This window comes from Dicentrarchus labrax, unplaced genomic scaffold (genome assembly GCF_905237075.1).
Source record: "Dicentrarchus labrax unplaced genomic scaffold, dlabrax2021, whole genome shotgun sequence".
NCBI lineage: Eukaryota > Metazoa > Chordata > Actinopteri > Moronidae > Dicentrarchus > Dicentrarchus labrax.
This window is the reverse complement of record NW_026136710.1, coordinates 17,279,076-17,351,164: the sequence shown is the minus strand read 5'-3', so window position 1 is coordinate 17,351,164 and position 72,089 is coordinate 17,279,076. Positions and strand designations below refer to the sequence as shown.

General features: G+C 39.2%; 4 protein-coding genes across 4 annotated transcripts in view; 3 read left to right on the top strand and 1 right to left on the bottom strand.

The window, feature by feature from the left end:
- The window catches only part of stbd1 (starch binding domain 1), a 7,562-nt gene extending 6,213 nt beyond the window's left edge, over positions 1–1,349 (bottom strand). The window contains exon 1 of the mRNA XM_051413375.1: positions 757–1,349. Coding sequence (XP_051269335.1) covers positions 757–1,243 — 487 coding nt within the window. The 5' untranslated portion in view covers positions 1,244–1,349. The remainder of the gene's footprint in view (positions 1–756) is intronic.
- Positions 1,350–1,419: 70 nt separating this feature from the next.
- LOC127370901 (heat shock protein 30-like) lies at positions 1,420–5,626 on the top strand. The gene is made up of 2 exons (XM_051413383.1): positions 1,420–3,107; positions 5,493–5,626. Exons 1-2 carry the CDS (start codon positions 2,491–2,493, stop codon positions 5,494–5,496), a joined length of 621 nt encoding a protein of 206 aa, XP_051269343.1. The 5' UTR covers positions 1,420–2,490; the 3' UTR covers positions 5,497–5,626.
- A 1,429-nt stretch (positions 5,627–7,055) lies between these two features.
- Positions 7,056–8,012, top strand: LOC127370902 (heat shock protein 30-like). The gene has a single exon (XM_051413384.1). The coding sequence runs from the start codon at positions 7,262–7,264 to the stop codon at positions 7,880–7,882; it is 621 nt and encodes a 206-aa protein (XP_051269344.1). The 5' UTR covers positions 7,056–7,261; the 3' UTR covers positions 7,883–8,012.
- Positions 8,013–36,580: 28,568 nt separating this feature from the next.
- Positions 36,581–71,633, top strand: lpar1 (lysophosphatidic acid receptor 1). The gene is made up of 3 exons (XM_051413381.1): positions 36,581–36,974; positions 55,896–56,651; positions 68,918–71,633. Exons 2-3 carry the CDS (start codon positions 55,913–55,915, stop codon positions 69,241–69,243), a joined length of 1,065 nt encoding a protein of 354 aa, XP_051269341.1. The 5' UTR covers positions 36,581–36,974; positions 55,896–55,912; the 3' UTR covers positions 69,244–71,633.
- Positions 71,634–72,089: the final 456 nt, after the last annotated feature.

Below are 72,089 nucleotides of genomic sequence, written 5' to 3'. Positions count from 1 at the left end.
TTTTATTACATATGTTACTAGATTATTTTTGTGGATGGACTCGTGTGCAGGCAGCATTTTACTTTTATTGTTGGTCGAGGTTGAGTCAGTTTTACCATTTTATAGTTGTACTATAGTGTAGTTTTGTAGTTTAATCTAACAATACATCATATTCTATGAGCTCATGAAATGTTTTGTTTGCAAAATCTTAATCTGGAAAGTAATCAGTAGTTCCAGCTGTCAGATTAATGTACTAAAAGTATATTATTTCCCTCTTGCATTGTGGTGCAGCAGAAGTAGAAAGTAGCATGGAAGTACAAGTAGCTCAAATTTGTATAGGCCTACCTATGTAGAGGACTGAAGTTAATGTACTTGTAGAATACTTGTACTACTATGGTCATTTAATCTGTCCTTTTAAATGTCTATCTGGATCAGTATGGCCTATGAGGTCAGCTTTGACTAATGTCCCAAAGATAATAATGGCTAAATATTATGTTATGATATCCTATTTATAAAGTACCACTGTAACATAACTCAGGCTAGATATTAATACTAACATTATCTGCAGCAGGCAGCTCTTATAGGCTCCTTATGGCATTGCATTTCTCAAAGGACTGTCATATTTCTGTGATATTCCTCTGTATTTCTACTGGGGTCCTAAACCGAATCACCATCACCTATAGGCTAATATTCCTAAAGTGACCTGTGAATTCCCACACCTGTAGACCGCAGTAACCTTAAACCTGACAGGTTGTTTTTTTTGCGGATCTTTTTTACCTGTTGACTCCACGGAGCTGCGGGATTCCTCCGGGCTCGGCTGGACCATCGCTGCGTCTATCTCCGCTCCGGCGCTCCTCCCGTCTCCGTCTCCGGCTGCGGCTGTGGCCTTCCTCCGCTTCCCCCTCACGGTCCGGTAGATGATGAAACCCGCCAGCACGGACACCATCGCTATGACAGCCAGAGCCACGGCGGGACCGTGCCGCCCGATCATGCAGAAGAGCGAGGCCAGATCCATGCGTCTCTCCACGGCCACGGTGTTGCCGTTATTCAGCGGCATCGCGGTCTGTTGATGGAACAAGGAGCCCCTCTCTGGTGTCTCTGTATGTGCGTATGAAGGCCTGCTGGATCCGTGTGAAGCTGCTGCGGGCTGTCGCTGCTGTGCGCTCCGCTCTTCCCTCCACGTTTTCAAGTGTAGTGACCTCTTGTTGCTGCAGAGCTGCAAAGGGGGTGCAGGTGCGAGCTGCTCATTGGCTGGCCGGATCATGGGACCCAGCGTTCATTCATAAAAAGGGAAAGGAGCTTGTTTTTGCAGCCTGTTTCACACAGACGACCACGCCGCTATTCATCATCCATCCCGCTGATGGGATTAAGCTCCAGTGTACCGGCCCAGAATAAAGCCCTGGTTGATAGGATTTGTCCCATCAAAGGGAGGGATGTCCGACCTCCACTCAGGATTTTGTGACCACAGTTTGTTTGTGTCCCTACATGAGGATGCAGGTTATTACAATAAAAAACCTCCCTCCCTAGGTTTGGTTGAAAAATAAAACACATTTTGTATAAGAGATGTGTGCTTTCCCCCCTATAATAAGTGCATTTGAGTGAGTACAATAAGTGTGTGAAACTAATCTTTCTCATGTTTATGGCCCTCGTCTTCAAAATATGACCACAAAATCTATTTGGCACAGTGGAAGTTTTTTAATTTAAAGTTTACATTTTTAAATGTTCTGATTCTCTATACAGTTATAAAATGAATTAGACTGAATCATATCAGTTCAGTGCTGGAAACCAACATAATTCCATGCTTCACACATCATACAAATAGCCTAAATGCTTTGAGAGCTCTTTTTCAAAAGTAAAGTCTATACATGTTATGATGGTCCTTAAAATAAACTGGGAATGTTTTTTCTGAATGGGGGATGGTTGTTTGTTTGTCTGAATGTATTTCAAAGAAAGGCAAAAAGGCTGTTAAGTTTGAGATGGTAAAGAAATGTAACAAAATGTATATCATATGACTTCTTTTAGTCTCAATTTCCTCTCATTTTTGTTGCTGAATGACTGCCTAAGTACCTTTTGATCAATGTATTTCAGTACACATGGAAAAAGTGCAGCCTAGAGATTGATTTGAGTAACAACTGATACATGTTATCCATAGTATCAGTAAATGTAAATAGATCAAAACATTCTTAATGATAACAAGCAGATTCGAAATAGAACGAAAAAAAACTCCCTCCCCCCTGTTAACCCCACTCCCACAGTGAAATGTCTCAGAGAAAACTTCCTGATCAAACAGGAATGATCCAGTGACGTCAGCACTCCTGAATAACAGCCCCACCCAGTGGAGAGCTGTGGTAATGACAGGAAACTTCCTGAAGCCTCTGGAGCTCCTCCAGTCAGAATATAAAAGCTGGGACAGTCCCACTGCTGAGACAGAAAGCAACACAGAAGAGAACAGACACTTTAACAGCGGTTCATCTCACAACAAGAGGACTCAACACTAAACACACAGTGAAGATGCTGTGCTCTCATGGATTCCAGTCTGCCCTCAGTCCATTCATGGACTTGTACTGGCCTGTACGCAGTCTGTGGCCAGAGGTCAGACCTCTGCTCCACCAGCAGGATCTACTGCAGAGAAACCTACAGGAACTCCGCAGCAGTCTGGAGCTGATGGACAAACTTCAACACAAGATCCTGGAGGAGACGGAGCCTTTCCAAACCAGCATGGCCGTGCAACCGCTTTCCTACCAGCTGGAGAAAGAGGGAGAGGACTTTGGCCTGACCCTGGACACTCAAGGCTTTTCCCCAGAGGAGCTGTCCGTCAGGCAGGTGGGCAGGAAGCTGAGAGTCAGCGGGAAGACAGAGAAGAAGCAGGAGGACGAGAAAGGCTCCTACTCTTACAGCCGGCAGGAGTTCAGACGAGAGTTTGATCTGCCTGAAGGACTGAACCCCGAAGCCGTCACCTGCTACCTGGCTCCAGACGGGAAGCTCCACATCCAGGCGGCCAAAGCTCCACGTGTTGAGGAGGCTGAGAGAGAGCTGACTATCAAGAAGAGCTTGGAGGAGAAAACACAGCAGAGTGTGTGTTCACAGGCAGAAGGCAGCAGCACAGAGACACACAACAGCACACAAACCTGAAGACATGGACTCATCTCCAACTTGTTCTAACAATGTATAGTCAATGTGTTTTATACAAATGTTTCATAATGATCATATGTGTTTTTATATGTTAAAAGTTGACTATAATCAATAAAGGTTTTAAAAGTTAGACCCCCCTTTTCTTTGGCATTTTCATTATCATTTTAAAGCTGTGGACAAAAACTACAGAAGAGCATTTAATTCAGAATTGAGTTTCTAATGAAACAATTTCTGAATTAGTTAATATCAAATGTGGAATATGTGCTTAAAAAAACAACAAAACATTCCCAATAAATATAAAATAGTAAAATGTGCCAGTATTCATGAAGTTAAGGGTAGCATATTGCTAAAAACTATGATTTAAAGGTTTCAGTGGTGCAGTCAACATTCATCAGGTTTTCTTTGCTTTCATGTTTCCATCACCTTGGACTTTGTCTTGTTTAAGTTACAATGGTTGAATACGAATTTTAATGTGATCACAGAAGTCGTCTCCCATTTAAATGAATCCTCTATTGCATGAATTATTATTTTAACATGATTATAATGTTATAATGTGTCTTTATTACTCCGAAAAGCCTAAATAATGAAAATATTTCAACTTTTTTTAAAACAATTTTTAAAATGCAGTAGTTGCACACATGGCAACAATATGTAGTTATTAAAGGTTAATTACAATATTATTATTAACATACATTCCAAAAAACAATGGAACTAATATAAATGTCACTGTTTAAATACTGGTCTATGCATTTCACCAATTATGAGTTGGGTTTGTTTAGTTTTGTTTTCATTGACATTATGTTTTAGTAAAACTTGGATTTTATGGTACCTTTCACAAGACACAAAGAACGGGGGATGTTATTACCTTGATCCAAAAGAATCATATTCCCTATCTAATTTCATTAAATCATTCTCTTTCAGTGTCTTACGTTTAATTTAGCATCAACTTAGATGAACTAAGACCTCTACCTGTTTCCTGTGGTTCTGTATCTGTGCCTGGCTCTGACTCTGAGCTGTCACTGCTCTCATCCAGGTTCACATCAACGTCTTTCTCCTCATCCTCACTGTCCTCTGGTGGAAGAGCTAACTCTGCCCTGTTCTCTTTCCCATAGAAGAATTTTGGTTTAAATGTTCTATGGATGAAAGCAGCATATGTATACTGGAAAAAGTTCTGACAATAATTCATGCAAATGTGAAATCCATCAACTGTGGGTCTTTGTCTGCTCTTTTAGTTCAATTCAGCATAAAATGTATTTAGAAAACTTCCTGTTAAGTTACAATAGTTGATCACAAATGTTATTTTGATGACATATTTTTTCTCCTCCCAGTCAAATTAAGGCTATATAATTCATTTATCTTGTCCATCTGCTACCATCCAGAAAACATAAGAAATGGGAAATTTAAGATTTCAGATAATTGAAAGAGTGACACGAGATTTGTTTGTCTTTTTTGGAACTCATCAATGTCCGCTGCATATTGAAATTCATAAAATGATTTTTGCCTGGTTGCTAAAATGTATTTAGAAAACGTCCTGATCAAACAGGAATGATCCAGTGACGTCAGCACTCCTGAATAACAGCCCCACCCAGTGGAGAGCTGTGGTAATGACAGGAAACTTCCTGAAGCCTCTGGAGCTCCTCCAGTCAGAATATAAAAGCTGGGACAGTCCCACTGCTGAGACAGAAAGCAACACAGAACAGAACAGACACTTTAACAGCGGTTCATCTCACAACAAGAGGACTCAACACTAAACACACAGTGAAGATGCTGTGCTCTCATGGATTCCAGTCAGCCCTCAGTCCATTCATGGACTTATACTGGCCTGTACGCAGTCTGTGGCCAGAGGTCAGACCTCTGCTCCACCAGCAGGATCTACTGCAGAGAAACCTGCAGGAGCTCCGCAGCAGTCTGGAGCTGATGGACAAACTTCAACACAAGATCCTGGAGGAGACGGAGCCTTTCCAAACCAGCGTGGCCGTGCAACCGCTTTCCTACCAGCTGGAGAAAGAGGGAGAGGACTTTGGCCTGACCCTGGACACTCAAGGCTTTTCCCCAGAGGAGCTGTCCGTCAGGCAGGTGGGCAGGAAGCTGAGAGTCAGCGGGAAGACAGAGAAGAAGCAGGAGGACGAGAAAGGCTCCTACTCTTACAGCCGGCAGGAGTTCAGACGAGAGTTTGATCTGCCTGAAGGACTGAACCCAGAAGCCGTCACCTGCTACCTGGCTCCAGACGGGAAGCTCCACATCCAGACGGCTAAAGCTCCACGTGTTGAGGAGGCTGAGAGAGAGCTGACTATCAAGAGGAGCTTGGAGGAGAAAACACAGCAGAGTGTGTGTTCACAGGCAGAAGACAGCAGCACAGAGACACACAACAGCACACAAACCTGAAGACATGGACTCATCTCCATCTTGTTCTAACAATGTATAGTCAATGTGTTTTATACAAATGTTTCATAATGATCATATGTGTTTTTACATGTTAAAAGTTGACTATAATCAATAAAGGTTTTAAAAGTTAGACCCCCCTTTTCTGTGGCATTTTCATTATCATTTTAAAGCTGTGGACAAAAACTACAGAAGAGCATTTAATTCAGAATTGAGTTTCTAATGAAACAATTTCTGAATTAGTTAATATCAAATGTGGAATATGTGCTTAAAAAAACAACAAAACATTCCCAATAAATATAAAATAGTAAAATGTGCCAGTATTCATGAAGTTAAGGGTAGCATATTGCTAAAAACTATGACTTAAAGGTTTCAGTGGTGCAGTCAACATTCATCAGGTTTTCTTTGCTTTCATGTTTCCATCACCTTGGACTTTGTCTTGTTTAAGTTACAATGGTTGAATATGAATTTTAATGTGATCACAGAAGTCGTCTCCCATTTAAATGAATCCTTTATTGCATGAATTATTATTTTAACATGATTATAATGTTATAATGTGTCTTTATTACTCCGAAAAGCCTAAATAATGAAAATATTTCAACTTTTTTTAAAACAATTTTTAAAATGCAGTAGTTGCACACATGGCAACAATATGCAGTTGTGAAAGGTACCATAAAATCCAAGTTTTACTAAAACATAATGTCAATGAAAACAAAACTAAACAAACCCAACTAATAATTGGTGAAATGCATAGACCAGTATTTAAACAGTGACATTTATATTAGTTCCATTGTTTTTTGGAATGCATGCTAATAATAATATTGTAATAAACCTTTAATCAGACACAAAGAACAGGGGATGTTATTACCTTGATCCAAAAGAATCATGTTTCCTATCTAATTTCATTTAATCATTCTCTTTCAGTGTCTTACATTTAATTTAGCATCAACTTAGATGAACTAAAGACCTCTACCTGTTTCCTGTGGTTCTGTATCTGTGCCTGACTCTGACTCTGAGCTGTCACTGCTCTCATCCAGGTTCACATCAACGTCTTTCTCCTCATCCTCACTGTCCTCTGGTGGAAGAGCTAACTCTGCCCTGTTCTCTTTCCCATAGAAGAATTTTGGTTTAAATGTTCTACAGATGAAAGCAGCATATGTATACTGGAAAAAGTTCTGACAATAATTCATGCAAATTTGAAATCCATCTACTGTGGGTCTTTGTCTGCTCTTTTAGTTCAATTCAGCATAAAATGTATTTAGAAAACGTCCTGTTAAGTTACAATAGTTGATCACAAATTTTATCGTGATGACATATTTTTTCTCCTCCCAGTCAAATTAAGGCTATATAATTCATTTATCTTGTCCATCTGCTACCATCCAGAAAACATAAGAAATGGGAAATTTAAGATTTCAGATAATTGAAAGAGTGACACAAGATTTGTTAGTCTTTTTTGGAACTCATCAATGTCCGCTGCATATTGAAATTCATTAAATGATTTTTGCCTGGAAGCTAAAATGTATTTAGAAAACTTCCTGACCAAACAGGAATGATCCAGTGACGTCAGCACTCCTGAATAACAGCCCCACCCAGTGGAGAGCTGTGGTAATGACAGGAAACTTCCTGAAGCCTCTGGAGCTCCTCCAGTCAGAATATAAAAGCTGGGACAGTCCCACTGCTGAGACAGAAAGCAACACAGAAGAGAACAGACACTTTAACAGCGGTTCATCTCACAACAAGAGGACTCAACACTAAACACACAGTGAAGATGCTGTGCTCTCATGGATTCCAGTCTGCCCTCAGTCCATTCATGGACTTGTACTGGCCTGTACGCAGTCTGTGGCCAGAGGTCAGACCTCTGCTCCACCAGCAGGATCTACTGCAGAGAAACCTACAGGAGCTCCGCAGCAGTCTGGAGCTGATGGACAAACTTCAACACAAGATCCTGGAGGAGACGGAGCCTTTCCAAACCAGCGTGGCCGTGCAACCGCTTTCCTACCAGCTGGAGAAAGAGGGAGAGGACTTTGGCCTGACCCTGGACACTCAAGGCTTTTCCCCAGAGGAGCTGTCTGTCAGACAGGTGGGCAGGAAGCTGAGAGTCAGCGGGAAGACAGAGAAGAAGCATGAGGACGAGAAAGGCTCCTACTCTTACAGCCGGCAGGAGTTCAGACGAGAGTTTGATCTGCCTGAAGGACTGAACCCCGAAGCCGTCACCTGCTACCTGGCTCCCGATGGGAAGCTCCACATCCAGGCGGCCAAAGCTCCACGTGTTGAGGAGGCTGAGAGAGAGCTGACTATCAAGAAGAGCTTGGAGGAGAAAACACAGCAGAGTGTGTGTTCACAGGCAGAAGGCAGCAGCACAGAGACACACAACAGCACACAAACCTGAAGACATGGACTCATCTCCAACTTGTTCTAACAATGTATAGTCAATGTGTTTTATACAAATGTTTCATAATGATCATATGTGTTTTTATATGTTAAAAGTTGACTATAATCAATAAACGTTTTAAAAGTTAGACCCCCCTTTTCTTTGGCATTTTTATTGTCATTTAAAATTTGGAGAAAAATCACAAATGGACATTTTTTTTCTTGGCTTTTTACCCACAGGGAATATTACCCTTTTATATTGCTGAGTTTATTGTATCACTACAGTACATTGCAGATTGTCTCTTCACATGGTCTATGTCTGGGAAAGAATAAATGAAGGAGTGAACAGAGTGAAAGGTGTAGTAGCTAATTAACATCCACTAGATGTCATATTTAGGCCAGTAAACAGTTCTGACCATTCATGGAACTATAAACTGTCTCTTTGCCCATACAATATGCAATATGGAACATATGAATATATCTGCTTAAGATGCCTAACTTGACTGGCCATAACCCGGTTGGTTATATCACTTCTTTGAGGCCCAACATGTCCTAGGTGGATAGCAACTGAGTGTAAGTGCTGCAGTCTTAAGGGGAATCTGCTTGAGACTGGATTTCAAAACCTTGCAGCAACATGGAGCCACTTCTAGCCCTATATATGCAACAACAAATACAGTTCCATTCAAGAAAAAAAATACTCAATTTATCTTCAGCATTCAGCTAATGGAAGTCAACATTTTCAGCATCAGGTAAAATTGAGAATATTTATTTCAGTAATTAGCAGTTGGAAAGTGTTAAAAAAAATACTGATCAAGCCTGGCAGCCTCGCTTGAGTCCAGCTGTGTCATCATGTTAAAATGTCTTCTATGTAAAAAGGGAAGAGCTTCTAATAGTTCTATGCTTGTAGATAAGGCTTGTTTTCCCAAGAAGGAAAGTCAAAAAAAGATAGCAAAAAGTTACGCCCTTCAGTACCACTGTTTTATGGAACACAGGAAACCAGACATCGGTTAAAACTTAACTCATCTACGTCAGATATGAAACACGTGATAACACATTAATTACAATACCTAAAAAAACAGCTTTTACTTAGCAAGCCATTACTATTTCTAAACATGTGTACTTTAAAAAAGGCATCCATGTCTTTCAGCTGAGTTCTGAGTTTACACAGGATGTTTTGTACAGCGAGAGCTGCAAAAATCAGGCATTCACTTATAAACATTACCTAAGTGTTGCTATATGCTGCATAGGAGGTTGTCACCAGTAAATCATGATGATGATGATGATGATGATGATGATGATGATGCTTTTTGAGACATCGCAGAAGACTCATCACTTGACTTATCACAGCAGGTGTATTATAGTTGTTACAGATGTTTGAATTTTTCAAAGTTTTATGTCTTCGGGTCTCTAAAAATGACTCAAACAATCTGAGAGTCAACAATGGCTCTTTGGTTGAATAGAATATTGAAATATAATTCTTCTCTCCCGGGACCCCAATCATTCGTCATCACCAAGTAAAAACAAACATTAAAAACAATATCAGCCACAGTACTGACATTGTACACTGAAGCAGTATTAATGCCCTCTCCCACCCATTTTTTTTTTTCTTTTTCTTTCCCGGCGTTGTTTACATGTTAATGTCAGCTATTACCACGGGTGCTTGGTCTCTCCCTGGCTCCCGTCTGGCTGTCAGGGCTTTTCTTTCTTAAGAATAGACAGATTGTCCCGTAAACGTGGCAGCACAGGGGCGGAGGAGGAGAGAAAGTACTTTAGGGACTCACTCTGCTTTTGTTTTATTTTCTATTTGTGGAGCTGCTCTTTGTTTTTCAGGAAAATGCTGAGAGAACACTTCTTCCCTGGTTGTTTAAAAATCAGAGGGTGCCCTTCTTTACTCCTCCTCATTCCTCCATGTCTCCCAGTTTGCCTTTAAACCTTCATCTCCTATCCTGTTCTTCTCTTCAGTCTTCACCTCCCTCATGCCACATCCATCTCCTCCTTTCTTCTCCTCTCCATCCTCTCCACTCCCTGTGAAAGTTCGGTTGGGCGTCGTCATGACATCCCTTTTACTCACTATCCTTTGCTTTCATCTGCTCTCTGCGAGAATGCCAGCAACACATGGGAACATTTACTTTTATTTCTTCTTTCCTCCAGGTCGATTTCTCCCCATCCTCCTATCATCCTTCTTTACTAAAACCTTACTCTCTCTCTCTCTCTCTTCATCACATTCGTCCTTCCCACATTTTTCCCCTCCTAACCCTTCCACTCATTTCCTCATCGTCTCAGACACTTTAACTGACTCTTAATCAACAGGGTGTGTTTGAAACAGACGGCTTTTATTGCCATTACAAAAGCCCATGAGTCAGTCTTGTGTGTGTGTGTGTGGCTGTCTGCATCTGTTTGTATTAAAAGGGATGTAGTTTAAATGCATGAAAAAGAGTGTATTGAGTCACATGAAAATCAGCGTTGCACACGTTTGTCAAACATTCAGTGTTTTGCTGAGGAATTATATCATTTTACCTAAATCTTTGTAAAGTTGTGTTTTCCTGATGCACGTACAAAGGTCGGATTGTACCTAAACCTCCTGGAAGCATGCAGCAAAACACAAACACACAACCTCTGACGCCAGTCCTTTCCCATTTGACCACCAGCATGAATAAAACAGTCAATGTGGATGTATTACAGACAGTGCTATGTGAACAATAAAAATGTTGTTGAAAGTTTTCTGAGAGTACCAGTGTTTATTGAATTGTTTTATTTCCTTTTGTGATAATTTTACACACAATTTAAAAGGGAACTCCACAGATTCCTAGAAACCATTGTATACTGTCTTCTGTGGTCTGTGAGGCAGCTTTCTAGAGTCAGAGAAAATAACCCGGATGTCATCAGGGTTAGCTTGGCTTGAAGACCACACATTTATAACAGATAGCCTGGGTTGCAGACTGGAGGTGTGGATGTTAACCACGAAGAAAGAGTCTAATGAAAGACAAGACAAGTTGCATTATAGGAAATGTAGGATCCAGTGTTTATGGTCCCATTTTGTTTTGTCTTTATATGCTTACATTTGGAGACATTATCAATAATTTTCATGGGAACTCCTTTCACTGTTACACTGACAATACGCAACTCCACTTGTCCTTTAAGCAGGTGAACTCAGACAATACAGATTTCATTTAGTATTTGGCCCAGATGACCTAGCAAGCAACCTACAACCTTTTATTGGTCCACTGGCAACTAATCTAAAATCTTCAGCCAGAAATCTAGAAATCTATCACTTACAATTCTCAACTGAACTTTGTACCACACGTCAACAATCTCTTTAAATCCTGCTACTTCTACCTAAGAAATATTAGCAAAATTAAATCAGCTTTGTCTTTCCCTGACTTAGAAAGGCTTATTCATGCCTTTGTCTTTTTGTGCCTGGACAATTGCAATGCACTGTTTACATGGCTTAGTCAGTCATCAGTGGCTTGGCTTCAGTGGCTTGAATTTTAACTAACACTAATTGTGGATCACATATCCCCCCCAATTATTGCCTCCCTGCACTGGAAAGAAAAGAGTTTTATACGAAGCCACTCCTAAAGGCTGATACCATGGTGGTTAAAGCTGTTTTCCCTCTCTAACTATAAATATCTGGCTGATCAAGTGCTGTCTACATTTTACTGGCATCCCAGGGAGCTAGTCCTTAGCCTAATTTCATTGTATTTCTCAAATGATGGGTATCTCATTTCAGCCCAGTATCCTTAGTAATTACATCCCTATTGGATGATTCTGCACATCAAGATTTATGTCCGATGCCAAAGTTAAGTGCCAATGCAGGAAGTAGTGTTCCCTATATGTAATGAAGCGGAAGGTACATTTGATCTTTTACGAACATTAACCAAATGTTTTTGTTGTTTAACTTTAACCAAATACAGTGTACTTAACCAATTAAATGTGACAAGGTTTTACATAAACTTTCAATATTTATGTTCTTGTGTGGAGATGCGTTTTCTTTTCATTTTGGTCCAAAGCTCACATCACTGATCAAGACTGTCCTCACCAAAATTGATGACAAGAAACATTTTGTGGCCGTGTAAATTATGACGGTTGTCTCTCAGAAACTGAAAGCAACGTAATAATATTTTAGCATACATGGCAGAACACTGTTCACATCATTTTTCTGACCAATAGTTAGTATTTTCTCTAAACCATCACCAAAATCTTTACATTACGATCCAAATTGTAATTGTGCCTAACCCTAACAAAACCTTGACCAGTACCAGAAAACATAAAAGAATTTTTAGAATGATCCTATGCGTTTTGAAAAGCACTTAGAGATTCCAGATATTAAAACTCTCTCTCTCTTTTAAAATAAAACAGACATGGAAAAGTAAAAATCGCGATACCAGTGCGTGGCTTGCACTATTAGTAACACTATCAAGCATCAGCAGTATAAAGCTTCATTGTATTTTGACTTTGGAGCTGTATGACTGATGTGTTTATTCAGTGTCTGTGCCCTTTTGGAGTAACATTACAGCAGGTACATGACAAATTTTCCTCTGTTACTTATTGTGGGAATGTGTTATATGCAGCGAAAAGGTCAAATATTTTTATAAATTGTGCTCACAGAGAGCGGCTTCTGTAGCACGCGCACACACGCACATACTCACACATATTTCCTGTGTGACTTATTGAGGGTCTCTGGTATTTGAACAGATGTGGGCAGACTGAGCGTGCCTAGATCCCCCCCTGACCTGAACGTGCACTTCCTGCTCCGAAAGCTAACACCCAGAGAGAACAATCGTAGTCTGTACCCTCTGAACACATGCACACACACAAGGGTCAGCATGCAAGCCATAAACACACATAAAAACACATGCTCATGGGTACTTTTAGGAATCGACTTTGTAGATGTGCAACACACACACACACACACACACACACACACACACACACACACACACACACACACACACACTCACTCACAAAGCAGTTAGTGTGTGTTGTTTTCGATGAAGCTTAAAGTGAGTCAACCAGTGTTACACTGTTTTCAAGACACCTCATATGTTTCAGTGTACACATAAATTTAATTAACTTCTTTCATTTCTTGGATTTATAGAGCCTCTGTGTTGTGTAAGGTGTCACACTGAAATACTCAAACACAGTTTTGCACATGTTTTGAAATGAAACTGTCTGTCTGTGTGTGTTACATCAAATGAAATTTGGCAATATGGTTCTCAGCTGGAAGATTCTGAGTACTTTCTCTGTACAAATGTGGGATGTCAACAAAATAAAAAGCTGAGATGGTTAGCTGAGGTCAAAGCGTGAGAAAAGAGCCAGACCAGAGAGAAAATATGAAAACGGTAGAGAAGAAATATGATGACTGCATAGAAACACAGAGGAAGAGAGTCTAAAGAGAAATCATCTAAGCATCTAAAATTATTTTTTAATTGACTGAGAAAGAGACACAACAAGGCAAATCAATTCAAAGGAAATAAATTAGCTGGATATACAGGATAGAGAGTAAAACTCAGAGATGAAAAAGGAAAAAGACAAAAACAGACAAAGACAGAGAAAGAGGTCATGGACCGTAAGCTGAATTTGTGCCAGTAAAACAGAATGGAAAACTAAAGCCAGTTTGGGTACGTACTACAGGGGGAGGGGCAGATTAACAACACACACACAGACACTATCATCAAAATGAAACTACTCTTTTTTCATCAGTCTGTTTTTAAAATTTGATCTGAATAACTACCCATCGGGCATAAATAAAGGCCTGGGGATTTAAAAATAGAAGTGATTCCAAATGTGGTTTCACTGGTAAAATGTTGGCAAGTTAGCAAAGGACAGCTACACAACACAAGCAATAAAATGTGGAGTTATTACACTGAAGTTCAAGTGAAATTCAAGCACGTAAATCAGTTTAAATTTGAAATCGATCAGATCAGGCTTTCAAACAGGATATCAATAAATCGTGGCCACAAACAGCTATCCAGGGGCCATTTCTAGCCAACATTTTCTTTAACCTTGTAGCAGAGGATTCAACTTTGTGTCTGAAAGCTATAACAAGGTTATAAAAAGATTTACATTAGCCGTTCTCAGGAGCAAATGTCTTTTCCAAGAAAAATCTTTTCACACACAGAGAGTGAAAAGATTGCCAGCAGACGCAACTGTGGTTTCTTTGGAGTAAAAGAAAAAATCCTGGGCAGCGAAAGCCTGCACAACTAAATGCACAAGAGTGAGACTAGTACATTGTTTTTAGCCATGCTATAGCGCCATGGCAATATCAGTTAGTTGGTTCAGTGTGATGGTTAGTGAACTATGTTGGTTCACACTGAAATATCTCAAATGTTGGATGAACTGCCATTAAATTTGGTACAGATATTCACAGTCCTGATGAAATATAATAACATCATCAGGTCAAATTCTTAATATGGCCAGTAGTTTAGTTTAAATACCTGCAAAACAAATGACATTCCAATCAGCCTCTGCTAACACACTACACTAAGAGGGTGAAAGGGGTAATTACATTATATTGATCACACACGGTCATTGTAAGCATGTTAGCATGTTGATGTTAGCATTTAGCTCAGGACACTGCAGGATCACCACCACCTCCTTACTGGTCCCACTAGTAACCACACAGTCACAGAAAACACTGGCACTAGTTTATTTTCAGTCCATCCGACATAGACCATCCTCCTGTAAATACTCACTATTGTACAACATGTGTATTACTCCACTGCTGAAAATAGTCACCAGAAAATGCATTATAAACTCTTGTTTGCCACAGAGAGTTGTTGTCAAGAAAAATATGGTACACCAGCCTCATCCTTTAACATGCACACCTTCAGTACCCTTCCAAATCTGACACCATGGACTAACATGGGAATATGTGTATCTGCACTCCTTGGTCTTCACTAAATTAGCAGCTGTGGGGCTTTAATGGAAAAATGCTCCCAACCCTCCCCAGGAGGCAGGATACCTGGTTGAGTGAGACTGCCTTCCTGGCTGAGAACATGCTCAAAGCATCCGGACTGTGGCCCCAATCCAGTTACTACTTTAAAGAAACTTACAATATTTTGTTCATACATGGTCTTTGGATTCTGTGAAATCTCAGGAATTACTGATGTCAGAATGAGAGGGAAAGCTCAATGTTTTCAACTAGCACTGAAAGATTGCTTAAAGGTCCAGTGTGTAACATTTAAGAGGGTCTATTGGCAGAAATGTAATATTATATTCTTAGGTATGTTTTCATTAGTGTATAATCACCTGAAAGTAAGAACTGCTGTGTTTTCATAACCTTAAAATGAGCTGTTTTTATGTACAGAAGGACCAGGTCCCCTTCCATGGAGGCCGCCATGTTGGATCACTATGTTTAACCTCTATGGTCACAGTCACTTGAGCCCATGCAGCGCATGCTCAGGGTTATCTGTCAGACACAGAAGCTTGCAAGTAGTCACTACATTATGTCACAAGAACAATGAACTTGTACTTTAGTTTATCAGATCAGATTAAAGTGAAATTTTTCTGCTGCGATGTAACAGTCTCAGATAAATTGTGCTGACAAACTCTGTTCCACAACCACTGTAGTAAACTAAAAAAAAAAAAACACTATAAAACGACGCAGTGTGCAGCACTGTTGACACAGACAGCTATGTTAATGACATTAACAGAGTGCAAGAGAAAATTTGATTTGCGCAGACAATGCCTGTGTGTGTATGTGCGTGCACATGAGACTGTGAAAGACAAACCATCATGACATCACTCTTTCCACAGGAAATCATGTTTCCAAAACCCTGGTTTTCCACTCTGTAGCCTACCTCATACACAACTCACTTCACTCTCTGTTTCTGCATAGTGGCAGCAGTGAACTAAATCAGCTTAATTATGTTGTCCAGTGCTGTTGTTCCTACCAGCAGGTACAGTGAAGTCATATTGTTTTTAAATGTATGGCTGATAATTTAAAGGAAAGTTGTGGTTTATTGCAAGCTGGATCTTATTTTTATTGTTTTGGCTACCATTACATACGATTACGGTAACATTGTAGTCACCGCTGAGATCTGGGAAAACTGAGACAACGGTGAGTATAACTATGAGTACAATGACATCATCACTGATAGGAACAATGGCCAAAGTTACTATGCTGTCTGCAATTTCCCTTGAAATTCATCATACCACTCAATCTGAAATGTAATCTCTGTCAGGATTTAGTTGTTAGTTCAGAATGAATATAATGAATGAAAATAAGGTAAAAAAGAGGAGGGGAATTCAGGAGAGACATAGAGGAAAGTGGTTTTAGAGTAACTGATATGATGATGATAATGATAAATACAGATTACAAATTTGGGACACATAAGGCACACCAATCAACCAACACAAAAACACACACATGCACACACCCTTCCATGATGACTTTATGGCGCACACATGCACATGGAAATGCAAAAACCTCTGTCTACCACAGTGCAGTTAGTTCATGATACGCATGCACACACTGCTGGCACAAGCAGACGTGCAAGATGTTGCGCCCATAGGAGATACTGTGCAAACATTCTGATCCAATCTTTTGCAGATGAAAAATCCCAGATCTCTGTGATGTGTGGGTAAAGTTGATATGTGAAATCAAAGCAGAGCTTAGCCAGTCCTGCAATCACTGCAGCGTATAATGGGTGGTTTGTATATCACAGTGGTAATATCTGATTACTGTGCTGAACTGGTGTATGCAAAAAGAAGGAGGGCTTTCTCTGTGAGTGGTGGCAGGTGGCAGCAGAAAATTACAAAGGAGGGAAGACAGTGGTTGCTATACAGTCAGCTGACTGTGCTTCCTCTCATCCTTGCTCCTCCATCCTCAAGCTCCTGACCCGGAAATTGATTGAAGTTTGCTATCGTGGAAGAGTCTGGACGAGGAATCTTATGCGTAAGTTTGTTTAAGCAACACCCAATGCGTTCAGCAATCACTTTACATTATTTATATATATTTATATATATAAATATATATTATTTATATATTTGTGTTTTTGTTAGCCAGATCACAAATTAGCAGTCCATCTCAGTTTTCCTTACTTTACATGCAAATGTGGATTGTCCCTCCACCGGTCCAGAGGGGGGTGATATACACCTGAAGCTCTTAGGTAACTCTCAAGAGTGCCAGAAGAAGCTTAACTTCTGCTCTTTAGGAGTCTAGTTATAACAATAACTGTTTAGCTAGGGAGCTAACCATTAACTAAGACACGGATGACCAGTATGGATGGACTTCAAGCGGGAATTTCAGCTTCAGCTGCCATTACAACTCACATTACTTTACTATTAGTATTAGTCTGTCAACAGAAAATTGTGACCATGGTGTGTTTCTTTATTGTATGTCTCAGATGAATAGAAAAGAGGAATTATTTTCATAGGGCAGTAACCATTAGCCTGAATATTCGACCTGTTATAATGGCTGCTGAATGATTGTGAACAAAGAAAAGCTTAGAGACAGGGAGAGAAGTGAGATATGACTTTGACAGAAGGGAGCACAGTGTGTTTTCCCCCTGACCTCAGAATGAACCAGTGATGAATAGTGACAAAGGCATGCCAAAACATTGCACATGACTATGACTTTACTTCTGTATCAAAACTATGATTTAAAAAAATATTGTCTTTGTAAAATGAACAGATGTTGTTGCTGTTTTGAAGTCAACATAAAAAAAAAGTCATCATCTCAAAATTGACAGCCTTAAGGGCACGAGGTGTTTTGATGTTTTGTTAAGAGTCTGAGATGGATACAGACCAAGTAAATATTTTTTTTCTGAAAGTTTCCGTTCTTTGAAACTTCATCTGGAATGGTAACTTTAGAGCCTGATAAGTTCAATAAATGTTTTGTGCACTTCCTCTGTAAACTGTGATGTAGATCTAGTGATTACATGCATCTTTTCCATTGACCTAACTGTCAGGGTCAGTCTTAACACAGCTCTGGTGCAGCACAAACAGTGACAGTGCATCTGTGTAAATAAACTGAGTATTCCTTGTAAGATTTAATGGCAATGATTTCTAAGCATAAAGAGTAATATGCTGCATATTGACACAACACGCAGCAACAAAATAGGCTATTTATATCTATATCTATTATCTGTGTATACATAGGGTTCTAATTTATCCAGCATGTGTTCGCAGCAGTGGGGTAGAGAACATGTTGCCACAATGTCATGGAAGCTTAATTACAGATTTTGTCAGTTCTTAGAAATGAAGCAACTTGCTTAAAATCAGTCAAACTCAAGTGTGAACCTATCGTCATGTCACCCATTGGTTTTGAAGCCTCAAGTTTGGCATTATGGTTGTTGCCATGATGGTTTATCAGAGCCAGTGAAGGTGACATACTGTGAGTTGAACTGTACTCATTGGCTGCGCAGTTTTGACTTATCCGTAACAGGAAACTAGGTCACAGTTTCTAGGAAACAGGTCAGGCACAATCTCATTTTATAGCTAAAAGAGTACACTAAAATATGTTTGTGAAACGATTTTAGGTGAGAAATAGGCAACGCAGTAAGAGAATCTTGCTTCATATTTGATCAGCACTGCCTAGTCTGACAGTTTGATCTGAGTTTGATCTGCGCTGCGTTGGACAGACACTCTGAGAATGACCTGTCAATCATAAGGTAGCAACGCCCAAAAGCATACTCTGCGATATCATCTATTTTACTCTAAATTGGATCATAATTTAATAAATCAACATCACAATGTATGGAAGCAGACGTGAAACTAGCGATTGAGACCATAAACTCATTAAGAAACTGTTTACTGAGCTAATAAATCAAGTGAGAAGTCGATTCATTTCTCCATAAGACTAGATGGTATCGGTTTTTATTGTAGCCATGGAGCTCCCCCTGCTGGGCATTACATAGAATGCGGTTTTAAGACACCTGGAAGCTCTATAATATATATATTATATTTACGTTCAATGGTCAAACTATTAACATTTTCAAAATGATCTTACCACAAGCCTGTTTTAGCCACTCAGCTCTAGTTAGCTATTATGACACGTGGAATTCCAGTAAGAAACTCCAGCTCGTAGAAATGATAATGCTAACCGTGACAATATACAAAGTTAGCGCTTAAAGTAGTTCTTTCTTCCTCTGCAGGTTCTGTGCAAAACTACACCACCTTAGTAAACAGAATAAACACATGGCTATGACCAGATCGCTAGAGCTAATGTCAATAGCTATTTTTGCACCCCGAGCTAACTGGGAGGCTTTCCGTCTTGAAATATGGAAGATTTTCTTTTCATGTTCTACCCATAAGCTCTCAGCCATTTTGGTTCATTTTCTACTCCCCTCTTGTGGAGACCAATCTATGGAAACTGTAACAACCATTGCTATATTAACTGTGGTAACAGCTGATATAGTAATGACTGGGAGCAGCTATGGTAGCAGCTGCAAGTAGTTACTGGAAATTATTGTTAACATACATAGCTAATTGTTACCTTTTGGCCAGTGGTGGCTCCTAACTGTCTTTATCGTTCCTGGTAGTGGTCTTTTTGTTTGCAAGGTTTAATATCATTCTTGGTGTTGACAGCTAGCTGGTGCTACTACCTCAAATATAAAGTAGTGGAATGGGATAAAAAAGGATTTATGTTCAGGCCGGGATGTGCAGTGGGGATCACTGCCAGTGCAATGGCGAGGTTGTAGTGAATTAATGTTTTTAAAGGGGGAAAATTGCCACATCTTACTCTTGCTTCCTCCCTCATCGGTTCTGTTTATGTTGGCCAAAATACATGTTTTTGTAGGATCTCTTAGCTTGACTCAGCTTTCTTCCTGTGTGTAAGTCTGTGGATACACATGCATCATGTGCATCTCTATCCCATTTTTCTCTGTTAATCTTTGTCATATTGCTTTCATTTTATTCACTTTCTCTTCTTATTCAAGAAGATGCCTTTTTATTCCCTTTGTTTCACCCTCCCCAAGGACCTTGACATAAGTACTGTTGATTTTAAACAATGTAATATATATTCACATATCACTTCACTACAAAAGATGTTCTCAACACATTTCAGTGGTAATGTACACAATGTCAGTAGAGTGCAAAAGTGCAGTATATTTTCACAAGGCATACTGTACATTCTATCATTTAAACCACCAATATTGCCTTGCATTATGTGTATGCAATTTAAATGTAAAATCTAGTTATTGTAAATATTTTATCCATGGGTTACTGAGGGTTTTTGATTAATTCAAGTAAAACACAATTATGGAAGAGCTTAAATTAATTCAGAGACTTCTCAATAAATATATAAACACACATCAACAATGTTCATACTGCACACACACACACACACACACACACACACAGACAGATGGATAGACAGCTAGACACAAACATTCACAATCCAAACAAACAAAGGCACATGCAAAAACTAAAATAGGACAGCTAAACAAGGATTTTCCTCTGTAAATAATTACTTTAGCAATGCAAAAATCTATTACTGTAGCCACAAAGAATTGTTTGGGTCAAACAGACATCCAGGCCAAACACTTAACCTAAACACTAAGTTTGCTGACCCAAAAACACTGATTAAACAAACAGACGATTAGGATGGTATAAATCAGGGACAAATACTCATAGAGGGCTTTTGTGATGCTCTAACATTATTTTTACTTTTTTTTTGCAACTGCTTTTCCATCAGATGTACAATTTTCTTCAGTTTTAACTAAATTCTGTAAATGTGTTGATAAAGTTGAGTACAGGAACACATGGGCTGGGATTAGGTGGATAAGAGAGTGACTTTGGAGCTTGACTGAGTCAGGATATGTCTGCCTCTGCTTGGTTTTGACCATTCTGTTGTGTCTGTGTTTCTTGCAAATCCCCCAACTTCATTAGAGTATGATAAAGAATTGCTAGAGTAGCCCCTTTAAATGGGTTTAAAAGGTTTGCGTATGTGTTTAGAACACTGATTAGAAACAGGACTTCTTGTGCAGAACAAGATAACTGACAGATGGGTATAGACAACTTTTTATAAAAACTCTGCCAGGAATATAAACAATTGTTTCTATGTTTCGGTTGATATAAAAGAGAGTTTGTTTTAGCCCATTTTTTGTTTGAACTACATGGCTTATTTTAGTTGCACCTTAGATAAAGATAAAGATAACATTTTCTTTAAAAACACATGACATCACAGTAGGGAAACATGGTGACTTGCCAATTTAAGATAATTCATGAAAGAATTTGTTTGTGTTGCATAATGTATTTGATGCATTCCATTTGAATGACATTATATAATTTAACTTATGTGTATGCAAGCCACATGTTGAAAAAGTTAAAAAGCACATTAACAATGCATCTACCGAACACATACCATCCACAACCATATCATCAGTTACATGTCTGAGAAAATGCTTTACACTTACTGGGATAAGGGGGCTTTTTGTTGATAACATCTAGAAACTATAGACCCAAGTTAACGTTAAGTTAATTCTGGGGGTAGTAGCCACAGTACCATCAAAACATGCAATAAAAGGACTAAGTCACATGGATCCTGTGACCATTAGAGCTATTATTATTATTTGAATTATTTAAATTCAAAATGTGATCCAAATATGTGTGTGAGATCAAGAGAGCCACCTCAAAAGAACAAAAAAACTTGAAACTTGAATAACGACATGGAAATCCTGTTTTTAACAGTGATCAGATGAACATGCATGTCTCTGTATCCAAATCTAAGTGACTTCTGAAGCTGCTCATTTGTCCAATTTGACCAGCATCATACCAATTCTGTATTCAATCTGCACATCCAAATACTGTATACGAATATTTCGAGTCTTGTTGCTAACCTGGAACCATATGGGTATTCTGTCGTGATGTTAAGGGTTTTTGACCTTCTGGAAATGCTCTCAGTATGGGTCCTGAGGCCCTCTACAGAATTTAGCTTCAACCAGTTTATTTACCCTGCACTATACATTGTTGAGACATTATAATAGTACAATACTTGCTTCTCCTGAGTCTGTATGTGTGAATGGGGGACAGTCAGCAGATAAGGTCGTTGACCTGCCTCGAAGACTTTCAGAGAACTCATTGACAGATACAACCAACAGGCTCATTTGACCTTGTGACACACAAACACTGAAACATATGCTCTCTCTATTTCTCTCATTCATTGTCTCTCCGTCACTCAAACTCTCGCTTTCTCTCGCTCTCTCTCTCTCTCTCTCTCTCTCTCTCTCTCTCACACACACACACACACACACACACACACAAGACTGGGTGACATTCTCATCACCGCTTTGACGGTGGGTGATCTGCTGAGCTTGACCTCTTATTGAAGTCGGGTGCTAAATGTCACCACTTTGATGTAAAAGCACAACAGCTCCTGTGTGTGTGTGTGTGTGTGTGTGTGTGTGTGGGTATACGCACATTCTTAACATGCCACAAAGAATGTCACACAGAGTTACGTACATGCCCCCTCTCTTGTCAACCATATGTTAAGGCAATCCCCCAAATCTCATCTATCTCATCACACACACACACACACACACACACACACACACACACACACACACCAGACACTTCAGTTTGTGTAAATGTTTATTCCAAGACCAGGCTTTGACAGTTTCAGCAATGAAGCACATTTGAGTGTTTGCTCAGAAACTAATGCTGAAAACTTCTTCCACTGTATTCTTTTGTAGAATTTCTTTTACTTTGTCATATCCTGTTGTACTCTGGTGACCCCCACACTCACAGTAAACAAGATACAGAGTAATGGATCTACAATTGTGGGATGATCAAAAAGTCCAAGCAGTTTTTTTATGCAATCGCGATTACAGGTACAGTATATTCATGTGTAAAATTCATATATCTTATCCCATATTTTATATATAACCTCATCTCTCATGTATATGTCATCTCACATAATCTCATATATGTTATCGCTCATCTAATCACTCCAATCTCATCTCTGATTTTGTATGTATTTTGTAATTTTGCATATTATACTTACATTTCTTTATATTATCTCATGTCTCAGCTCCTTTTATCTCATATTTCTTGTCACTCAAACTCCCACATTTTAGACTTCTTACATATCACCTCATGTTTCTTATGTATATGATCTTATATAATATCCTTCTCATCTAATACACATTATCTCTCATCTAATCCTAATATCATTTCCTGTTTTACATATCACGTAATCTTATATCATATAAATTTCATCTAATCTCCGTTTCATCTCATCTTTCTTACATAACATCCCCTATATCATCTCATGTTTCGTGTATGTAATTTCAAATCTAATTTCTCATATCAATTTTCATATTATATTTTTCACATGTAAAAATCGTATCTTGAATTAGCTTAACTGTTAGCTTTATGCATATATATTTATAGAATTGCACTCACTGAAGACTTTAAAGATATGGAATGTCTGGGAATCTGGAATAAGTGACTAAAGAGAGCTGAAATGTGACTTTGTAGAAACAGACAAGGGGTTCTTTTACCTCTATGGGCAGGGACCATTTCCTCTCCCCCCTCTCTCCCTTCCTCCCTCTCTCCCTCTATTTCTCTTTTTTCGGGTCTTTATGCCTTTCCTCTACTCTCTCCCTTACTCCTCTCGCTTGCTCTCTTGCTCTGTCTGTCACATCTCTCCCTTGCTGACTCCCTCTTTTAGGATTCTGGCAAGGGAACTGACAGTGTGTGTTTAATCCACAGGTCCTCTGTGTGTGTGTGTGTGTGTGTGTGTGTGTGTGTGTGTGTGTGTGTGTGTGTGTGTGTTAGCCAGAGGTCCTGTGGTCGCTGTGACTTCAAAGCTGAAACCAGAGTCTCTCCACAGTCTGCAGCTTCCCTATAAATCACACTAACCATACTGCAGGGGAAACACACATACACGTATACACAACCACAACAGAGAGAGACTGAAATGAAAATTAGAGTGAAAGCTTAATGAAATGACTATAGGGAATATCACAGAAAAGCCCAATATGCTGACAGGTACAGAAGGAAGAAATAGAAAGAAAGGAAGATAAACTGAATGTGACAATGCAAGAGACTGGAATGAAATAAAGAAGAGATTTTGGCAGATGGATTTGAAAGAGTTGAGTAACAGCAGAAAAGGGCCAGTCTTTCATTGAATTTGCCATAGAATAAACAGGGTGTTGCCAGCCAAGCCCTAAGTGAATTTATTTTTGTAACTAGATTCTTTCTCCTGTTATATATGCAACTATTCACTTGAATCAAATTATTTCCCTTGTGTACAGTAACCAAAGACTGAACGGAAAGCGGAGCATGGGGTTTTGTTTTGCTCAATTTTTGTTTTGTTTGATTTTTTTTTTTGAAGAGGATTCGTGTGTCTTTCATAGAAACACCCTGCTACACGCGCTGATGTTACTCCATGTATGGCTATAGGACCTGGAGCTGTCGTCACATGCTGTCTGTGTACATCTCATGGTGCTCATTAAACCAAAAAGCATGAAAACTTTTACCTTTTGCAGTTTGATATGCTTAGGAATCTCTGTCGATACATTTTACATAGTGAAAGTCTTCATCAATACGTTTACAGCCTGTCAAAACTCAAACACGTTGGACCAAATCCTTGAGACTGGCGGGTCTCAAAGTGTCAGGAGGTCAGAATTCTCCAGTTGTAAAGCCTTTGAAACTTACAAGATAACCTCAGTGACCTTTGCCCTGAGAGCTCTGACTGACATGCAATAGTCCAGTCCGTAGAATAAAGTGGCATACAAATTGTTGAACTAGACTTTAGATGCTCAGACATCCTTTAGTTGTAATGAACAACCATTAAAAAAGTTTTCCAAATAATATATGGGCTGAGTAATTCTCCCCTGCTACCCTGCCTCGGGGAAGACGGTGACAGTGTAGCATCTGGTTTTTGAGTGCTTTCCATATTTATTTTAAAAGATACAAGTTCATACTTGCTGTTGAGTTTGTAGATAAGAATAAGCTTTATGCATACAGGATTTTCTTAAGCCATACAAATGTCGGCACTATTAGATCAACTACCATTCTGGCCCAAAAAAACCCAAAACCCAAAATAAACCATAATTCAAAACATGTATGGTCGCTGCTTTCATGTTGGCAAAAGTTGACAAAGTTTTGTTAGAGTAGAGTTAGAGTGATGACATTTTATCTTTTTACAGAGTTGTCCCCTGGGGTCTGGATTATCATTCTTACTCCATAATAACACATTTGGAAAGAGTCAACACTCAGCACGTGCCTCTGAAGGAGGCTGTAGCATATTCTAGCGTTTGGCTGATATAAATGATCCTATGTCAGCCACAAAAGGGATTTGTAAGAAAAGTTGGTAAATACTTGAATTATCTGAGGAACCATATTAATTTCTGACCTGTGGGTTTGGTAAACTTAAGCTGTTTAGGTTGGACCATTCACTGCATTTTGAACAACATATGGGAGTGTATTTTTGAGTTTGTATTTCTATCTAGGCAGTTAGCCTACATTGCTGACAACAACTTGACTGTTAAGATTTAGCTCAATAATTCATCAGTTATTTAAATTGCTATGAAAGGCCTGACCTGGGATTTTATTTGGATAAACTTTTCTTGGACTTGCAGACTGACAGATCTCCAGCTGTTGCTGTGGCTCAAACACAGACTTTTTAGAGTTGATTGTCTCGAACGTGGAGTTTTAGGGCTGATTTTCTTCACACAATGCCTGAGAACCGCAGCAGTCAGCACAGCGTCACAATGGGTGGTAGATCCACATCCTCCCTTCAGCCATTAAAACAAATAGCTCTTTATCCAAGAATGTCTGTGTGTGCCTGTGTGAACCTACGGGGGAGACTGAGTAAGAGCAGACGTGCGTGTGTTTACCTGTGTTTCACATGATGATGTGAGGGCACACAGTTGTATGTAATTCTAGACATGTCAACTGACTGGGCCTTTCTCATTTCACTATTTTGTCCCTCCTAGTCTCCTCTCTCCTCTGTGTCTCTTCTCGCATCTTCTGCTCGCATCTCGAGTGGGAGGGACTAAGGCATGAGGAGAGGAGGTGAGGAAAGGCATCAAGCCTGATATTTACTGGCAGAATTATACATCCCCTAGTAAATACCAATGCTATCATCAATGTTTTTATATTAACAATGGATCAAATTACCACATTTGACGTGAGAGGGGTTTCTCGTGGTGATGAACAGCTTTAGCTTTTTAGCTTTTCAGCTCATTGTTTTGTTTTTATGGCCTGCAGCTTACTGTTTTGGTTCTCATCAGCATCGTTTCTAGTACCAATATATGGCACCTGCCCAATGTTAAACAGCAGACGGACACAGTTAGCAACTAGCTGGTGAACACTGCAAAGCATTAAGAATGACTTTAAAAAAAATTAAATGAATGTTGCTCCATTGAACATCTTTTACAGTCAGTGAGGCTATATTCTCAATGACTGTATTCAAATATTAATCCAGGCATGCAAAGAAATACAGTGTAGATGACGAGGACAGTCCAGACAACAAAATGAATACAGTGTTGTCCAAGATGTTGTCAGACATCTGCAAAATCAAATTGAAAGGTGCAGATAAAATCAGTTGTAAGGAGATATAGGAAACAGAAGATGACAGCGTGAGATAGAGAGGCATACAGGAGGAGGAAAAAGACAGTGGAAAGATGCCAAAACGAAAAGACTAAGAGAGGAGAGAAAGAGAAACGGAGAGGGAAAGAGTGTACAGTGTGTGAGGGTTACCACAACCATGCCACTGAGTGGTGTGTTTACATGGTACCACACCACAAGGCTTTTAACCACAGACATGGCACTCCACAATGTGTGTGCATGTGTATTTTCAGTCACTGCAAACACCGACCACATGCATGCCTGTGGGAAGAGATTCAATATGTTTCAATACAAAACCTGTGATTTTAAGATGCAAATGAAATTGTTGCCTAATTTAGTTTCACAGACAGGTGAAATTTGAACCAAAATCCCTTGTATGCCTGTGTCAATACCCACTGGATTACACAACTATGAATTCCCCTGCTATTTCGAATGAAATTCTGGTTTTTAGTGTTTAAATATAGGTTGTAATTTCTGTTACCTCAGCAAACACTAACTAAACACTAACATTATTATACTCCACACAGCAGTAGGTGTGGTTATATTTCAAAACTTCACATGTCAGAATAACTTGTTTAGAAGAAAGGAACAAATCACAATCATAATCTAACTGAAGGGAACACATTACAAGTAAACCTGTCAGTCTGACAGGAAACCATGATTGTTTAATGTCACCTGTTTCTGGATTAAATCCAGTGAGCAATAATGGTGTTCTTTAAGGTCAGTTGCATATCAAAGTGGGTCTCATGCACAATATTTACTTGTACGAGTGTTCCAAATTGGATTTGCAGACCTCTCCTAACAAACTTTTTGTAACATGCTCTTTTCAACTGCCTGAATGCCACTGTTCACAAGGAGGTGTGCATTTGCATGAGGAGCATCCCTAAAGAGCAAGACATGTTGTCAGAACTCAGAATAATGTTTGCAGTGTCAGTAGAACTGTACAGAAACAGAAATAAAGAGGTAATAGTTCGACACAAAATCAGATGTTAAAACAGGTCTTTTAAAGCAACGTTGTTCATGACTTACGTGGGGTGCAGTCGAGAGGATGGTCACATAGAAGCGAGGTTACATTGGGGTAGGTTTGGTGCAGTAGAGCTTTCATGATATATCAATATCAATATCATATTTAACTCCAAATGTAATCAGATTAAAATATTATAATAGAATACAAATTAATCTTTCTTCTGCTGAAGCTAGGCCGACTATCTACGACAGGTGCAGACCACTTATGAATTGAGGAGAAAATTGAAAATATGAAAACATTGCTCAATGCCACACATTCTCTTACATCACTCGTATGTGCATGTAACATTTAGGAGGATCTATTGTCAGAAATAGAACACAATATTTATAGTATTCACTTTTTTTCCCATGCCCCCATAGTGTCTTTTTCGCCCTTGGATGGAGAAGGTAAAGAGTTTTAATCTGCAACTACCCCGCTACATGCCACTAAATCCTACACACTGGTCCTTTAAGAATGAATCTGTTTCCTTGAGTGGTTCTTGGATGAAATCTCTCGCAGTCTGTGTGACCCTGTATGGTATCAGTTTTAAAGTCTTATTGTGCAATGAATGAATGGTAAATCATAGTGCTACGATGTTAAAAAAAATGCAAGCAGAGACACAGGATCAACTCATGTCATCTGTCTGCACTGCTCCCTCCCTTTGGCAAAAAAAGCTTTGGTGGCAGTGTTATCACTGTATTTTAAATTTATTCAAAAATGTAGTTTACAATGTCACATCAGCCAGTGTATTCTGCATTATTCTCTCAGTGAGAATTTGGCCTTAAATAATTTTGACATTGTCTTTGATCGCCAAAGCTCTAAATCAACCGTCGATAGACATGTCTCACAGTGCCAACTAACACAACTGTGAATGATTGATGACCAAAGCTTTAAGCTGTTATTTAAGATGATTGTCTCTGCTTAGTGCCACTTTAATCCCAAGACTTTTTCTTTCAGTGTAAGAAGAGAGAAGAAACGGGAGACAGGAGGGATTTGCTAAGAGGCAGAGGGAGCAAGAGTTGTAGGGAATGAAGGGATGATAACAAGGGGAGGGATTAGAAAGCGAAACATTAGTGGGGTGCAGAAAGAGCCGGGCACAGGGGGCAAGGAAAGGTTATGGGAGGAATGAGGTACTGAAAAATTCTGAAACTTAGTGGGAAAAATATAAAAGTAAGTTTAGCTGGCAGGAAAGGGTGGAGGAGAGAAGAGTGAAAGCAGATAGAGACGGGACAGGACAGGAAGGAAAAGGAGGGTTAGCTAAAGAGTGTGGTGCCAGCAAAGGAGAAGGAGAAAGAGAGAGAGAAGAATAAAGGAAGGAAAGGGAGGGATAGAGTCATAGAGAGAGGTAGGTACTGGCCAGGGAGGTGATGGAGGGAGAAAAGAGGAGAGAAGTGGGGGATGGACACAGAAGAAGGTAGAGGCGGGGGGTTCTTCAGCTGAGGAAAGCAGTTGAAGATAATTGGTTCCTGATGTGAACCTGAGCTTAGTTCTCCAAATAAAAGGCCTTTCTGTCAGCTGTAATGGCTTTTCCATGCTGCACTGCTCTGGTGGGGGCTACATTAGCATCCTAGTATAGCTCATGACCTGTTTTAAATTAGATGGTATGCAATAGTACAAACATATTAACTGTGATGGCCTGATTAGCATCATGGACAATTTTGAAAGAGAGTTTCCGCGACAATACAATCTAATCTACTGGAGGCTAGATAAGAGTATAAAACTGCAGACTGTAACTGCAGCTGTGCAACATACAGTGCGGAAGACCGTTCAGCATTTTCACATACACTTGTGCTGTTTGCAATTACAGTAGTGCCCAAGCATGACTAATAGACAACCAATGTCCAGAAATATGCCAGAAAATGCTATCCAGGCTAGCCGTTTTGCCCCTCTTTCCAGTCTTTTATGCTAAGCGCTAAGCTAATGTCTCCTGGCTGTAGCTTCATATTTGCTGTTGGCAAGACGTACTAAACTAATGAGTGCATTTCCCACGAGGAAAAAAAAAAAAAAGAAGAGTGGAAACTTCTTTGTGCTGATGCAGGTCCAAGGAAGAGGAAAAAAGGATACAGTTTCAAATTAATCTACATTACTGGAGATATGTTCTTAGTCAAACACTCAAAGACACACACACACACACACACACACACACACACACACACACACACACACACACACACACACACCAGTGCACTGACCCTGGTGCCACAGTGAGAGTCTGAGCCACTACAAACACCAGACCTCACTGATCTCAGACTGAATAACAAACAGCTGTCACATAACAGCTCTCTGTGTGTGTGTGTGTGTGTGATGTGTGTGTGTGTGTGTGTGTGTGTGTGCGTGTGTGTGCATTTACGCATGCTTACTTGCCTGATTGCCTCTATGTCTATGTAACCTTGTGTTTGCTTACCTGGTTGCATGACAGCAGTGTATATATGTGCGTATATATGTGCGTGTGGATACACAAGTTATACACCTGATGGACGAGGGCTGACGATGTGGTCCACTGGTGGGAAAAAAAAGGAATTGTTCATCTGGCTGTGTTGTCTTTTCTGCTGATAGAAAATTCATTATGGGCCATTATGAGCACGTTGCAATGACAGTAACAGCATGATGTGAGCTGAGGATACTGTGTGTGTAGTAGCTTGGCACAAAGTCTAGCTTGGCTCTGTTAAAAGGTAACAAAATCAAACTACACAGGCCTCTAAAGTTATATCTTGCTTGTTCAATCTGTACAAAAACTGAAGTGTAAATCCAAGAAAAAGTCTGGCATATGTTGTTGTTTTTACTCCTTGGGTCTTGTACTGATCAAACAAACAAGATATAATATATTAATTAGTGAACTCTAGAGGTGTTGCTGGATTTTGTGACGGCAGGCTAGCTGTGGTTGTAGCCTCATATTAAACAGATATGTTAAATATACAGATGACAGTGGTATCGTTCTTCTCACTCTAAGAGAGTGAGCCAGAGGGTGACTACATCCCAAATGTTGAACTATTCCCTTAACCCTTTCTGATCTACAGTATATTTTTAATTTTTTTATGCTATTGCAGCTGGGGCTGTGGGGTGAGAATCAGTGACCCTAACCTGGGTCTTTTAATTGCCATGTTTTTATCTTAAATGTATCCTACATTTAATTAAACTTAACTTGACATTGCGATTAACCCTGTTTTCTAAATTCCTTTTACAATGACTAACACTGTGTGGTTTAAGACCCAGTAATAGCAAGGAAGGCTGTAAACCAGTATATAAGAGTCCATTACAAAAGGAACACTTCATCCCGTCATCAACAGAGAGAGGCCATTACCATGCATCACCACCTAAGACAAAGGAAGTCTCCCTAGCTAATCTGTCATCTCCATCTCATAACTCTTTTCTGCTCTGACAATAACACTGAGAGATGAGCGAGAGAGATGCTGAGCGGAACACACACAAACACTGTTACACTGTCAGTCTGACTGTCATCATCTGTGCATCTGGTCTGTGTAATTTAGACTGTCAGATAGTAATAGTGACAATAAAATTTCTGAGTCAGAGGGGCAAAATAGGGGAGAGGAAAAAGAAGAAGTGGAAGTTTAGTTTGCTAAATTTGCTCAGTGAAAGGGATTTTTTTATTTGTATATGTATTTCTGATGTAATTTATTCATCACTCAAGGGGCAAAGTCCATTCCTGTGGACAGGAAATCTAAAAGAATATCCATTTTGTCGCTTAGTGTTCAAATAAAGAAGGCAACAAAGTGCTGCTCAAACTTCGTGTTGCTCAATAAAGCCTAATTTGAAATGCGTGAGATCATAAACTGTTCCTACATTAGGGATGATGACAGTGGCAACATGTTCTGTCCTTCTTTCCATCTGCTCTTTTTTTCATAGTGCCCGCCTGGCATTTATTCTCTGTCTGGTACTTTATTTGAAAGACTGTCTCATTATTCTTCAATTCTACCACTTGTTTTCATATGGTGGCTTTCTATGTGCAAGCTTATTGTATCTGCATCAGTGATAGCTCATAATCACCTCTTTTAATGCTTCTACCTATTACTTTTGTTTACTTTGTGATGTAATTCATCTCTCTGCCCCAGGGCTGTTTATGTAGCCTTTTCTCTCTTCCCCCCCTTTTACTTTTTTCTTCCATTTCCTCTATTTCACCCTACCTAACCCCTTGATCTCTTTCACTCTCTGGTACCACTACTGAAATTTAACTCTCCTCTGATTCCCTCTCCTTCTCTCTGCTTTCATGTATCCAAACCTCTTAACTTTTTCTTTCTGTCTAATTCAATCCTCTGATTGTATAATTCTTTCTGACCACAGACACAGTGGTGACTAAAGATGCTTCTTACCTGCCTATAAATGCTCAAAAATGAAATGACTTTTCTACTGAGAAAAACTTTCCGTTATGTTAGTATGCTGCCTTTAGCACTAGTCATTTTCTCCAAATTATTTGATGGTAGGGTGCAGGAAAACTGTCCATCAAGTGACAGGACTTGTGATCAAAATATAAGCCATAATAGTAACTGAGACAGCATGACAGAAGTGATAAATGATTGAGGTGATTACAGGATGTACTTGCAAGAGAGACGTTTCTGAGACATACGCAGTTTTGTATTTTCTTCTCTTCCATTCCATTCCTACAATTATGTTGGTTTGTTTACTACAAACACCTCAGTAAATGCTACCAGATGGTGCCTGTGGGTGTGACACATTAAAAACAATCCTTGAGGATTATGCTTAGTAAACTACCTGGTGACTATGCGTGTGTCTTAAGTAGACACATTTTCTTATTGAGGTGATATGACAACAAATCCAAAGCACACATTTAGCAAAGCTGGTCCAGATAAGAGTATAAAGCCTTGTGTGTTCACGCTGCAATGTGTAGTGTTTAGTGTTGCTGATGGGGTAATGTGGCCAACACTAGTTGGATGTCATCATTCATGATTAACTATCACAAATGCAATGATCTCTAAGCATTGCTTTTGAGACTTATAAAGTGTGAAGCACGAATTACTGTCATCTAGTTTTGTTTTATATTTACAAGTGTAGATATAAAAACCAGTGCACTGATGGAGAAACATGGAAACAAGAAGAAGATTAAAGAGATTATTCTGAGGAAAGAAAATTCAGAAGAACGTGATTCAGGTGAAGATTGAGAGGGAAAAGCGTCTAATTGGCTTGCAAAGCAGTAAATGCTACAGTATTTGATCCACATCATAAGAGATACTTTTCAGGACACAGCCGAGTCCAAACCTCACCCATACTAAAATAGTGACAGGAACCACATGCAAGGACCTTGCTGACAACCCTTTGAGCCTTTACTTCTTGCACACAGATACTCTGAGGGGCAGGGGGACTAGACATTAAAAAGTCTCATTGCCAGACCAAAGATGCTGATTAACACTCACCTATCAGCAATCACCTATGTCTCCTATTTTGACATCATAACCATTTACATTCACTTCTCAAAATAACTTGCAATGAGTGTGTAAAAATGTTAAATACATTTCTCTGTGTCCCACCTCCTGTTGTGGAGAGGAGCAACCTTGCCTCAAACCTGATAATCCACAGTGAACTGACACATAAAACAGAACTCTAGTGGCTTTCACTCAGAAACAGTGTACGTCAAAAGATTTCTACAAGGAAGTTTGTTCATCATAAAATGAGGAAAGGCAAGAGAAGAAAAATGGAAGGTCACTTTATATCATAAAGATACAGTTAGATACATTAACTTTTAATATGGTTGCTGTGACTGAAAATTAGTTTTATCTTGCTTGTTTTGGTAGCAGTTGCAGAATGAACAACGACCCCATCTCCAAAAGGAACAGCTTGTGACATAAAAACAGCATACATCTGCCTGCAGCCATGTGAGCCTGAGTCCCCTTCTTGTACAGTAGGTGGGATTCTCCTTTGGCCAACTTGTAGATGTTTGCTTTCCACTGTGGGACACCACGGTTTAAATTTGGTCTGTTAAGCTTGTGTGAAATAGAGGAGCTTCTATCACAACAAGAGCACAAATGTAGCGTAGCGGTCATACAAGTATTTTGACAAATCACTAAAGGCAAACAGATTTCCCCATTGATGGGTGCTGTGTGGGTTCACTCATTCCTTTTCTGTCCTCAACTATGTCAGGCATTACAAGATACTGTATACAACATGTCATTCTAAGTAAGTAATTTAGCATGTTCTGCTTTTCCTTTTTTTGTCCACGTTACTATGCTACGCTCTCCACTTTAAGGGGAAAAGAGGAACCACAAGGATATATGGGAACCAATAGCTATACAAATCAATGTGGGTGGCAGAGAAACAAAATACTAAGGTCATGCTGAAGTCTGTAGTTGAAACAGAGACGTGAGAGATTTTAGATTTCATGGGATCAGGCACAACATTTACATCTTTTGTCACTTTATAATCATTGTGCTTTATATTCCTGCTGTCACTTGACCAAGACACTGAATGACCAACCAATAACAGTTTGTCCTCACAGGAACAACGACAGCATTGGTCCGTTTTAAATGGATAAAGCAAAGCTAATGTTCACATTTACCTGACAAGGACCTTTAGTGTCCATGTGAATTATGACTCTTGTCTGTCAGGAGCAAAAAGGTTGGCAAAACCTCTTTTCGAGGAGGTTGAGGTGGATGTGTATGTGACGTTGATGTGGAAGACCACTTTTTGCATCTACCAAGAGCCAGCATTGGTTCTGTTAACAATAATCTTTCCCTAACCTTGAATGAGGTATATGTAAGAATTGGCAATCTGTCGAATTCATACTCCAAACAATGCGGGGCCTGCATATCACCAGAAAGTTGTTGAGTCAAGAGTGAGAAACAAGGTCTTTCTTTCTTCCAACAAATAGCTAATTTAAGCTGAGTTTACACTACATGGTTTTGGCCCTTATTTTATACTCGCTGACTATTTTGGGAGCTCACCGAAAAATGCCCGCAGATCGGAAGAATCGCTCCCGTGAGGAGAATCGCATTGTGTGAACTGTTCAAAGACGAGACCCACGGGCTCGCTGTGTCTGCGAACCGAGTAGTTTGGTAACAGACGAAAAACTCATCGAATACTGGCACACACTCAAAGTAACAGTGTTATAAGTCAGTGTTAAACTTGGCGTGTATCTGATCAACCAACCAGCATGGAAGTTGGATTAAATTAATGCCGAAATGACAAGAAGACTGTCGACATATGACATGCTTTTGTTTATAGAGTTACATTTTGTAGTGATGGTTTAAGTAAACATATTAAGAGTCAGTAACGTTATACAATTAGCTACCTTTATAAGCTATCGCTAAATTAGCGTTAGCATTAACAGTCTAAAAGGAAGTTCAGCATCAAACTTCATCCCTTTACTTGCCAAAAGCTGCCTCCAGAGGTGGAAAGCAATGCCTATGTTAACTCTTGTTTTACAAATATAATATAATATAGAATATAACATGTCTTATTTTTTTGTTGATAATTCTAGGTATTTTTATGTTTTAAACTAAAATTATTTGCTCATTTAACCAGGGGGGTGTTGATGCCTAAACCTAAGAAAACCTCATTTATGATAAAAAAAAAAGGTTATTTTTAATCAATTTTGTAAAAGTCATTTTTAATAGAGGCACTGACAAGTTGAGCATAATGCCAACATACTTTTTTTGTCATTTATTTTGGATGTTTTTCATGACCTGCATGACTGACAAGGTGACTAGGCAGGAGTGGGGCATGACTTCCAGGATCAGGAATGTTAGCAACCAGATGTGACAAAATAAAAGTCAGAAAAATGAGACATGCTTGGCTTTCTGTTTTTCATGAGTCCTGAATGCATAACTCTGCTTTAACACTCTACATTGAAGATTCATCTGCAAAATCTTCTTTCAATTAATCTGTTTATCATTGGATTAATAGTTGTTTTTCTTAAATGTCTGTCACAATTTCTTAAGGCCCAACATGACGTCAATTGTCTTGTTTTGTCCGACCAACATGTAAGAGACCTAAAGATACTCAGTATAGTATCACACAATACAAAGAAAAGCAGTACAGGAGCGAGGAATGTTTGGTGTTTTTATTTGAAAATAGTTAATTATAAAAATACTTGCTGATTATTTGTCTTTCAAATGACTAATCAACTAATTACCTCAGCTCTACTTGGGATAAAACAATCAATTGTTAGGGTCTGACCCTACACCCAGCCTGGCCTTTTTTGGGCTAATATCATGTCTCGTTCTAGCTTTAAAAGTCGGTGCCTGCTTGTTGACACTGCTCTGAATGATGTATGTATTGGTGTATGGTTAATATCTTGAGCACATGAAGGCTACATTGTGCATTGCTTGAAAATTGGTCCTTAATAACAGTGTAAAAGACATATTCAACTTTATGAGACAAATAAGACATGTTATATTCTTGAATGTATCATGGCTTTAGCACTTCAATTCATTCCACAGCCGCGGTGGTTGGTTTACTACAAACACCTCACTAAGTGTTCACAGATGGTGTAAAGTTGGCAGTCAGGACTGTCCCTACCAAATGCTTTCTCATTGGCTGAGAACTTCAAATGAGAAGGTTTAAACTTCACTTGGACACCAGCACCCGCAGACAGGAGGAAATATTTCCAATACATTAAGGTTAATTGGTAAGGAATACAATATGTCTTTGAGTCCCTCAGTGTCAGTCTCACGCTCTCTTTTTCTCTCTGCTTCACTCCACCCCTTTCTGCCTTCCTGTCTCTCTCTTAACAAGTTACTGAAAAAAAAATGTGTTTCCAATTAGGCGCAGAGGGAAAAGGAACAACTCTCATCTGCGAACACTACAAGAAATGTCTTTGGTAACAGGACATTTACATCATAAAATGACATTTTTTTTCACTATTAGTGGGGAAAGTGCCAATTGGGTGTATTCAATGCACTTGTTACTGATGACGTTTCACCTGTCTTCAGTGTGAAGTGTAAAGCAGTTACAAGATAATGCAATTTACTCAAGAAAATCCTGCTGTTTTATTGATTATGCTGTAAAGAGCTGTAACACCTTTTGTAAAAAAATATTTTTATAAGCAAAATATGATGTCCAGCAACTTTCAATGCCACTCTTTTGTCAAATTGGCTTTTTTTTTTGTTGTTGCAGTGTGTGTGTCTCTGTGTGTGTGAGTGACGTCATGTGCAGACAAAGGTCCTCTCCTGCAGAGTGTGTGTGGCAGTCGGTCGGTTAGAGCGAGAGAGAGAGAGAGAGAGAGAGAGAGAGAGAGAGAGAGAGAGAGTTTGGTGGAGCAGCCGCGCCAGCGCAGAGGGGCACGGAGACGCAGCAGAGAGCATCAAGGCGACTTTATCTGGAAAAAGAGTTAAATAAAACAACTTCTGAAACACTGGTGGGGGGGAAAAATCAAAGGTACTATTGCTTTTCTGCACGGACATAAAATGAAAGGGTTACCTGGCTGTATATTGGATTTGGAGTCTTGTATCACAACGCTGCGACTTTGACACCAGAGTTGCGCAGGCAAGCGTCTCTAGTTGTCTGTTGGAGGAATTTCAGGCACCCCGAATCAAACTTGAGTTGGACATCCAGGAACCGGTCAGGGAGTAACCTAAACTACCTACCTTCTGCTTTCACTGGAAAAGAAGACGCTGTAAGTATTTAATTTCTTGCCCTGCTTACTGAATGGATCCTTATAAATATATATATATAAAAAAAACAGTTTTATTTGGCTTACTAAAGCTCGTCTTCTACACGATGTGGGCATCTTTACACAATCAAAGTATAGCTACCTGCCACGTAGACATGGCTAGAAAGCGTTCGGGTCAGATAAAGGCTTTGATGGCATTAGCAGATGCCTGAATCCGCTGTGCGCACCGTTATTTCGATAGGACGCTCGGTTGTGCGCCTATAAGGGTTGAGGACGAGGGACGCGGCTGGAATGACGGACTTATTGCGCCAGAGTTGTGCTCTTTATCAAACTCTGGGATTGGGACAATATTTGTGGAAGGGAGTGAGCGGAGGGAAAAAAACACAATGCATGCTTGCGTTGGATCTGGGAGTAAAAGTTTGACATCTGTGTTGATTTTCCACGCTGATCTGCAGTCAGAGAGCGCGTTTGGAGTTTTCATTTGGGTTTCTTCATTGAAACTCTGCGGTGTAACGTTAGTTAGCTGTCATGCAGCAGGAAATACTGGGTCTGTCTGTGTCAGCACTGGCTTGGTGTAACTGCTAAAACATGATGACCAGGCCAGCAGCACATTGATAGTCCTCAAACATTTCTTGTGGCGTTGGCATCTTCCCAAAGTATGCGCCTTGATGCTGTCTACTACCGGCAGGAGTCAATACACCGTGCTGTGCCCTGGACTCAGGCCTTGAAATACAACAACAATATCTTGAACTTACTGCACTTTTCGCAGAATTCTGTTAAAGATGTGACACACTGGCAAAGCGGATGGCGTGGTCTGGTCCTTCCACCAAAACAGGATCGTGTAGGCATATTCTAGCCGAACCTACCTCACCTGGAGCAAGGGTGGAGGTCAATAACTCAGAGCAGATTGAGCAGATTTGTCAGTTTTTTTCTTATTTCCCTTCTATGACAGGAATATAAAGACAGAATTTGTTGTGTCTCCAAAGTTACACATTTAAAAATAAAAAATTGACAATTCAATTTCAATACAGATACATTAATTATAATTCCTGCATATGGGATACTTGATTCTAGTTCAGGTTCTGGTCAGCTGCTTTCTGTTCTCTAATGAGTGAGTAGAGTCGGGATAAATCATGCAAAAATCAGATTTTTCAATGAGCTGAAAGGTGCATTTGAGGAGGATTATGAGTGAAGTCTATAATTTGCAGAAATGTGCAATCACCATACATATTCCTACAAAATTCATGGTGCAAGTGAAATTGCAACAGTCTTGTTAAGCAATATCTTAAACAAACATTTTTCAACAAGTGATGCTTGATGAAGCTTTCTAACATTTTGCTGAATATCTCAATAAGGCTGTTGTGAAACTTGGTATTCGTGTCCCCAGGGGAGAAATTCTAATCTCTCTGGAGACAATAATGTCTCACTCAGCGCAAGTCAGATCAAAATCTTCAGTTGACCAACATTTCAGTCTGTTAGAACAAATAACCTCATTGCTATAATATTTGCTGTATTTGTCGCCTCCACAGGTTGAGTTTGAATTGTTTTGGTTAAATTTCCCTCTAGTGCCATCACCAAGCCGAAATGTACTGTTAAAAAAATAACACATAATTGTTGTGCCCCCTTGAGTTTCCTGTATCCCCAACTAAACCTAAATTTTGGTCTTTACACGACCCGTCCTTTAACGCCACCTTTAAGACAAATTGTTGTCTTTGTTTACAAAAAACAAACAGCCGGATCACTGTGTAATCTGCTCTGGGTCATTATCTCCACGTCTTTGGTGAGCCCATAGCTTTTCCTTTTCACTGAAGATAAGATGGACCTTTATTGATCCTCCGCAGAAGAAATTTCCACCTACATTTCCACATGCACCCATGGTATGTGACAACATATCAAAGTTTCTAACTCGTCACTTTTTGGTAACTATAGTGGTAAAGGTCTAGTGTGAAAAAGCCAAATGTTTCCTTTATGCTATCCCTTTTGATGTTACCTAATTAATACTGATCTGGAGCTCAAATGGTATGTGTGTGTGTGTGTGTGTGTGTGTGTGTGTGTGTTTATTTGTGTATTCAGGGGAGATAGCAAGAACACTGTTTACCTACCACCCACTGGCACAAACCTCAGGGGGTCTTTTATGCTATAGTGAAGTGTGAGAAGTGTTTACACTGCAGATAGATTAGGTCTATGGCTTTCAAGCTGTTTTAATTATTCAGTCCACATTCTCTAATGTTTTCTTACTGCCTTTGTTGTTGCAACTGCCGACGTAATGCTTTGCAATAAACAGTTTTTTTCCTGGTTGAAACATGGAAACGTTTGAACATTTTTTATTTTAGGGCCCATTTTCTTCTTACTACATGACCCTCAATGGAATCTAATTTATACTGACTGTAGGCTGCGACACGTGCAGCAGCTACAGCTGGAGGTGGGCCCGAGTAAGTAGAGCACAGGGTCTTCAGCCTTCTGCTATTAACTAAGACATTTAACCGTTCCACTTTGGACATGAAAAAATATTATTACTTCTTATTGTGAAATTCCTCAGACGTAGGGCTGCAGCCCACTTGTTGTTCTGACCTATGGTTTTTTGAACCAAGGCCATGCTTGTAGATATTTAACCAGTTTATTAAAAAACACTCTAGCAAATGTGTATCTGCACATTATAAAGACCAAAAGACGTGATCAAAGACTAATTCATTTCCTTTCCTAAAAACCCCCACTCCCCCAAACCTTGTTAGTGATGCATACGTATGCAACATTTTACCACAATCAAGGCTAGTGCAGAAAGTTTTGAAATGAGGAGATAAGAAAGAGGTTGCTTTGCTGTCATCTCTTTTCATCTCTGTTTGGAGAAAAGCAAAGAGATTGCTGGAGGAGACGATGGTTGTCTATAAGAGATAACGGTCTTAAGTGATAAAGGCTCACCTCCTTTTAGTTTTAATAAGCTATACTTTACTTCACGTACAGCATGACTTTACTGTCTTCCAAACTGTTATGTATCTTAAGACTTTTCAGGCTGTCAGTATCTTTTCAATGGATAATCATACGGTGTCACCCTGGATATGACACACCAGCACTCCAAATATGAAGACAGGATAGTTTGCAGAGGCTTGGTGGTTTCCTCAGTAACCAGAGAGGCAGGCAGGCTATTAGTCTTTTTAGTTCTGACTGATAAATTCAACAAGATTACAGAAGTCATCTGAAAGTTAGTCCACGCTTTAAGATGCCGAAAAGCAGAACAAAATTTAAAGTGATGAGTTTAAGCTTCTGACTTCTGACCTTCTTGTTCAAGCTGAACAAAACTCCGACCACAAAGACCTAACATCCCCCATGAAGATGACGGTTATATGTTTCCCTACATGAGCTCTGACATCCGTCAAAAGAAAGGGTCCTTGAACCATCTGTGTTGTGATTACTGAAAACACGATCTCTCCTCCCCCTCGTCTAAGGACCTGCATTCCACCCATTCTTCCTCACAACGTTCAGATTGTTTCCACATTCATGCAGGTAACAGAGTCACATTTTGTAAGCATCTGTGGCAGAAATGAAATTTCCTTAAACACCATATCAACAGGGAAATGATTCAAGCAATAGTTACAAATATTTATTTTATCACTTAAGTGCTCTTTACATATACACACTTATGTGTGCTTGGTCATGGAGCCTCTCAGTACAACCACTGTATTAAGTCTGCATCATTTCTTTCTCTTTTAAGATGAATATCTGTGGTCAGACCACTACTTCTTCTTCAACTGCTGATCAAGTTGCAGATCACATTGGATATCATGCTTTTGGTTTGCATTGACATGGGACTTGTTGAGGTAACATGCAATGATCAGTCACTTGTTTGACAGCAGGTTACATTTGATCACCATGTTCTGTGATATGAAATGCCTCTGCAGCAACTTCTCATGATCAGTCCTCCAATGCTTCAAACCCATTGGAATCAACTCAAAAGGAGTGACCTCACTGCTAAAATTGTATTCAGTATGATTGCGGTCAGAGAAGACCAGATCAGAGCAGACAGTGTTGTAACTGGAGATTAAAAAGGTAATTACTTGCCTCAATAGTTAGTTTATAGTGCTGAGGCATTCAGACGTATGTGTGGTATATGTGAAATACGGCTCTGTGGATGTGCTACCTGGTTGTCATATACAGAACTGGATTTGACTAAATGGATTTCCACCACATAGTCTGTTATTTCTCTATCAGGACACCTTGGCGTGTTTTATCATGGTTATATTATAGCCATAAATAGAGAAGCTGTGTTAAAATAATATCTCATAAGTTTAAGACAGTTTGGGTGGGCCTGTTTAACTGTTTTAGATGTATACTTTTAGTGATGGCCATGGTAGACACTTGTTGGTTGACTGATTGTATTGTATGGACATGTATATAAATGTTTTAGTAAATTTCCTCCTCAATTGCCTTTATCTCACCTAATGTAAAAATAAACTGTGGTTTTGACAGGAAGCTGTGCCTGTCAGTTCGAGGACTCTACTGCCCTTCTGTGTGTGTATGTGTGTGTGTGCGCATGTGTGTGGGAGTGACACAGAGAATGCAGTTTAGACAGTAGATGGTAGACATTTTTCATTAATTCTTATAGAAATGGCAGAAGAGTTGTTGGGAAAGCTAGAAGAACAGCTAGAGCTAGTTGGCAAGCTGGCTATTTGGGGCGAGTGCAGAAAAATAAGCAAAAAATCATGTTATCTTTGAATGCCCTGCAGGAACCACATCTCACAGCTCTGCGATGTATTAAACATATCCAGACAACTCGGGGAAATGGACACTGACACTGGGAAAATAAAAAAGATGATGAGAAAGACATAAAACAGAGACAGTAAGAGAGAAAAGCAGGCAGGCACATACCTGCTAGCCCACAGGCTTGTAGCCATAGTCTGTTTTTAAGGTCTCAGCATACCTGTTGAGCACCATTTACTCCACAGACTCATGCCCATGTTCTACTGTCCACCAGGCTGTACACTGTTATCCATTACAGTTACAGAAAAAAAGATGGAATGAGATTACAGTTGCATTTAATAAAACTGGGATTATGCAGGATTACAATTAGATATTTTATTAATACATTTAATAATAAACAAAAGAACATAATTCCACTTTGCATTCCCATTAGGCATACCAACGATGAGTATGCTACAGATTCTATTCATAGTGAAATTTAGGCAACACATATAGACGTAAAAGACGCATCAAGATTGTATTCCATGTAAGTTTGACAAAAGGATATTGGTCAGACTGACCAACAGTTCATCAGCTGACGGTCACACCACCAGCTAGACATCAATGAGCCATATGCATTCAGAGCGACTGCAATGTTTTTGATGATGCAATTTCAGAGGCTCATGCTGGCGGGCATCTGACCGCATCAGATTGTGAAAAAAAATCCTGCAGTGGCTGCCCTGCATTTAATTTCTTTCCTTGCAACTCTTAATTCTTCATGGCTTAATTATGTTACTGTGTGTGTGTGTGTGTGTGTGTGTGTGTGTGTGTGCGTGAGGGGCATGTAGGTTAAAATCATGTTAAGGATGTCAGTCATGGGAAAGAAAGAAAGAGGAACCAAAATCTGCAAGAATGGGGAAGTTAGTTTCCAACCCAGCTGTATCTAAAGCGTGTCCCTTAGTGCAGCAGACCAGAACATGCAGCCAAATACTCAGAGGTCCTAAAAGTAAACCTGCTGCGCAACCTCAGCCTGGGGCGAATGTTCACCTTTCAGTGACAACAACCTGAAGCATAAAGCCAAGCCAATGCTGGAGTGGCTTTAGGATAAGTCTTTGAATGTCACTGAATGGCTCAGCCAAAGCCTGAACATTTGTGGAGAGACCTGGCAGTCCACAAACGCTCCCCATCCTGCTGACTGAGCTTGAAAGGATTTGCCAGGAAGAATGGGGGAAACTGGCCAAATGCACAAAGCTCTTAGAGACTTACCTAAGAAGACTTGAAGCCGTAATTGCTGCCAAAGACCCTGTACTGAATAAAAGCTCTGAATACTTAATGTGAAAGAGATATTTTTAATAATCTTGGAAAATTGTCTAAAAACATGTTTTCACTATGTCATTACAGGTTATTGTGTGTATATTAGGAGTCACTCCATTTTAACTTGAATCTTTAACTGCAAAAAGTAAAGGGATCTGAAAACTCCCTCCGTCCTTTTCTCTTTTTCCTTTTGTGAAGTACATGTACTGTTTTCAAAAAGTAAATAAAGCTTGTTTTCTTACTTTTGGCCTTCAGTCTAGTCTTCAGTTAGGGAAATGTGTGCAGTTGGACTGAGGTCAGGTGTCTGACTTGACCACTAAAGAACATTCTGCTGTTTGGCCATAGAAACGTATTGGTTGTCTTGTTTCTGTCTGTCTCTAAAGTTGGGAATTTGGAGATTGGGCTATATAAGAAAGGGACCACAAGTCAACCAATATGGATGTGAGTTAAAAGGCAAAGCTGAAAGTCAACACTTTAATCTTGTAATCATTGGTTTATTTTAAAGGTTGTATATATGACATTTAAAACATTAATATAGTAGCAAATAACTATTTGCTATGTGAGTCTGTCAGCAGCCAGAACAAGCACTTTAGTGGACATACTTTGACCCCATAGAGTAGCTGATTTTGCCAGCACCAATGATGGCCTTTTTTCAAATAAGGGTTTATATCGCCCAAACCAGCATTGGTGATTGTTGGAAAGACTGTGAAAAAACAAAAAAATGCAGTTTTGGTGAGGGTTAGGGTAATTTTGTTTCTGTCCAGTTTGTGTGTTTTACAGTTACTTTCTAGGTAAAATTACTGGTTTTGTCAATCAAGTCTGGTCAACCACAGCGCCCATTGTGTTTGTCTGAGATGCTGGTGTTCTGATGCCTCTACCTCTAGTGGCAAGTGAATTTTGTATGTAACTTTTAAATGGAGTGTGCTGAAATAGAGCCAAAAGAATAAAAATGTATCACTTTCCAAATAATTAGACTGCACCGTGTCACGGTTTTGTAATTTCTCTGTGTGGGAGGTCAGAGATCTAATGCTATTATACACAAACCTTTCAAATCTACTTTCAGTGCAGATCATAGTAATGTATTCAAGCATTTGTTTTCATTCAGTGCACAGCATTAGTGATTCTGACAGTCCAGAGCATTCAGTGATGAATTTGAAGAACGCTTTTGAGTCAAACCCTGAAATCTCTGCAGACCACACTGACGCAATCCCATATTGCATCTGCTACGGTGATGTAATCAGTGGAATCTGTCTCCAATAGTGTGATTCCATTAGGGAATGACTGAACACACCCAACAATAAACTGCAGAAAAACCTGACACATGTGGTAGAGGCTGTTTATCTGTACCCACTCATTGTTAAATATTTAGAGAAGTTTGGTTATCAAAATTAAACCACTGCAAATGTTCAATCAATACACAATTGTAAATTATTTCAGTCACATAGAACAAAAGACGACATCACGTTCCCCTAATTCCTCCTGTCCTGTGCTCATGCTGTGGTTGAGGAAGCTGTCTAAACTCGCCCAACATCACAATTTCAGGCAGGTACTGTACATGTTAAGTTTTTCAGTTATCATTTCAAGTGTGCACTTTTTATTTGTGTGTGAGTATAGGTGTCCATGTTCATGTACAAAAAAGTGACAGTTCCCTGAAAGTCACAAACACCTCTTTGTGCTTCCATCCTTCAATTATTATATTTATTTCATACCCACTATAAACGCATACAATGTTTTAATTCTGAAACTTCACAAATGGTTTAGGTGTGAAGGGGTGTACTCACCATGTATTGGTGTCACACAGCTTATGCTTATGCTGCGCTACTCTGCATTTCTGAAGGCTTTTCAAGGATTAGTTTCATGGTTTATATTTTTTTCCTGCCATTTAGCCTGAAAACCTGCTTTACTAAAACATGTGCGGCAGATCATAGCTGAAAGACCTTAAAGCAAAGAAGCTTATTAGATGGACATTTGCAAAATGAAAGGGTGTGTTATATGCTGCTCCACAGATAATAACCCATGAGTTGGATTTCAGTTCCCAAGCTATGATCCCTGGGAGAATTTATAGGCAAATTAAAAAGGCTTTTATATGTTATTTATGATTCTGGCTGTTATTTAGAAATAAAACATTGCTTTCAGCGGCTTTGGACAAACCAGAAGCCACTGTGACATCCACGCAGCCTGTCTCTACAGAGCTGTGTGTAATTTAGCAAGTTAACTCCTTCTCCCTAAGGAATAAAACATTATTTTGTCAGAGTAAGTCCAAGAGTAAATTCTGCACCAGAGCTGCTGTTGGTGGTGTGATGAAATGCTGCTTCCTGATACTCCCCCACTGTGGTTTCCTTAATATTATCATTATAAGTGCACAACTTTTTTTTATAGTCTCTGTCAAGGTCAATGTGTTGTTTTGGCTTTTCTACACTAATATTCCAGACAGATTCCCTGAATTGTATTTTATTCTGCTATTATATTAAAGTCAAATATTGTCTTGTTTATGAGAAAATTCACTTTATATTCTATTCCAATAAAAACTAATTCAACCTAGTCAAGTAGAATCAAGTCAAATATGGTCTAGTCTATATGACAAAGCATATTCTATTATATTCAAGTCCAGTTGAGTCTAATCACTTTACAACACATGTCAACATTCACCCATTCACATACATATTTATACACGGATGGCAGAGGCTGCCATGCAAGGTGTCAACACATCAGGAGCAGTACAGTGCTTCCTATCCAAAGGGATTATGCTCACCCATTCTCACATTTGTTTTCCTTCCTCTGAGCAATTTGGGCTTCAATATCTTGCCCAAGGAGACTTTGACAAAAAGACTGGAGGAGCCGGGGATCAAACCTCCGACCTTCTGAATAGTGGACGACCAGCTCTATGTCCTGAGCCACAGCCACCCCAATTCTGTTCTATTCTAGTTGAGTCAAGTCGAGTCTATACTTGTCATGTCTATATATATAGTCAATAAAACTAATCACATTCTATTCTTTTATTCTTTGACATCAAGTGTAATGACTGAACGTTTGTCAGATTGGGGCTTTGTGTGATGACATGAAAGTGCTTAAGTGGTTGGAGGGGTATCATCCACTGACGAGCCGTGAATCAGCCCATCACGGCTGCAGTCACACATGACTCAACACCAACTCTGAATCCAACCCTTGTGAGGGTTGAGCTCTGCTGCTCCGCTGCAACTGTTTGGAAGTATGTGCGAGTGTGCGAGTGCGCGAGTGCGGTTTGTGTGCACTCGCCCATGATGTTAAAGAGAAAGTTAGAGAATGAAAGCCTATGTGTGTGGGTGTTTGTGTGTTGTAGAAGTCCTGTTTCTCTGCTTTCTGGGGTGGGAATGGGGATGGCGATGAAAACAATGGGCACATTGTGTGGAGAGTTGGCAAAGAGAAGAAGGGGGAGGTTGAGGAGAAGGAGAAGGAGTGAGGGGGAGAGGAGAGGAGACAGGAGAGGGAAAAAAATGAAGAAAAAGAGATGACAGAAGATGAGTTCAGGAGAGAAAAGAGAGGAGATAGGTTAAAAAAGAAAGGAACAGAGAGTAAAGGGCACAAGAAGAAAGGAAAGGAGGAACAGAGTTAAGAGGAGAGGTGAGAAGTTGATGACGGGGCAAGGAAGAAGGGTAGGAAAAGGGTACAGGAGTGAGGAAGAGACGATCAACTATGGAAAGGGAAAGAGTGGAGAAGAGTTGAGAGGGGGTGAGGTGAGGATATCGGATGAAAATAGAGGGAAGAGAAGGGAGAAAAAGAGAGTTTGAAGAAGTTGGAGGAGAGCTTAGGAAGCAAGGAAACAGAGTGGAGGGAGAGAGGAGAAAGTAAGCAGGAGAAATGGGGGCAGAAGGAATATGTGGAGAGGAGGACAAGTGAATGCCGATTATAAAAGAGGAGAGATGGAAGAAGTATTAATTTTTATAAGTTTCACTTGTCATATATTTGGTATCCATGTTACCAACAGTGCCAAGTGGGAATTTGGGGATCAGGCTCACATTCAAAATTGAAATCTTTATACCCTGGCTGCAATACAAATCATCTCAGTCTGCATTGGGATATAAAGTAAATCTCCAGGCACCTCCAGACAAATGGGTACACCTGACCCGGGACTGGCATACGGTATCATGTCCAGGAAATTTCAGTCATTCAGGGAAATGTATTGTGTAAAGAATGTTTGAAGTGTAATAACACCCTTCAAACAAACAGCTTTTTGTAAAAGTTTCTGTGTGGTACCTGTGTTTCAGCTAAGCTAGAGAGGCTAAAGCTCCGGTGTGTGTGTGTGTGTGTGTGTGTGTGTCTGTGGGGGGACTGTCAGTGTGTGTGATCGAGGTAAACATTGCAGTCCGGTGCTCCTATAGCTGTCTGAAACTATAATTATTGTGCCAAAATAAATAATAAAAATGAGCAAAAACTAGCATTAACTAGTTAAACATGCCTCTCAATCTGTATACATTTGAAAATGAGCGCAGCGGTTTCACAGACTCCCACTCAAAGCAGAGGCTGACGGAAGTGGGCTGCCCCCCTCTGATTAGAGGGCGTTAACACTCTTTTTACATATGAATGTCATAAAGTAAGATAGCCCCAGACAGTCGACACTATGTCAGCATTGGCCTTATAAGGTTCAGGGTGATTTAATACAACAGAGGGAGTGTTGTATTAAATCACCCTGAACCCTCTAAGGCCATTTTCAATCCAAGAAATACTACATTTTCATAACTTTGGTAATAATGTCTATATTAACATTATATTATGTGTTTTATCGCGGTAAAGTCATTTACTTTACAGCTTGAAAAACACGTTTTAGGGTGGAGCACCACTTTAAGATGCAAACTCACTGGATGGTAGCCAGTCTAAATTGACGTCAGGTGGGTGTAAACAAAAAAAAAAAAAAAACACAATTTAATCTGACTGGGAAAGGTCTCTTGTTTAAAAGTCAATACAATGAGAATTTGAATCCGGATGCTATTACCTTTAGGTATTGGCAAATAAGCTAATAGTTAACTAATCAGAGGTGGAGGCCTAAGCGAAACATAGGCATGATGTTTCATTCTAAAGCAGAGTCTACAGACAGTTTGAAAGCATTCAGTGAAGAGACTTTCTATCACTTTCAGATGTTACTGCCTTCACTCATAACTCTTTCACATCAAAGTGCTGCACAGCTGAACTCCACAATTTGGGTGATTTATTTTATATTCTAAAAATAGCTTCACATTTTTAAAAAATCATCACCATGCCCCAGATGTGTACAATGGTCTTACTGTTGCGGTATGATAATTTATGCATAACTGTAATCACTCTTAGAGGCTTCGTGACTTTTTATGAAAATGAATCATTCTTGCAAAGCTAGAAAACACAGAGCTAACAATTTACTGTAAGATGCCACGCTGATGAATTGCAGGGGCCATTTCTTGGACAATAAAACATTACCATTTTTGTCTAAACTTTAACATCCAAATGAACTTCATATGATCATATTTTCCAAAACAAGAAGATGTATTATTTCTCCGTAAAAATAGAAAACCATCAAAATTTCCTGTGACTATGCCTACATGAGTAATATAGCCTTTAATTCTTTCATTTCAAAGGCAAAGTTTCACAAATCAGATTTGTTCAGAAGTCAGATTTATTTATATTTTGCTTTATAATCTGTACATCATATAACACCTTCTATCGGATAAACTCTCCCAAAAATAACCCTTTAAAGGTTCCATCTGTAAAATGTTACACATTATATTTATGTATTAATCACTTTTTATCACCAACGAATCACTTTTTATTGCCAATGTGTTAATGTGTTAAACTAAAAAAATAAGACCTCACCCAAATTTCTCGGTGGCCTGGGGACTGATTTATATGCATTATGTATGGATGCGGGTGTAGGATGTGACGTTTATGCACGCTCCCTGCATTCTCTCTCCGCTCCTCACAGTGTCAACAGTGTGCAATAACTAACATAAGCTTATAAATGGAGTCTGCTAACGTCTGCCAATGACTGGCACCCACTACAATGCAGAGTCAAAGCTAATGTTACTGCAAAGCTTGTGCAATATATTGTGATATTGTGGATGAATTGCTATCTAGCTAACTGCCAGCTTGTTTCATCCAGATTCCCGGGGCCGATCTGGTTGGAATGGGTTGCACCTTGCTGGCTAGCCTCAGCTTGCTTACTCGCTATCATTATTGCTAGCAAAATACTATCCCATATGTTAATTGGCTAATGTTAGCTTGCAAAATTACTTCATCAGCTAATGTGATCCATGATACTAACTTATGTATTATGACAAATGGTGTTGGTGGTTTTAGCCAACAATAAATGATGTGACGGTACATTACAAACAATTACATACTAGCCAGGAGCAATGCAAGGCAGGGGCACCCAACTAGCGAGCTTTAACCTAAACCAAGCTCGGGTTGGCCGACTGTGTATCTAGCATGTGTGAGACAAGTGGAGAGGCTGAATCTCCTGGAGGATGAAAATCCAGATCATCCAGAATGAGGCACCAGAGGAGAGAGAGGTCCCAGGATGGCCAATGGTCCAGCACAGAGAGATGAACCTGAGAAAGTTTACAGTATTCTCTTCATTGATACTGAGCCCGACCCGCTGGATGGATAATGGTAACAGTTACGAGGCCTGTAGTAATCAAAGAATAAGCAGCTGAAAAAGATTAGTAAAAGGATGAGTTTTAGGTTTGGATTGGAGAGGTATGAAGACCATTTATAATTTTGTAAGTCCTCAGAAGCACTGTTAAGTCTGATATAGATATGAACTAAAGTAATTAATATCTAGACTTTTATGCACATGTGAGTATTAGATTAGGGTCTTCTGAGTTCAAAAAGGGGAAAAAAGAGCAGTTTCCTTGGAAAATGATGTGGGGTGTGGTCAAGTTCATATTTTAATTATCCATCTTTTTCATCAACTCCCTGTGGAGTGTAGCTCAGTATGGACTCCCAGATCAGAGATTGGCCAGACATCTGTCTGACACATTAATAAATGTTCTTTAATACAGACTAAACGTTCTCTCTGTATAGAAATAACATGTCAAACATGAAGTCCAGTGCTGTTCCTCTTAAAGCTGTATTCCTCTAAGAACTGTATTAACAATAACCAGAAGGTTGGATGATGGATTGTTGAGAAACTGAGGGCAGACTTGAGTTTAGTTATCTGACATTTATTCAGCTTCAGTCCTACCGTTGTTCTGACTGGACCCAGCCAGTTTGTCTCAGTACGTGTTAGAACAATGATAACAATACACAAAGAGAAATGTATGTAGAGCTTCCATCATACTCTACAGAAGGGAAGGATTTGTGTATCTACAACCCTGTGATACCTTACAAAACACAAAAGATATTCAGACCTATAGTAACTATAAAGAAAATGAAAAAAAAGATAACTTGAAAAAGCAAAAAGAGCAATAGACTAAGGCCTGTTAGGATGGTTGGAGTGATAGGGCACAGCCCAATGTTGATCCTAGATTGAGGCTTAATGTAAAATACAGTAAGAATTGAATACTAGATCAACAATGGATATTTTTGCTTCAGGTCCTAATGATATGGATGTTGCAACAAGTCCTCCAAATTAAACAAAAAAAAGGATTTTGTAACTGCATTGTAGAACAACACAGGACTTTCTGATCTGATGTCTCTATCAGCGGGATAACGTTGTTTGCCTGTGCCTTCCTGAACCTGTACAAATCAGTTTTATGACGTGACAAAACTATGGCTAAGGTTTGGTTAGGTCTAGGCACAAACACGACTTTGGGTTTGGGTTAGATTTACTTCATTGTTACGGTTGGGGGACATTTGTCGTCATGATTACAGTAGAAACCATGTGTTACGGTCAGGGAACGACTGTGATCGTGGTTAAAAAAAAAAAACATTGAACAGCGGTCTCCTGTTTTGACTCACCTATCCACCCCAACCTTCTATGATATTGTCACATTACTTTCTCATTTGCTCCCGTCATAATAACAACGGCTAAAATTTGATTTCAATATATTTATAGCTCCTTTAGCACCACTGTTAGGCCAAAATTTCATGTGTACGCAAAACATATTAAAATATTATATATGTATTGCCATGAAATGAAGCCATGTTGGGTACTCCAGCCCTCCTAATGTCAAAATGTCAATTTGCACACAAGATGCCTCATAATCCATTTAGAAGATTCTATAAAATGGCTGTAAAATTTCAATGAGCCCATGATCTTTTCTTCACCCCACTGTCCAGATTTGCTCATTTCAATGTGTATTGTGGGGTGTAATGAACTTTGCGGTCACTAGCAGCTGCAAGTGGGACTTTTGGTTTTGTTGAATGTCAGCAACTTCAGGGCCATAGAAATATCTTATATTCTCCTGTAGTGTCTCATTCAGTTAAAAATAAAATAACAAAAAAACTGAATAAAATTTTTATTTACTAGTATACTGTATGTAGAAGTAGGTTTTCTCATTTACAAACAACAGATGAAGAGAGACTAAAATAATTGGGAGTGTGTGTTAATTAGGCGTATGTTATGAATATGCTGCCCTGATGCTGGTGCTTGAGTTATGACCTCACTTGTATGGATTCCAGGGTGGTCCTTTCATAGCCTGTTAGACACTCACAGACACACACACACACACACACACACACACACACACACACAAAACACACGTTCTTCTCTCTCCACACAGCCAGACTTTATCACACATTACTAACAAGCATGAAGAGAGTGTGTCGACACACACTCAAGCACAGCAAGCATTTTGTTCTCTGTCTTTAACACCCAACACATTGTACACACACACACACACACACACACACACACACACACACACACACACACACAGACACACATACACTCCTAAACTTTCCTTTCTTGTTCACAAACACTCACACATGAAAATGCCTCATTCAAACTTTCACTTTTATAGAGCGCATATACACACATCCAGGTGCAGGAATACAGAAATCTAAAATCCCCCGTTTCTGTGGCCCTTTTCTTGCTCAATCTTTCCCTGTTACAAGACCCACCCACCCACCAAACACACACACAATGACAGGATCTCTCTCTGCAGGCTCCAAGGGTCTGATGAAAGTGTTGAGAATGTGTACTGAGTGGCCAATGACACTTCCTCCACTTTCTAGTACTGACGACTTGCCTCAGGCATCTAATGCCCCAGTCACTGCTCCCTCGGGACGTTTAATGTCTATAAGCCACAGATGACAAATAGAATAGATGGGCTTTCATCTGTGGCGGTAGTTATTGTAGAGGCTACCTCTCTGTGGGTCTATCCTGCATTAGTGTTGCTGCAATCACTCAATAACAAACCCATCACAAATATCATTACATATATAGCAGTTTGTTTTCCTGTGCTACTTTCAGGCAACATCATGACAAACTTTATACATATAAGGCATTTTTGTGTATTATCTGATAAATAAAAATAATTTCCTTAAAGGATATGTTCCACCTAAAACAATGCTCACATGCCTGTATACATTGAAACAGTTTTCCCTCGCTTTAATGCTGTTCATACTGGCAATTAAAAGATCCACCATCCTCATTTTGTGCACAGTTATATTCAGAGTTATATCTGAAGTTAATCTGAGTCTTCAGCAGTCTAAAATAGATACATTAGGGGATACCTTTCAAAGTTACAGTATTTTAGTTCTCTCTGTGTTTCTGTGCTGAGTTGCAGTTTAGGGATATTAAGACAAAGAGGAAAAGAATTCTGGGAATTTACTGATACTTGACTCCTGAAGTCTCACATTAACTTCAGGTAAACTTTGGAACACATTTTTGTGCAGAATGAGGATTTTGTCCTTGGATTGTAAGCACATCTCTCAAAGCAGCAATATGGGTAACTTTAATAAAAATTACTTTTGTGGTATTTGCTGAAACTTTCACTATATGCTGGCAGTAGTGCATGCGAATAAATTAGGTTCATGCAAAAGATAGTTGATTGTTGAATCTCATTCCCAGGTTGTCAAACCTTTGGGTTGGTGGCTTGAATGAGACTCCACAATCAGCAGTCTTTCTATTGTAAATGTCATTAGGAGTACTAGAAGGAACCTGATTTATTTTTTTATTTTTTTACAGATTGTCTGTCTCATTGACTACTATCAGAAAATATTGAAAGTTTCAGCAAATATCACAGAAAGTTCTTTTTTTAATAAAAGTTACCTAATACAGCTTTAATGGCCAGTATCACCAAGAGGAATGAGCAAACAAAAACAGTTTCTTAAGACAGACTTGAAAAACAGTGAACCTGCCCTAAAACAGGTTTATTATTTTGTGTGGTCTTGTGTAAAAATGTCTTAGAAGGACAGAGGAAACTGAGAAAAGTGTATTATAATGATTGCTGGCCATTTCTTGACATGTCTCCTCAGAAATCAACATGCAGAAATTAAGCAGATACATCCGGCACGTCTGGAGCAGTACAGTATTAGCCATAATTCAATACAGCTAATAGAATGTACCATTGCTATTTCAGTCAATGAAATAACATTTAACAGCCACTCCAAGCAAACATGGCTACAGATAGTCCCTTATCGGCCCATCTCAGGAAATTGGAGATATAAACAGAGTCCAGAAAAACGTTTATTTAATTGATTAGGACTTCCATTATACTGTTATTGGTACACTGCCATGCCTAATACACACCCCTTTTGGCTAAGGAATATAGATGTTGTACACTGCCAACATTTGGAGCCAGTCTACTGTATAGGTGTTGGGCAGTATTGCTGCTTAAATGGGCTTAATTTAGAATGTATAGCATGTGGTTCTATGGAACAAAAGCACAGCCAGGGACTAAATTATGGGTTATTGCTACCGGCAAAAGTACCCCCTACATTATGTAACATGTCTTGTATATCATGGCCGTCAAAACAGTACCAATGAGATTTAGTGCTCCCTTGTAGTTGAGGTGCAGGAGGTGAGAAATATTTTTAGAAAACTTAAGCTTTCATAGCTTTCAACACTGCCTCATGTCCCAGGAGCATCTCTTATTTTTCATGTGAATTTTTGAGAGGTGAAGGTTGTGATAGTTTTTCCAACATTGCAAATTCGTCCAAGAGGGCGGGAAAAAAAAAAGCTTCATGTTTGCAGTTGAGTTTTGGCAGAACGGAGATGTTTGCTGTGTCACTGCAGAGAGAAAAGAGGGCTTAGAGGATTCGAGCAGTCTTAGTAGAAGGTAAATCAAGAGAGAGGGATTTCCACAAAAACACTGGCGTTTGACGCAGAACTTCTCATACTTGTACTATCATTCCTGGTCCCTTCTTGTTTCTGATACACCCCTTCTCTCTCTTTGTTTCTGTCTTACTTACACACACACACACACACACACACACACACACACACATACACACACTCCACTCTACTCTGCTCTAGCCCTGAGGTCCTGTTTCCGGTCTGGGGTGTATGAGAGAGACTAGCCAACATCTGTGTGGGACTGGAGTTTATTACACACACACACATGTCCCTGTGAGCATTGTTTATGTGTGGTGGAGTTGACTGTAAGCATCATGTTGCTGCTATTGCTGCTTACTTTTCTCAGTTTCTACTACTGCATTTTTTAAAAGCAGGAACACTCGTTAAATTCCACCAGATGGAAAAAACACGTTTCAGCTTTATATCACACTGGGGTTTATTCACACAGCACATATAGATACATACACACACACATAACAGGCAAGCATGCAGGCACACAGACACACAGACACACAGACACACACACACACACACACACACACACACACACACACACACACACACACACCCCTTGTGTAGTGTTGCTGTAAACTGTGACTTGTAGACAATACAAGTTTTGTTTCGAACAATCGTTTTTAGACCTTTTGCTCTTATAAAGCTGCTGTTCCTGTCTTAACAAAGAGGTATTTCTGTATGTTAAATACGTAGGACACACACACATACACACACACACACACTCCCACACACACACACACACACACACACACACACACACACACACACACACACAATATTGAATCTAAATCCAAGGGGGGATTTCTGTTTTTCTGTGTTTCAGGAACCAGTTTAAGTCCACATGTTTCCTAATACACTGCTTTGTCTTGAACGTTATGAAAGAGGAATATATGTATTTTTGTGTAAAGTACAGATTAACTCCTTGTTGGCTGAAGCATAAAAATAGAACATGCTCAGAAAAATGTAGCAGAAGCCGCTGTGTTGAGTTAAAATTTATTATGTGTCCTAAATTCATGTAAATGAATAGTTCAGTAGTATTTAAAAAAAAGAAAAAAAGTTATCATAGTTTAAATGGTAGTTAAAGTACACTTTGACATATAAAAGGCATTTGATGGTTTGATGGTTTTTATTGTTGATTCCTATAGGTTATCACAGAGAAATAAGAGCAAATTGTTGAACTTTAGGGGAACTTGCACGTATTATTGCTTAATGCTACAATCTTTATTACACACACACACACACACACACACACACACACACACACACACACACTTAGTGATATCTATACACTTCCTAGGTAAACCTACCCCCATCACAACCAATTGACCTACACTGAGTAAATGTTGATCCAATCTCCAATGGTAATGCAATCAGACTGAAATCCCCATGTTTGCCAAAATCTTTGACTGAGCTACCTGGTCATTCATTGCAGTGCTTTTTCCATGATTCATTTAAATCTAGCTTTTGTGATCTTCAAACATCCCAAGTTTGGCTCATACAGCATGGTTCAATTGCCAATTTTGAGGAAAACAACCAGATGTTATCTACTTATGAAATCTAGTTTTCTGTGGTATTTTGTTTTTTTCTGCCGAAATTGAGAGGATAAGAGGTGTTACAGATCAGTGCATGTGATGACCTGTGAATAGACCTACCAGCAGATTACTGCTCTGATGACAGCATCACCTTGTTCAATCAAACCCTTCTTAACATTTAGTATATTTTTTTCCTTTCAGAAAGCACCACCACCACCATGGATGAAGAACTGTGCTACTACAATGAGACCATAGCCTTTTTCTACAACCGCAGTGAAAAGTACCTTGCTACTGACTGGAACACCGTCAGCAGGCTGGTGATGGGCTTAGGCATCACTGTGTGCATCTTCATCATGCTCGCCAACCTTCTGGTGATGATTGCCATCTACGTCAACAGGAGATTCCACTTCCCCATCTACTACCTGATGGCCAACCTAGCAGCTGCTGACTTTTTTGCTGGACTGGCCTACTTCTACTTGATGTTCAACACGGGACCAAACACGAGGCGTCTGACTGTTTCAACGTGGCTGCTGCGCCAAGGCTTGATTGATACCAGTCTGACGGCGTCTGTCGCCAATCTGTTAGCCATTGCCATCGAGCGCCACATCACCGTATTCCGCATGCAGCTACACACGCGCATGAGTAACCGACGCGTGGTGGTGGTGATTGTCATTATCTGGACCATGTCCATAGTCATGGGAGCCATCCCCAGCGTGGGCTGGAACTGTATCTGTAGTATTAAGTCTTGCTCCAACATGGCCCCACTTTACAGTAACTCCTACCTGATCTTCTGGGCAGTGTTTAACCTAGTGACTTTTGTTGTCATGGTGACACTATATGCCCATATCTTTGTCTATGTGCGCCAGAGAACCATGAGGATGTCACGGCACAGCTCTGGACCACGACGCAATCGGGATACCATGATGTCTCTGCTGAAAACTGTGGTGATCGTGTTGGGTGAGAAAAAGAAATAATATCTATCTATCTATCTATCTATCTATCTATCTATCTATCTATCTATCTATCTATCTATCTATTGACTACATTTATTCTGTATCTATCTCTATCTAGCAAGCTACCCCCAAGCTACTGTGTATATCTAGTATTTCTGTAGCAGCTGAGGGTGACATTTGAAGTCATCAACAGCAGCGGAACAATGAATCTGTTGATGGGTCTATCTGTGAGGCTGTATCATTCAACACTGAGTGCAAGCCCAGTGTCCGCCTAGCACGACTGTAAGCCTCAAATACATCATCTCAGCCACTCCTGTCCCCTAATCACATGAATGTGCTGTGATTCTGCTTGAGCAGTTGCTATGGTGCCAATCACATCATGTTTCATTTTTCAGATGCCAAAGATGTGCATATGAGTAGTTATATTGTAGAGAAGATACAGCTGTACAGTTGGAATAGACAGAAGGTTTTCTGCCATTGCACTTTGATAGATTTGGTTTGTTGACTTACACTACACTCTAATTTTCACAGTAGGCTAAATCATTTATTTCCTGAAGAAAATGAAAGTGAAGATGAAACAGATGCCCACTTCTGCAAATCTTCTGCAAAATGTATGAGCAGATCATATGCTACATTGATGTTATCAGCAGGTTTCTTCTGAACCAAAACAGATAACTGGGATAACTGATACACACCATCCTTGTGGCTCTGTGTATCATTTACAATTATTATGTGTTGATTTTGATAATCCCCTGGATGTCCCTGTTTATGTCAAAAAGGGCACACTGGTAACACATGCTTTGGGCACCTCAGGCCTCAGCACAACTCCATGAGATATAAACGATGCCCAATTCTCTGGAAATAATTTGCAGTAATCCAGAATTATCATTCAATCTATTGTACTATTTTATGGGCTCATTTTCTTTCATGGTTGTTACCACATTAATGCAGTGACAAGGCTTTCTTCTGATGAAACAGCGCCTGTTTTATTTTCAAGCTGAGCTGTGTGTGCAGTCTGACAGTTTTATGTCTAAGCATTCAGTAGAGATATGTTTCCCACTTTGCAAGTCTCCAGGCCTCTTCTGTGGTGTGTACTGAGATAGAGGCATTGCTCTTCATTTTTTCTTACACAGACCGACTATAGCTCAGTAGCAGACAAACTCGTGTGTAAAAAGTTGGAGTGTGAATTGTGGGAAAAGTACTTCTTACTGCCTGGAAGCAGGATGTGTTGGTCCCAGACAAAACATACCAAAGGATTCCATGTGATTTGTCTCCTATGTGCTGTGTTATCTCATCCTGTTGCCTCTGTTGTCTTTACTCCAACCTTAATTCAAAGCAGTAGACAGCAGAATGTGCTCTGCAGCCTACACTATGTATAAAACTGGAGGACATACGTTTTCTGCTGCTAAGAGATGCTTTGTTTGTTTCTTCTTATTTAACCTGCCGTTAAACCTGCCAGTTAAGCAGTTCTGCTGCGAAGAGGCAAGCAGTCGCATCTGCAGACATTTCCCTGTCTCTTAATGGCCATAGGATGCAGAGATATAGGCAAGCCATTAAGTAAATGATCATGTTAGTGGATTAGTTTTGGTTGCACTGGGTACAAATTACAAATTCTGTGTTCAGGTTCCTTCTCAGTAGTACAAGATCAGTCTTTAAGTTGATTGACTGCATGACCTGCATTAAGAACACAACAATATCTCACTCCCACCGTCTTTTTCCATTGTAGAATGGTTAAATGAAAGTTTGGAAATCCTTGAGTTGTTGCAGCTGCTCCTGCCTTCATTTAGACAAACAAACAAACTACGTCACGCTCTGTCTCAAGAGTTTCTCAATATGAGGTTCTGTCAGAAAAGGTAATTGTGTGACAGTCTAAGCTTATAATTTACACAAGCTTTACTTTATCTACAAAATGAGGGTCTTTATGTAAACACAAACTACTCTGCTACATACTGAGAGAGAAAGTAAATCACCTACACTGAGCAACTAAACTACTGCTACATGTTGGCTGCTTTCCCAAAAGGGTTTACCTGACCGCTGCGATTAAGGAAAATCAAGGAATAGTGCGGTTAATCGATAACCGAGGGATACCTGTTTTGTATTTTTACTGCAATATACAAGCTTTATTTGAATGTGTAGTGTTCAAGAACATCTTAATGTTGAATAAATATGTGAGCAAAGACTGTGAACACCCCTATACACAAAAGGTTTTTCCATTTTCTGTATTGGTAAGAGGCATTTTACGTTACTTATCACAGTGCAGCAAATCATCATTGTTTTGAATTCTTGAACAGATCACATTTGTTTCTTTTTACTGATGCCAAGCTCTTACTGGGAAAGTTAGTCTATTGAGCAAGGGTGTGATGTGTTTTGGTTGAGTCTGGAATCCACTGCTGTTTCTGAGTGAGGTCATTTTTAAGCAGAGCAAGAGGATCTAAAATATCAGGAGGTAGTTGCTTGTCTCGATTGGGTATACAGTACAAACCCTTATTCACAAATGTTGGAAACTTATTTTCCGTTTCATTTAAAAAAAAATCCTCTTTGCCTGTTTTTGTCTTACACTGGCCAAAACGAAACAAAAAAGGTCACAAGTCATTCAGTCCCCACGGGGTCAAAGTTGATATTGAGTTGTGGGTTTTGATTATGTTCAACTTCTTAGGGGAAGGTTGTGAAATGAGATGAGTTGATGAGAAAGTAAACCACACAGAATTCCCAATCCAGCTTGTCCCATCTGCTGACCAGATGATAATAACTATTCCCCTGCTGCCTGCTGTGCTTCCCACTTGTCCCTCTCAGGATGCTGTAAAACCAACCATGGGTGATTTCTTCTAGGAAGGACAGGATGATATAAATATAAAAAAAAAAAAACCCATGGTCATAGACACTTGCACACATGCAAGTACAGGCACATGCAGTACCCGTACACATATGCTGTAGACTCTTTCACACGCACATAAACCCTCAGGCTTAATAAAGTACAGTGGGACATGGTATTGGCTCCATTCACATAAACTCTGATCCAAAATCAGACAAGTTAAAGTTTAAAAAAAAACAAAATCAGAATCTGGCTTGCACTTGGTTTGTTGTGCCAAAGAAAACAGAGAAATGAATAGACACGCACGTGGAAACAGACAGGGGGAGAGAAGAATAAAGTCCTCCCTGTGCCTTAAAGGTACCCTGTGGAGTTTGTAACCACTAGTAGTGCTGTAGAGCAACGTTCTTTTTTTTTTCTTTTTTTTTTTTTACAAATGGTGTGTGTTCTTGTGTACACATATAAAGATGTACATAAATGCAAGCAAGCATGCAGGTTACACGATACACATTCCCGCCAGTGATTTCACACTACACAGTAATCTACAGCAACAATGTCCCAGCATAGACATAATCTAGTGTTGGGTCTCTGTAAATAATGTTATAAAGAGTTCGGTCTAGACCTGCTCTATTTGAAAAGTGTCCTGATATAGCTTTTGTTATGAATTTGCGCTATACAAATAAAATTGAATTGAATTGAATAGATGAAACAAAGAAGACCTACATGACCGTAAACATTGGAGGTTTTAAAAAATCTTTAAAGGCTTTCAAGGAATTGAATGTATTTTACATGTTTGTTAGGCCTCGAGAATACACAGTGAAAAAGAGAAAACTTGATTATTGAAAGTTTTTTCAAATCTTCACAGGGTACCTTCAAAGTAAAAGTTCATACTCGGGCAGGCCAATATACTGGCTGACATCAACTTATTGCAGATATACTGTATGTGTACTGTGTTGGTGGATAAGTAATACTATAAGCCAAATTAGGTTTGGCGTAACAGTGTTACTATGGCATAGTTCATCAGAGACCACTGACAAGCTGATTTATGAACTTTAATATGTCTGGCTCAATGTGGGTCTCAGTCACAATAAAAAAGACAAACAAATCTCAGCCATCTGTATCAGGAGCATTTATTTATATTATGCATTTTGTTTAAAAAAAAAAAGAATCTGACAATTTTTAAATTTTTCTAAATGTCCATATTGACCTCAAAAAGCTGGGTTATAATTGCTACAATATACGGCACATTTTCAATAGGAAGCATCTAGAAGTGTCTCTGTCCCATTACATATAATGGCAGAGATGTCCCAAACCAACTAGTTTGTGTGGTGCAATTGCTTGTAATTTAGTGATGAGAAATTAAAATGTTCCTGCATGTACATGTTTTGTTGATAGTTAGGTAACTACAGGTCACAGTCTTGCTAGTCTATTCAGCCACTGATGCTTCTCTCCTGAAAAAAAAAAGAGAATTGAATGACACCAACAGAGATTCTCTTCATCACTCTACAATGAGTCAACAGCACTGGCAAATGAACCATGACCCTTGTTCAGTGTCTTGTGTGTGTGTGTGTGTGTGTGTGTGTGTGTGTGTGTGTGTGTGTGTGTGTGTGTGTCAGTTGTTGGCTCTTGTAGGGTCCCTCTGTGAATGATTTGATTATCTTAAAGCCCATGGTGGTGTATGCGGTCGCATCGTCAGACAGCGTGGAGCGCCAAGACATACCATCGCCCAAACACATGCACACAGATGCCATATCACTGACTTACACTTGTTTCAAAGTAACAATGTATAACCAATCAATGTTCAACCCAAGAACTGACTGATTTTTCTCTGCTACTGCACTGCAGAGCAGAACCAATCAGAGCAAACTGCAAGCCTCCAATCTGCTGTCCGCATCGAAACACGACCTGTGTTCAGCTCGCAGTGTCACCTGTTTTCTGTGTGTTTGAGTGTGTGTGAAGCGCCTAATGTAAGAAATTACTGTTCACAGTGCAGCTTTTCTAATCACTCACAATGGTACCATCTGTTTATGAATTTTGTTTCAGCAGAGTCAGTTGTTAATTTTTGGCAAACTCTTGACTCTGCTTTATCATCCACAGTATCATTAAATGCTGCCAGCATATGAACCTAGTACTACTATTCTTTTAGCTTTTCAAGTAAGCCTGAATTTGAAAGCATCTATAACAACTAAAAAGTCAATGGAGTACTCTGTCTGTTAGAATTTTAAGGAATTAATTCTCTGTAATTGCTCAACTGTAAAATGTCCTGCTCCATACATATCTTGGTCACAATTCTTTAAAAAAGCAGGAATCCTTTGTGTGTATCTATGTGTATATCAGTCTACAGCTAATCTCGCATAGTACTGGACCCATCAATCTTTGTGCACATTTATGACTATATGCACTAGGATATCTTATGGTTGCAGTGATTGACAATTTCTGAAAAACTTATTTTATTGTGAGAATTCAACATCTTATAATGTCTACACTTTTTATTTGGAACTACTTACTACTGAATAATCCCTATATAAAAAGAAGAATCTTCCAATATAAGTTTGACTTAAACTTATTGAACTAAACTATTTACTGCTGACTCCTCTCCCCTCTAAACAGTCAATAGGGGCTGCATGTAATCTGCTAGTGCCTTCCCTTAATTTCACTATTCTTACACATACATGCTATCCATATGCCCCCAGACACTCCTGGCAGAGATCTGCACTATACTGAAAGCACTCTTCTGGTTCTATGTTTAAAAGCAGAGGAATTGTTTTTAGTGTATGCTGGGACAGAATAATAGAGCCAGTTCTAATTAGAAAACATCTGCGTTCATATCCTAAAGTACAGTAACAGAATCTGTTGGCACCAAACAGCCAGCAGAAGAAAAACATTTTTTTTACCTTACAGAGATAATTTTGTTAACAAAACAGTTGCAGGATAGGACCGGATAGGTATCATTTCAAAATTTTAAGGACCAAAGGACACTTTAAATTGGATGCAATTTTAGAAAAATTTGATTCAGAATTTCGTGGGCTGTGGCTAACAATCTGGAATTCATCCGAACAATAAGAGAACATCAGTGTGCAATGCTTTTACCTTCCACTTTTGTCTTTTTATTTCAAAACAGTGAGACAAAAAGTAAGTAAAGTATATATACAGATATCTTAGCACCTGGATGAGTGAGTGAGTCACTTTGGCTGCTGACCAACAACTCTGCAGATATATTACTGCCTGTGTGTGGGGAAAGCAGAAAACCTTCATCATTGCCATTTCAAAGATCTCACTGTACTTCCAGTCAAAAGGGGGTTTCTCTTACCATTAGATCACTGTGACACCATCACCAGACTCCATCACTATGTACACCACAAGCCTCTTTATCAATAATTGTAAACACTTAGCTACTGAATGTGAACTTTTATCTAATCTTCAGTGTGTGTGTGTGTGTGTGTGTAAGTACTGATGTGGGAAAGAGGGGAGAGAAATACCACTGCAGACCAACGGGAAGCCATTAAGCCATTTCATAAATACTGTATATATAATGATTTCTGCCTGCTGACTTATTTCTTGTATTTTTTAGGAAAATGATAGAAAGAGATGAAAATAGATAGAAGGGTGGAACTCAGAGACAGACAGTGAAGTGGAGAAGAAGAGAGGTTGCAGACAGGGAAGTGCGGTGAAGAAAAGAAAGATAAGTGAGGGAGAGATATACAGCGAAAAGAAAGAATTGAAGTAGGGATATAAAAAATAAGAATGGAGAAAAGAGAGAGGGCAGGGGGTGGGATAGGAAGACAGAGGGAGATACAGATAGTGGGAAGAAAGGGAGAGAGCCATACAGAAGAATGAGAGGAGTAATTTAATATTGGGTGTTTATTCATTTTTAAGGGCCTGAGAGAATTGCACATTAGTGGAAACCTAAGCCGGCATGCAGACATGTGAGGAATAATAGTAAGGCATGAAAATCCCAAATAGCAGAAACTTAAGTTCTATAATGAGTTAAGTATGTTGCTACATGTGGAATACATCAGTACAATGTAGAGAAACTCAGAGGTGTCAGACACAGCATTATAAGGATCAGAGGCTTAAAGGGCCATACGGGAGGTTTTGCAATCATACTTTCTATTTCATAAAGCAAAATATTGACATTACTGCTGACAATTTTCTGTATGATTCTAAAAGTTATTATGATAGATTTTTACTTAATTCCAGTGCCTTACAGTAAGAAAATTGCAGATTATATTATTTTTGTAGAGGTCTATATATTTGGACTTCCCAGTGCTTCATTGAGGTTCATTTTTTCCCTCTGTTTGAAGCCCCATTTTGTAACTTTTCTACCCTAAAATAACAGCTTCAAAATCATTTGCCTCTGTCATTCCCATGTAACTTTGTGCTTCAGGTCGGGACAAGTGCTTAATGCTTTACAGCAGTAGTCACACACCACCATTTATATCACTGATTTTGATGAAACTGGGTCATATTTCATGGAGAAAATGTTTTCTAGTTTTCCCTCTCATGTCCTCCATCTGCTTCACCTCAACTCTTATAGTAATCATTAGTAATCATAACAAATGCACGTGTACAGTTGTCCATATTTACCATTGTGGTATTGCATTTTGAAACTGGGGGGCTCCAAATTGCAACAAATACCAGATCCTACATAGTGGTAGCTTCATCAAATAAATAGAATAAATATAAACATTTTTGCACCACCATGGATCAACTTTTGGCTTGGATGACTAATGTTCATTATCTCAGTTTCAAATCTGTTGTTACAAAGCATAGCCAGATGACTGGAAGGTGACAGCAGCTTAACATGAGGGCAATCAAAATATATTCTCATTTCTAGTTTAAGGACCAAACATGCAAAACCACCAACGTGATCCTTTAATCCATTAAACCTCATATTTATGTAATTCTGTACGTGTGACTGAAGGGCAACAGAACAAGCTGCTGTAGACAATGTGTTGGTAACACTGAAAAACAACGTCATAAACATCTTTTCCCTGGAAGAAACATGACACATCAGCCATTAGAGCAAAGCCTTTCCTAACAGACACTAAGTCAGATTATGAAAGCGATTGAACTAAATTGAAGGAGGGGGCTGTGTGCAAAAACCTCAAAGTCATTGCTCAAAATTCCTCTAATGATGTTGTATGAAGCAAAGAGCTTTAATGCTGAAAGTGAAACTCTCTGTTTCTGGTTATTAATAATGATTTTAATGTTGATTGTATTGCATGCAGGGATGGAATTTTTTTCTGAGTGCTTTCTCAACACCGTCCAAAAGTTTTCACGTTGTGTTTGAGTGCTCCTCCATCTGTCTTTCTGCTGTGTATAATTATGTAAGCGAGTGTTTGCGTGTGTTTGTGTCTGCACATGTTTATCCATGTCTACCCTCGGTTTTGCATCTGTGTGTGTGTTTGTGGGAGTGTGGAGTTCATTGCCGTAATCTGGTCCCTATTATTTTCTTATTTTTGTTCCCATAGCCCTCTGTTCTCTGTCTTATGGAAGCCCATTTCCGCCAGGAAAAGGAAAAAAAAAAGGATGAAAGTTAGGAATAATAAAAAAAATATTTACAGGAAGTCAAAATAAAATTAGATACTATGTTAAAGTCTTGGCTGTCTAAATCAAAATTGGGAGAGACAAAGGCAAGAATTACTGTTACTATCAAAATGTCCAAATAAGTAAATAATTGAATTACCAAGTCATGATTATAAGATACTATATCATATTTAATTTATTAGGTTAAAATGTTTACATAAAAACTCTAAATGATAAGATACTTTGACTAGAATAAGAATTTTCACTAAACGTTTGGTTGACTTAGAATCTAATATGAATGACTTAATACCATTTTTATTTTTAAAATTTAATTTAATGTTTTTTTTTTCCTGGTGGAAATTACCTTCCATGCATATTGGATCCAAGCTTTATTGAACTGAAGAGGCTTGTTTTGACCCTTCAGGAAACTTCCTGTATTGAATTGCTTAGTACTGTATCCCAAATGTTTCAATGAGGATTTTGAGTGATGTCATTGTTGTTACTCACTTGATTCATGGTGTTTGGATTTGCTGAAATATGATCCAGTATTATCCAGTACAACACTCAACAAGGTCAAATCGCTGTGCAGCTGAAGATCATCCTAGGGTTGTCACATTGTGTCACACAGGACACTGTTGCTATGAGTAACAACAGCCATACATGTATCTTGCTTCTGTGTAATTCCTGATTCTATCAAGACCTGGAAAGTAGTTTTCCATGGGTTTCCAGATTTTCCAGGCCTGCGTCAGAGTCGTGTTTATTTACTTTCCCTTTGCTGACTTTCCATTTCTTCAGTGTCTTTTCCCTCTGTATGGCAAGTTGTGACAAGGCAAAAGGATTCACTTAGGCCCACTCAGGTTGTTTCTGTAAACAAAAACCCAGCTTTACCCTTTGTGAACCTGATGTGGCAGTAACACAGGTCCACGTGACTGTGGTAAGGCGGACACTTTTGTTTGGGCAATGTAAAGGGGCAATTGTGAGATGAAGGGTGTAGCGAAAGCAACTATATACCCCTGGCTTCAGAGAGGAAATGAAAGAACCCAAGGGCGAAATCTCTCAGGTCATAGCTTCACACAAAGACTGTTTTCTTCCTCATTCTCAAAGGAAAACTGGACAAACATCCTGGAAATATACATATTTTAGACTCCATTTAAAATAGAACTGGATGAGTTGTAAATAAGCATCTTATATGAAAGAGAAAAAGTAACAAGAGGGATTTATGTGAGTATTTTGTATACTTTTGTTGTCATTTTGTCATGGTTTTTGCCTTATTTGGACAACAATATAGGCTGTGGTTAGGGTTGATTTCATGAGACAGAATGAGACAGTGTTGCTAAAGGCAGGAAACACGGTCACGTAATACAATCATAATGTTGGTCTGAAGTATTTTTCTTGTTTTTTTGACTGAAGTTCTGAATGCTTCTGTGATTTTTTTTTTTTTTTTTGTCTTGTCCTGTTCCGAGTAAGATGTTTCACATAGAGACAAATACTTCAGATAGTTTCTCTGCCGGGCTGCGAACCGTTTGAGAAATGTATCTAACTCTGGAGAGTCTGCCTGCATTGCTGGGAAGTGAGGTCAAGCATTCAGCAGCTGCCGCCTGCAAAACACTAACAGATAACAGGCCTGCCTGTCAATTTTGTCTCTCTCTCTCTGTCTTTCTGTCTCTGCTTGCCTCATTTCTCATCAAGATTTTTAGTTTTACAGTCTCAAGAGTGTAATGTCCAACAATTGTCATAATATAGTTGTGACAAATAGCATCTTTGGACTGACTTCATGGTACTTGAACTTGACATTCAAGAGTAATGAGCCGGTGACCCCCCAACACAGTAGTAGCACAGTTGAAATGATGATGCATTGTAGCCTCCTTACCCAAATGAGGCCTGAAGGTTACAGATATGATGATTACTGCCTGTGTGTGGGGGAAAAGCAGAAACATGGTGACTGGAGACATGGTTGCAAAAATGAGGTAGAGGTCAGGTTTCTGTAGATGTTTCACATTAAGGGAGCAATAATGGAGGATGTTGATTGTGATTGGCTGCTTGATCTGATTTCCTGAGGTTTATTTTAACTATAATCATGAAGTTTACCTAACTCTTTAACTTTTTAATGATCATATGTAAGAGTTTTAGAAAGAACTGACAAATTAGGTTTAAGGTAGATTTAAGGAAATGACAAACATCCTAATCAGAAAAACAATGATGTGGTTCACAGTCAGTTTCCATTACATTACTGTTTTATTTTATTTTGATTACTTTGCAATATTTTTTTTTTAACTAATATGTGATTCATTTCTATGACACTGGGCTTAGTTTGAAAGTTTGACCATCTTAGTCATTCCAGTGACAAATCAAAGTCATTAAAATCTCAACAGTGAAAATACAATAGCAAATACAAAGGTGAATGTGATTAGTCAAGTAACACAATAATGTAATAGCAAGTTATATGATTGAAACTGACTGAAATATTTGTCTTTTTCCCTCTCATCAGATGATAAAAACCCAATGCATTCAGTCACATTTTCTTTTGCCGGACTACTAGAAATTGTGTTAATATTTTATACACACTTCGATGGAAACACAGCTAACATTTTCCATTTTACTCTCTTGTTTCCAAATGTATTGTCAATCATAAAAAAACTAGAAAAATGGGAAGTAATAAGTTGTGGTGAATGCAAATGGGAGACAGCGTTTTAGTGGTATTAACCTAATCACAAAAAGAACTTTGTACTCAAAATGTATCAGTGAAAAAACCCAACAAAGTTTTAGATGTGGTTATAGAGTGATGCGGCTGTTTTGTTCTCTAGACTGATTATGGTGTGGCTCCTAAGTGATGAGGATGTGGTTGTAGAGTGATTTTTGTGCGTTTCAAGACAGAATAAGAACAATCAACTCTGGCTAGGTGGTGTGGCTTCACCTATATGTTACATAATATCACATATATCATCCATCAGTGGCTGTGTTGTAATTTCTTGGCCAAAATCATCAGAGGTAAGACAAGAAGATGTCTGCCTTATTCTTATGAACATAATAATCACTTAAGAAGGGTTAGGTGATCATAGTGCAACATGATCATAAATTAATTGACACATATAGCATATTGAGTGACCAGTGCTTAAGTTTATGTCTAAGTGATTCATTTGTTTCACAAGCGTGAGTCAGCTAAATTCAAGTATGAGTCTTCAAGTGTAGTGTAATCATGTGTCATGAAAATGTAGACTGCAGGAATCCAGGAAGTCCAGGGCTTAGTGCTAGAATGAAAAAAACCCTGCCAATATGAATTAGAAAAAAATATACTGATTGGGTGAACTTGGGGAAATTCAAGAAAGTCAGACTTACATCATCGTTTTTGTGGTATTAACTGCACATGGTGAGTGTTTCATCTGGCTCATAAAAAGACAGAGGAAGCCAGGAATTAGAAAAGGTAAGAACATGAGCCTGATCACTGATTAGTAATAGTAACTCAAGCGCAAGCCATAAAACATCCACAGGCAGAAAAAAACATTCTGTCTCTAAATGTAAATCCAAACCTATATTAATTACTCTCATTCAGTCCCAGGCCAAAAACTCCCAAAACCTTCAAGTATGGGCATATGGATGTCCAGAGCTATTTCAAAATGTATTTGTAACATGTGATGTGAAAAATTGCCCTTAAGATTTATGATGGATTAAACACATGTAGAACTTATGTTCGCTCTAGAAAAAAACAATTACAAATGTATTTTATAGTTTTTTATATTTATAACTGAAAGAAACTGTGGGCCAGAAGAGAAAAACTTTTTTGTTCATGTTGCTTTATTCAATGTCTAAAGGTTTCTGTATTGTACGAAACAAAAACATTATATAGAGTTGCATTTTCTTTATATTCCAGAAAAACAGTTTTTCCATTCTCCCAGCACCAATTAACCCCCCCCTCCTGCTTTGTGTCTCCTCAGGTGCGTTCATCATCTGCTGGACCCCCGGCCTGGTCATCCTCCTTCTCGATGTCTTCTGCGCCAAATGCAATGTCCTCACGTATGAAAAGTTCTTCCTGCTTCTTGCCGAGTTCAACTCGGCCATGAACCCCATCATCTACTCCTACCGCGACAAGGAGATGAGCGCCACCTTCAGGCAGATCCTGTGCTGCCAGCGGCAGGAGAACGTCAACGGGACGGTGGCGGAGGGATCCGACCGGTCGGCGTCATCCATCAACCACACAGTGCTGAGCGGCGGTATACACCACCACCACCACCACCACCACAATGAACACTCTGTGGTATAAAGGAGGGCCGGATGTCACAGAGATTAATCCAACTGCTTGAGGGGATTGATCTTTTTTGGAGAGACTGACTGAAAGAAGGTAAATGACTGCATGGGAAGGTCAAGAGGGACTGCGAACATGACATGAACTAAAGACAGTACCATGATGAATTTGAGGATGAAGGTTAGGTAGCTGTAGTAAAGTTGATGATGAGGTCACAATGAAGAAGAGGAAGGCAACTATGAAGAAAGATGACGAGACTTTATCGCTGTGTGAAGGAAGAACAGGGGAGGAGTCTGATCTACGAGGCCTCCGATAGGGTGTTAGTATTTTTCTTTAGCTGTTTATTATTTTCTATTTGTGTTAAATGTGTTGTTATTGACAGTGCTGATATGAACTATTTAAAAGTAATCTGTGAAATTAAGGTAATGCCAGTATAACCCGTCCTCTCCAGTCTTCTCTAACTTTGTATCCTGCAGTCGTGAGTTTCAGACTTTGTCCCCTTGATCCTCATTCTTTAGAAAGGTCTCATAACATCATACATACATGTTACATACAGATAATATTACATTACCATTAGAGTTTCCTCCACATCCATTAGAGGACTTGTTCGTATTAGTTGCAACGTTTTGGGTCCAATCCCAGATTTAGAACACTATTCCTTCCTTTTTGTTTACATTTGTGAGGAAAGACTTCAAATCTTGGGAAATACAAACCAACACATAGCTTGTTTCAACATTCGGTTACACATTAGGATGAAAACGCTATCTCCATGTGTCTTTAACTTTAATGTAACCATGTGTGATTTTCTTCAGATATGTGTCTAGAGTTTTAACTTTTTCAGATTATAGGCTGAACTGAAAGGTTAATGGGACGTCCTGCTAATGCTCATAAAATAAATAACTATATCAACACTGACATGTTTGACAAGAATACTGCAATATCTTTCAACCCATTATCGTTTAAATATTCATTTCTGCAGTAGATTCATCAGTCATCTTGTGACGACCTCACAACGGAAATACTATGGGGACTCATTATTCTACTGGTTGTCATCTCTCACTAAAGACATTTTTTAAAAGCATTTTGTAAAAGCATCCCAGCAGTTTCTTCCTTTCATTCAGCGTAAATACACAAAGGGTCCAGGATCAGCAGAAATCCTGAGTTGTTTATCCCTTCTAAGGAACTAGAGACAAGTTGTTCCAGGGATCATACCAAAAGGGGAGCAGGATGTTTGCAGTTTTAGAGCCGGCTCTGTGCCACAGTGTTTTGTGGAGACAAGGTGAAGGTCATATCTGGTGAGTGTTAACAGACTTTAGATCATGGCATGAAATGTGCTGAATTGTCTGCCTCTCATGGTTTTATCAAGTGTCTCTTTGTCCATGAGGTTGACTGAGGGAAAGAGGTGGAAGAGTGAAAGTAAAATCCGTGTTCATGTTAAATTGCCCTCTGGTGGCACGAGTAGGATCTCCGAAACTAAAAATTACTGCAAATGATATAAAATTAGAATTCTGAAAAATAGATGATATATCTTCATAACACTGTAATAGGTGACAAGGGGGGCCTTTCAGAATGATGTTAAGGCATGCCTGCCTGAATTTGTAGTTTACAAGCAACAGTTTGCCATGAGTCATACGGTAGCAGATTTCAAAAAACCAGAACTGAAGACACTGATAGGCAGCATTCTACCACAGTATGTCACTAGATGAACTTAAACACAGGGGGCAGAGTCAAATAAAAACATAGAATAGCTAGTTTGAACTTATACCATTTTGTAATGAAATCTAACAGTCTACAGCCACCCTAGCGGCTCTGTGAGGCTGTACTTAGACACAGCATTGCTTTGAGCTAAATGCTAATGATGGCATGCTAATATGCTCACAGTAGAAATACTAACATGCTGATGTAAAGCCCGTAATACAGCATTTACCATGTTCACCATCTTGGTTTATTTTGTTAGCATGCTAACAACAGTAGGTTTGACCTGATGATGGTCAGATGGTGACATAAAGTTATTACAGTTCATCCTGAGAGGGACATGAATGCCTGAACCAAATTTCATAGCAGTCCATATAATAGTTCAGCATGGAGCTCCACTTCAGCTTAGCCAAAATAGTTGCTAAAAACCCTAGAATCTTTAACTCCAATGTGCATCTTTGGAAAATTACCATTTCAGAATATGATCAATTCTCTGTGGGAAGTTCATTCCTGAAGTACAGCAAGTCTCCAAGCAAAGTACAAAAATATTTCTCATATTAACCAAAACCTGAATGGCATGTACACATTTTTGGCTATGATAGTGTTATTGGCTATATGAAGTCCATCCACTTTTTCTTTATGTCACTGTATTAGATGGTTGGGGTTATAGTAATAATTCAAATGTTACACATACATCCCCGCCCCCCTCCCCCCCCCCCCCCCCCCCCCCCCCCCCCCCCCAAAAAAAAAACCAAATAAACAAAAAAAAAAAAAAAAAAAAAAAAATAACCCCCCCCCAAAAACCAAAAAAATTTTTTTTTTTTTTTTTACCCTACAATAAACCCCAAACCAAAAAGTGAAGGATTTTTTTTTTTATTTGAGGAAAAAAAAAAAAAAAAAAAAAAAAAAAAAAAAAAAAAATAAATTATTTTATTTTTTAAAAAAAACATCTTATGACTAAAAGTTTTGGCCCCCACCAACATTCCCTTTTCCCCCTGACTGAGAATCATCTCAAGCAGCAACATCGGATTGTGTGATAAGGCCTTACCATAAATTCATTCAACCCTCAGTAAAACATCAAGAGTTTATAACTTCCCAGGGAATTTAGTTGGCACATATCACAGTTTGGACTCCTGATGACAGGCATGTAGTGGCACTGATGTTTACCA

Coding starts and splice junctions, on each gene's coding strand:
- LOC127370901 (XM_051413383.1), top strand. CDS start 2,491: ATGCTGTGCTCTCATGGATTCCAGTCTGCCCTCAGTCCATTCATGGAC.
- LOC127370902 (XM_051413384.1), top strand. CDS start 7,262: ATGCTGTGCTCTCATGGATTCCAGTCTGCCCTCAGTCCATTCATGGAC.
- lpar1 (XM_051413381.1), top strand. CDS start 55,913: ATGGATGAAGAACTGTGCTACTACAATGAGACCATAGCCTTTTTCTAC. Junction 56,652..68,917: donor AACTGTGGTGATCGTGTTGG/GTGAGAAAAAGA, acceptor GTGTCTCCTCAG/GTGCGTTCATCATCTGCTGG.